Source organism: Dreissena polymorpha, chromosome 3, assembly GCF_020536995.1.
Source record: "Dreissena polymorpha isolate Duluth1 chromosome 3, UMN_Dpol_1.0, whole genome shotgun sequence".
Taxonomy (NCBI): domain Eukaryota; kingdom Metazoa; phylum Mollusca; class Bivalvia; order Myida; family Dreissenidae; genus Dreissena; species Dreissena polymorpha.
Window position 1 is genome coordinate 24,425,600 of NC_068357.1, and position 66,292 is coordinate 24,491,891.

Here is a 66,292-nt window from a genome sequence, read left to right on the forward strand (position 1 = left end):
TAGCCCTAGGCCCAATAGATATGGACAATTTTTTTTCACAAATAAAGCACTTTATAAGCATATGTTCAGTTTTGTGACCCCCGGGGCAGTTTCAAATTTAACCCAAGGGGCATAATTTGAACAAACTTGGTAGAGAACTATCACATGTCATTACATACCAAATTTGGTAGCCCTATGCCATACTAATATGAACAAGAAGATTTTTAAAGTTTTCACAAAAAATGCCTAATATAAGCATATGTTCAATTTTGTGACCGTCAGGGCAGGGTCAAACTTGACCCTAGGGGCATAATTTGAACAAACTTGGTAGAGGACTATAAGATGCCACTACATACCAAATTTGGAAGCCCAAGGCCCAATGGTTATGGACGAAAAAATATGTGAAGTTTTCACAAAATAGACCCTATATAAGCATATGTTCAATTTTGTGACCCCGGGGCAGGGTCAAATTTGACCCCAGGGGCATAATTTGAACAACGTTGAAAGAGGAACATTCCTGAGAAATTTCATCACAATTGGACCAGTAGTTTAGGAGAAGAAGATGTTTAAAGGAAACGTTCAGGCACGCACGCACGACGGACACAGAATCATAACATAAGCCCCGCTGGCCTTTGGCCAGTGAAGCTTAAAACAACAAAGAATACAATAAGCTGGGCAATTATGTTTCACACACCATCTGTGGTTTAATGCACTGCCAAAAATATCTTACAACTTAGGTGAAACATGAGAAATACAACTGACATAAGAATCACAACTATGTTCGTCATCGAGAAGGAAAAACAATGATGTAACAGCTATTAGATTTCATAGCTTATCTATATACAAGATGCAAATTACAATTGGTTAGATGTCAGGCAACAAATAACTCGCTATTGTACATATTATTTTCTCTGATTTTGTTACTCTGATTTGTCCGTTTGTAACCTCTGAAAGGGGGCTCCTCAAACCACTCAGTCCGTTTCTTTTTGATACAGGACTCAAATGTTTAAGTTGAAATCCACTTCCTGCAACTTTCCTTGCAACACCTTGACTTATAACTTTTGTATCAATTATGGTTTGTAAAGATTTAATGTTGGAAGCAACATTTAGTTACACATTGTATGTTAACACTGCTCGGTAAAAGCTGAATGAATATTTGTTAACAATTTTTGGTCAAGAGGAACAGAGTTCACTAACTTTTGTAAAGCTAAAATATCCTGTATAGCGCCATGTGCCATGTATAATTCACCAATGACGTCTTTAACTAAATGTTCCCGCTAATATGATTTCATATTTGGTAATATTTCCTTTAACATTTTTAAGTATCTAAAAAGCCACAAATATTTTGCTGAAACTCAAACATTTTTCAACAAGTATGGATAGCACGGAGCAACACTTTACAATCAAAAGACTCTATATTATGCCCAACTAAAATAATTGGTGAACATTTCTGTAAGAATGTTATAAAACTTGTCAATGCAGATTTGATGGGGACAGCTGTTACTGTTTGTCTCTTGACAAGCATAGAGTCGCTAACAACTGTCACTCCAGTTATTTCTGACGCTTGCAAGGAAATCTTCTGACCAGTTGAATGCACTGCAGCTATCTGAATTATGTGAGAAGTGTGCTCTGAAAAAACAAAACAAAAATTTTAAATAGAAATTGCACAAAATCCATTTTAGCCCCGTTAATCACAGAGCCCTGGGTCGCTCCCCCAAGTACAATGTCTGATTGTCTTGAAAAAATGTGATTATAGTTTGAAGGGATTTACTGCCAGACATGTATGTTGTGTAAATCATAACTCGTCCAATTTTAGATTAAGGTTTTTTAAATGTTGTCCAGTAGTAGTCATTTAAAGCTAAGTGATGAAACTTAAGTAAATTAATTCCAGCTAGGCATCTGTAATATAAGACAGTCTACTCCTTTATAGTCAAGTGGATTATAGATTCTGGAATTATAGTTTGTATTGTGAGTTTTTAATTCATTTATCCGGGTATAAGCATGTGCTCATACCAATTAGCCATATACTTAATGGCTCTAAAGAAAATGTGTTCACCATCATTCAGCTGTTTTTTATTAAAAACTTACAATGCTGAATGTGTGTGTTCAACTCAATGACAGAAGATAATTCAGTTACTTTATTTAATGATTGAATCGTATCATATCTGGCAAGTGATATATTGTTTTTATGCTCAGCATTTCATACTTGTTTAGATGTATCCTCTACGAGGCAGCCAAATAGAAAGCTATGCCTCCACCGTGATTTAAAAAAAATGAAAATTGATATAGTCAGTATAATTGACTCGATAACTTGTGGAAATCCAAATAATAACGGTCACGAAGTTCCTTCAACGAGTGTAGCAGACAGACTCTGAATATTGTCTATGGCCTTAATTAATATTTGACATTTGAACTTCCATGGATGTGCTTATTATGCTCCCCCAAAATTTATTTTGGGGGAGCATATAGTCGCCGCTTCATCTGTCCGTCCGTGCACAATTTTTGTCCGGGCTATTTCTCGGCAACTAATGACCGGAATTCAATGAAACTATGGGAAGCTTCACTACCAAGAGGAGATGTGCATATTATCAGCGGGTTCTGGTCGGATGATTTTTCACAGAGTTATGGCCCTTTGAAATTTTCCATTAACTGTACATATAGTGCAATTCTTGTCCGGGCTATTTCTCAGCAACTAATGACCGGAATTCAATGAAACTTTATGGGAAGCTTCACTACCAAGAGATGTGCATATTATCAGCGGATTCTGGTCGGATGATTTTTCACAGAGTTATGGCCCTTTGAAATTTTCTAAATTTTCTAATAAAAAATTCTTGTCCCCCCAACTACTGTGCCTCAAGACATTTCCATTTATCTGAATATATAGTGCAATATTGTGACCAAAAAAACTTTGGGGAGCATCACCCGTCTCCACCGGTTTCTTGTTAAATATGGCATAGGAATGGATTACACATCAGAATGTAGTACACAAATTAACCAAGTATTACCGTGAACAGGTATGACAGATTCCAACCTTGTGCATGTCTCGATGACCTAAACGTTTGGGGCAAGTTTCATGGAAATCCTTCAAAGGTTATAGGACAAATGGAGAAAACACAAAAATGGTTTGGGTGATGGGCCAGATATTTGAACAAAAGGTGTTCCTATACATAATCTTCCTCCTGCTTTGTTTGCAAGTGTTTATAAACTCGTGAATAAATACGAGGATACAGAATTAAAGAATGTAATGGTTGCTAATGAAGTCAAGGAGAACCTCTTCATAAAATTTGAAAGGCATCCAGTACACCCAACATTTACTTTGTTGCAGGAGGGATAATACAAAAAGTGAATATTCAGTTTATTAAAATTATGAACACCACATTTTAGGTCTTTTTTATTCAAAAACAAGCAGACACAAGTGTAAGTACAAAAATCATTGGTTAAATACACGAGCATGAAATATTCTACCATACAAAAGGCTCTATAGTGGCACAAAATTAGGACAGAATCAAATGTAAAGAAACTGCGATTCTTCACAATTGCGGTGCTTGTTCAGTGGAAAAGCATTCATTCCAGTTCATAAAAAAGACAATCATATTGCATTCTTGAACAATGTGTTTGAAACCTACTGAACCAAAAAACATTTGAAGTTTGTAGTTATGATTATTTCATTGGATTGGGTTAAGTTAGATGACTGGTGAGGAAATATGTATTTTCAAGGTAATGGCATGACATGGTCAACCATGCTAGGTAATTCAATTTACAATTACCACATATTCATATAAGTATATATATTTTATGCAACCATGACATTTCGTATGCTCTGTTCAGTGTGTGAATCATAAAATTGCACAAACATATAAAGCACATTAAAATACGACACATTCTCTTCAGCATAAAAATGTATACTATATGATACAGAAACTTTGTATATCTTCTCAAGCGCTGTTTATCATAGCAAAACTCATTTAAAACATCTACCTTACACATTTATCAGTAAATGAATATTGGCACAATTCATGACGACGAATATGGGATTAGATACTCGTGTTGAAAACATAATTGCATTGAAAGCATTGAAGATCAAATGATTTACATGAAAATGTATAAAAATTAATGAAAAATGTCACTTCAAATACATCTCATATTACCATAAATAATGAAAGATAAAGAAGTTAAATAGAAGAAAAACTTCATGAAAATATGAGATACATATTGACTATAGTGACTATATGTACATATAACTTCTATTTTTGTTAGAGCTTAACACCTATTGTGTTGTTAAAATAGTTATTAACTAACAATTACTTGATATAAAACAGTGCTCAGTGGTTAGGCCAATGGATTAAGAATCAACATTTATAATGTCAGTAGACCTAGATTCTCATAATTTGTTGAAGACGACATGTTTCGATATGAATTTCACATGTAGGCATAAATTCAAACATGAAAGTGACATCAGGGGTCTAGCTAGACTCAAAATTTATGGAGAAGTCACTTCTCCCTAAATCCGAAATAGGGAGAATTGGTAACATATTTGGGAGAAATGGTACATTTGCGTCATAGATCTTAGTTTTACGTATATTTTGCAGCAACTTAACGGATAAGTGGTTTCTGTTCAGCTTTCAATCAACTCTTCACTTGTTTTAATTACAATAAGACATATTAAGTGTATAAAACCAACATTTTCCTTATTTCTCGTTGATTGTTGATTATGATTGTACATTAAATTACTTTTTTTACTGAACAGGTGTATCAAATACACTTCAACTGTAACAAGCCAGTAATGTTCAGAATTTTTTTACTTCCTTGTTAATTTTAAGCAATTCAACATAAAATCAAATTGTTATTTTGTTACAAATATTTGTTTTAAATTAAAATTCATTTAAAAACTCATTTTACAGCAGAGATTCCAAATCTGACCTGTAAATGAGCCCCATATTTATTGCCAATGCTAGGTTACATATTCCCATTTGATCATTCCTTAGTATTGTTGTAATGGGCCATTTAACATTGCTGAATCATAGTTATTGGTAGCCAGCAGAAGTCAATAATTAAATCAAGGCATCATCTATTTACAATTTCAAGAAGTGTAATAGCTCCAGACTGTTCTTTTGAATGTTCAACTTTGCATGACCTGTACATGGGGCATTAATGACTGAGAATCCTCCTGTGTCCAATTCTCCACATCAAATTGATTTTAATTGGTCACTGTCTGGCACAAGGTAAATCATTAAAAGGAGGAGAAGTCACTTCGCCTTCATGAAATTAATTTGTGAAGTGAAGATTAATTAGGCGAAGAAATCGCCCATTTCGCCCACTCTCGAGACCCCTGGACATTGAATCTTTCTATATACCGATACCATTAATCATAAGAAAAACTGATACTGCCTAAACTAATTGTTTTGATTTTATGATCTTACAAGCATTTATTTTTTACAAAAAAGACGTGCATAATATATATATATATATAATTACTACGCAAGATTCCTCTTTGTTATTAAATACTATGAAATAACTTTCCGTCAAGCAAGACCAACTTTCATAAAGCAAATTAACTTTATGTATTCACAATAACATTATTACAAAAAATGTTTTTAAAAATGTGTATGCAATAGGGGCTTTCATATGTTTGTACAGAAAATTAATAGAGTCTTACATTTCTTTTAACGTGTACATAATACTATTAGAACATACAATTTTCAATCTAAGCAGACTATATATTCCATACTTTCGCACACAGTGGTAGTATACAATTCACAGCAAAACTGAATATACAACCTTCCATTGTAAGCAATATACAACCAAGATCAATTGTGATTGCATAACATAATAAGGAAATATAAATTATAGGTTCAATACATGGATTATTTTTTATGCCCCCGGATCGAAATATCGGGGGTATATTGTTTTTGGTCTGTCTGTCATTGTATGTGTGTGTCACAAAACTTTAACCTTGGTAAAACTTTTATATTTTTTGCAATATTGAAGATAGCAACTTCATATTTGGCATGCATGTGTATCTCATGGAGCTGCACATTTTGAGTGGTGAAAAGTCCAAGGTCAAGGTCATCCTTCAAGGTCAAATATTGTATTTTTCGTTCCTAAAACTTTAACCTTCGTTAATGTTTGGTCATAACTTTTTGAATATTGAAGATAGCAACTTGATATTTGGCATGCATGTGTATCTCATGGAGCTGCACATTTTGAGTGGCTTAAGGTCAAGGTCAAATTTATGGCTTCAAAGCAAACACATCTCTTGTTCCACCTATTCATCAAGTATTGTTATGACCATTACATGTTAAAACAACATACAAACAACATATTGGCAAAACATTTCCAGTATTTATTAAATGGTGTGTATAACATTAACAGTGTAAAAATAAATATGCACCGCTTTTGATTCAAATATTTTGTTCAGATCCAAATCAGATGCTTAAAAAAGCAACTATATACATGTAGTATATAAGGTATCAAATAATAAATTTGATAAACACTACCAGAGTAACTTTCTGAAAGATCAAATTTGTCAAAAGTGCCTCACAGGAATCTTGGCTGATGAAAATCTACAGGAAAAAAACTTAATTTTCAAGCTGAAATTCACTTCATACTTCTGTCATACTTGCAACAATAAGTACACAGTCATATACATGTACATTAAAGGCAATAACTAGGTCACATTCATTGCTGCTTCAACCAACAGTACTCGGACATTTCTCACTATAATATAGTACATTTGAAATAAAGAAGACACAAGTCTTAATCTCTGTATATCAAAAGAAGCAAAATAAATTAATCAGATTTCAAGTGCATGCAATGTAGATGACATGCAACTACTAGGGAGAGGGATACTATATTCTGGTTTGCACCTAACATGTCAGTCTGATGGTAAGTCCAAAGAACATTTTTTTGCAAGATATTTTGATAACTCTTGACTTAGACCTACCATCTTGAAAATTGGCATGGGAAGAAAGACCCTTTTTGATTTTTAGGTCAACAGGCAAAAGGTTAAGGTCACAGGGGCTTGTAACATTATATATATGAATAATACCCATAATTAGTTTGAGTAGGTAACATTATACACATGAACAATAATTAGTTTAGTACCTTTAATACCCACACTAACATTCCATTAAGTTTACTTACAATTATGATGAAACACTATCTGAAAATTGGACACAGTAATCCTTAATTATTAATAACATGGCACTACCATCACTAAACATTAAAGCATTCAAGCAATAACAGTAAATTGTCTTACACTGTGTTCAAGCCATTTTGATTTACATAATATTTTTATTGCTAGTGAATTTTTTACTGTGGGGGAAAATCAATGTCAAGTGTCATGCAAGTTGGTGGGTGGGGGATGCATGTTTCACAAACCTTGCTAGTAAAATTTTTAACCCTTTGCATGCTGGAAATTTTTTCGTCTGCTAAAATGTCGTCTGCTGAATTTATAAAATTTAGCATTTTGTTCGATTTTTTTTCCAAAGAATACTATCAGAATATTAAACAGTTTGGATCCTGATGAGACGCCACGTTCTCATCTGGATCCAAACTGTTTGCAAAGGCCTTCAAAATTCGGTTCCAGCACTGGCAGAGTTAACCAGTGAAAACTTTTGTTTTTCTTACAGAAATTCCTTTAAGCAAACAGCGCAGACCCTGATGAGACGCCGCATCATGCAGCGTCTCATCTTGGTCTACGCTGTTTGCCCAGGCATTTTTTCTAGACGCTAGGCATAAATGGGTTAACCAGTGAAAACTTGTGTTACATCACGCAAATTTTGCTGACCATAGAACAGGGATACAGAGATAGTAATCACGTGATAGTCAAGATGGCCACGTCCATGCTGAGACAGTTAGTTTTCGCCATTTTATTACTATTGTTTAATTTTTAAATGACGCTCAATTTCCAGCCATACAAGTATAAAGGTGATAAGCGTTTATTTCATAATAAAATTCGGTATATCTCGATTTTACTTCCGGGCTGGAAAGTGAGTGGAATTTAAAAATAAATACAAGTAATAAAAGGTATAAAACGGCAAAAAAATACCTGCCTCGGCATGGACGTCGCCATCTGACTATCATGTGAATACCCTCCCCTGGGGATAGTTAACCCTTTGCATGCTGGGAAATTTGTCGTCTGCTTAAATGTCGTCTGCTGAATTTCTAAAATTAGCATTTTCTTTGATTTTATTCAAAGAATACTATCAGAATAGCAAACAGTTTGGATCCTGATGAGACGCCACGTTCTGTGGCGTCTCATCTGGTTCCAAACTGTTTGCAAAGGCCTTTAAAATTCGGTTCCCGCACTGAAAGGGTCAACTGTAAAACAAGTGAACATTCAGAATGACAGATTGGAGGAAAGTTCAATTTACTTACCAATCCATCTAGATGATTTCAATAATCATACAGATAAAAGACAAACTATTACATGTTTAACATTCAAATTGATTTTAAAACTTAGAAATCACAGAAGCATTACCAAAGGAGGTACCATGGCCACTACATAACAATCTGCGCTAGTAAAATTGAAAAGGTTATAACAACAAAACAATGTAAAAACATTCATCACATGTTGTACATATGTAAAGCTATTATAAAATCAATTTACATGTATGTACACTTTAAACTTGAAAACAGAGTTTAATTCATTAAAATAAGAACAATTGTATATTGCACAAAATAAACCAATAACTTTCATCGCAAAAACATTTGAATAAAAAATCCATTTTGGATAGAATTTCTTGTCGAACATGGTGAAATAAAAATCTTAATAATATGACTTGATTTATAAGAAACTGAACATTTCTTGAATTACCTTGAAATATACATAGAGGATCAGCTCTTAAATAATTACAAAACATAAGATATATCAAACAGACACCTGACACTAGAGAAACTGTACTTTATTATCCACTTTTTCAACCGGACAAGAGACATCAAATTACACTTGTCCTAACAAAAAAGTGACTTGTCCTGATCTTATCATGTAACTAAATATACAATGCAATTTTCCTTTTATTTATCAACATATACATAAAAGCAAAATAGCAGTATACACTAGAAGAGTGTATTTTTATGGTGTCCCTTAATCTTTTAATGCAGTAAATATAAATCCAAAAAACAAAATAACTGATATTGTCCATTCTCAGTTCACTCAATTAAAATCCCAATAATGTTACAATTCGTACAGCAGCAGTAACAGTTAAACTGCAAATTATCGTGCATACATTTTTTATTCATTTATGAACAAACAAAATTGACTAGCACTTTAGAATGTGTTTCAACTGTTCAGAATGCATTTAAAATATCTGACTTAAATAAACTGCAAGTAAGAATGACATTGTTGAATAAAATATTACAGAACTAACTGCAACAGTTTTGTGAATTAAACTATACCATTATAATCTCTTGTTAAAAGCTAAGTAAAGTGTGTACCTGAATACTTGGTGTTTTATCATTATAATTTAAACATCAAATTTTGTTCATAAATGTCCGGTCGGACTAGCAGACCATTTTTTGTCTTGAACAGACCTAATGTTACTGTCGAGCCCTGACTTTATTTCGACCAATGTAGCCGTTATAATGATTTTCAAGAACAGCTTTGTTTGCAAATCAAACTTACACAAATCTGGCTTGTAACATCATAGTCTATGCAGCATTAAACAGAACCCTCTTTTTCTCTTCTAAACACTAGATTAAAACATCCTTGGGTTTATAAGGAAAATGTCAGTCTAATCAAATTAGGTAATGCATGTTACACAACAACTTTCAATGCTACAGTTTCACAACTCAATTTAAATCGAAACAAAATGACGTCATTATTATATGTAGGTTTATCCATACACAAAAAAATCCACTACATGCTGTATGAAGATCAGAATAAATAAATACTTCAGCTAGCCCAACTGTAGATTATCAGCTTGAGATATACTGTCCACACTATCATAGCTATGTTGGGCGTCAGAGTTTATTGCACGTTTCCATAGATTTCGGCTGGGCCTCTGTGTTGCCTCAATTAGGTCGGACACAACACTGCAAAATAAGGATATCAACAATAAAATACAAGAAAGCGGATGTAACACATTAATCAGGGCTCTCATTAACTTCTTAAACTTAATTTGTACTATTAAGTTTAGATATTATTTTACAGCTGTCATGTTTTCTGATGTATGATTTTTTTTCCCAACATATCAATATTGTAAATTTTGAACAACATGTACATGTCATACTTGGGAGTCCTGTGATACAACAAGAGCTCTTAAAATCCAAGGTTACTGAAGACAGCTTAAGTGTGCTAGCATTATGTTGATTCTGACAATGCTTTTTACCCGAATTTTTATAAAATCATTAATGGCTGAGAGATATCATTAAACAAATGTGACTTCTTGAGTGTCCACAATGTTTCACCAAAGCCATATGAGTAAAATTGCCCTGCAAACTGGTGGCCATGTTTCTCATCTGACTTTGATCTCGGTCCAGATATTAGTTTACAATTAGAAAAACAAGAGGGCCATCAGGCCCTAAGGCGCTCACCTGAAAGCCAAAGGAACTAGACTATTCTGAAAAAAATGCAAGCTGATTCATGAAGATTATTTTGGACCAAAAAAGTGACTTTTAACATGTTTTTTTTTTATATTTGACCTTGTGACCTAGTTTTTGAGCTCATATGACCCAGCTTCAATCTCTGGCAAAATTTCATTGGGACAAATGTTCTGACCAAGTTTCATGAAGATTGGCAAATAAATGTGGCTAATATAGTGTCAACAAGTTTTCACTAAAGCCATATCAGGACAACTGCCCCCCCCCCCCGGCGGCCATGTTTTTCAACAAACCATAAACATTTTCAAACTCACTCAAGCTATTGTTAGAACAAATGTTCAGATCAAGTTTCATAAAGATTGGATAATAAATGTGACTTCTAGAGTGTTAACAAGGTTTTGTAGTAAATAGCCATTTAAGGAAAAATGCCAAGCCCCCTTGCGGCCATGTTTTTTAACTGATCTCAACATATTTTTGAACTTAGCCCAGATATTATTAGTTCAAATATTCTGACCAAGTTTCATGAGCATTGGACCACAAATGTGACTTCTAAAGTGTTAACAAGGTTTTACCTTTCAGTAAAGCCATATAAGGAAAACTGCCCCGCACCATGGCGGGCATGTTTTTCATTCAACTGGAACCATTTTCGAACTCTTCCAAGATATTATTGGGACACATGTTTTGACCAAGTTTCATGAAGATTGGACTAAAAATGTGACTTCTAGAGTGTTAACAAGGTTTTACTATAGCCATCAGGGATCATATTTTTTTCGGTTTTGTCGGTTCTAGACCGATTGGGGTCATGAAAGACCGATTGAAAATTCCAAACAGTCGGTCCCAATCTGTTTGCTAAAATTCCCATGTCATGAAATCGATTACACAGTGTACATGCCAACACACCCTAATGACATTCTTATCTCGATTATGTGTAATAAACAATTCGCTGCAGTCTCTAAACCGGTCATGACCGGTTTATTGCACGTCATACCAAGATTAAAAAACTTGTGAACAGCAGATTAAAGACGCATCCGAAAAGACGCGTCTAAAAGCACGCGCTGTAACTAAATAAAGTGTGCCGATACATTTGCCACCAGCGTAATAATCCGGTAATATAAATATGAACAAGGGACAAAATTGTCACAAAACTAGGTTTTCATTGTGAAAAAAAAATATGATAAAGGGAGAAAACTCAAACTGAACTTTTGAAATGAACAAACAAAATTAACCCCCTTTGTAAGTTTGTTTTAAAAAAAAATCTATTTTTAGTCGTGGCGACCTTGACATTGGAGATATTGACGTGATTCTTTCGTGCGACACACCGTCCCATGATGGTGAAAAAATGTGCCAATGATTTTAAAATCTCACAATGAATGACATAGTTATGGCCAGGACAAGCTCATTTATGGCCATTTTTGACCTTTGAACTCAAAGTGTGACCTTGACCTTGGAGATATTGACGTAATTATTTCGCGCGACACACTGTCCAATGATGGTGAACAAATGTGCCAAATGATTTTAAAATCTGACAATGAACGACATAGTTATGGCCCGGACAAGCTTGTTCCGCCCGCCCGCCAGCCCGCCAGCCAGCCCGCCCGCATTCGCCAATCTAATAACCAGTTTTTTCCTTCGGAAAACCTGGTTAATGAAAGTCGCGGATCTGATCGACAGAACAGCCGAAAGTTATTTTTATGGGCGGAACTTCACATAAAATAGTACACAAGAAAAATAACAAAATTGTATAAATCTTTAGTAAAACCGTTATAGAATCGAAATAATTTGTGTACTTTATAGTTTGTTGTTGAATAATTCACGACCGGAAAATTAGATGCGTGGTTTCAAATGCTTCGCTCTCGTGATTTAATCCCTATGCATCTAAACTATCGGCCGTGGGTTATTTGACAACAAACTGTAACGTACACAAATTATTTCTTAATTATTTGGTTTGTTATTGTCAGTAGCCAAACTACGCACGGACATTTGTTTGGTTCAGTGCATGTTTGTAAGCTATTATCGAGTCGACAACGATTTAAATTATTGGTATAGACTTACACGGATTAATAATATTGACGACGAGGAAAAAAGTCTGATAAAACAGCACATGAAACAACAATGAAATAGCAAATGATAAAACCAGTTGAGAAAACTCGTATGTTCCGTTAAAAAAAATGCATAAGGGAAGTTTACTTGTACATTTATTACACCACCTTCATGAATGGCAAAATCAATGGTATATATGTTAACGTAATTTGTCATGATTTCGGACATAAATTTTCGGATGCTTTTTCCCCATTTATATCCAGACCGATTGATGTTGCTGGAAAATATGATCCCTGATAGCCATATAAGGAAAACTGCCAAGCCTCCTGGTGGCCATGTTTTTCAACCAACCAGAACCATTTTCGAACTCGTCCAAGATATTATTGGCACACATGTTCTGACAAAAATTCATGAAGATTGGACTAAAAATGTGACTTCTAGAGTGTTAACAAGGTTTTACTATAGCCATATAAGGAAAACTGCCACGCCCCCTGGCGGCCATGTTTTTCAACCAACCAGAACAATTTTCGAACTCGTCCAAGATATTATTGGGACACATGTTCTGACAAAGTTTCATGAAGATCGAACAATAAATGTGACTTCTAGAGTGTTAACAAGGTTTTACTATAGCAAACTGCCACGCCCCCTGGCGGCCATGTTTTTCAATCAACCGGAACCATTTTCGAACTCGTCCAAGATATTATTGGGACACATGTTCTGAGTAAGTTTCATGAAGATTGGACAATAAATGTGGCCTCTAGAGTGTTAACAAGGTAAATGTTGACGACGCACAACGCACGATGGACAAAAGGCGATCACAATAGCTTACCATGATACTTTTTACTTTAACAAAACTGACAAAACAATGGCTAAAACGGTACGCCAGAGTTTATTTAAGACGCGTATGAATACAGTTTATGTAAATTAATGTGTAAACATTTGAACCGGGAAAACACAGGTTTCCGACACGCCTACCTTAATGCCATCATTAATCCAATGTTTATAACAATTAAGTTGACAACTTTAAATTTTAATCCTATGTTTATAACAAAAACGTTGAAACGATATGCACTTCCACTTCTATCTTCCATGTCTTTATCGAAACTAAGTTTAAACCACACTATTTTATTGTATTCCTATTGAAATATACATTTATGCATGATAAACACACACTCCAAAATACGTTTTGAATTCGTTCTATGTTTTTAACAAATAGTTTACTGTTAAAAAACACCACGTCCGTCATGTCAATAAATTCCAGAGTTTAGATAGGCCTAAAACCATTGTGTTTCGTCACAAAAATGACGTCACACGATTCATTCGTAATATATTTCGTAATATAAATATTTCTATTTTCGGTGCGCGTAATATGACGTCATTAAATGGGTCGAAGTAGTCCGGCTAGTATGGTTATACGGAATTGGAAACAGCGAGTAGCATAATACAGGATTTTTTATTTCAACGATTGATACAACCTGTATTTTGTAAAAAGCATTAAACAGGTATATAATAAATACTCATACCAAGTTTCAATGAAATCCGCCAAAGCACTTCCAAGATATGGCTCCGGACACAAAAAAAGCATTTTTTCAAGATACAATAGGCCATAACTCCGTTATTAACAGATGGCGTACCATGCCATTTGGCGTGCATCATCCTCTTATCCATATATATACTCATACTAAGTTACAATGAAATCCATAAAAGCACTTCCAAGATATGGCTCCGGACACAAAAGTGCCAGACGGAAGGACAATAGGACGGACGGACAACGCCAAAACAATATCCCTCCGCCAATGGCGGGGGATAAAAAGGTGAATGTTGACGACACAGAACAGACGATACAGGACGAATGACAGACAACAGGTCACAAAACCACACCCTGGGCATGTTGTTGCCAATGGTAATAGTTAATCCCAAGCTTTCCGTAATTGCAAAACTGTTATCAAATTCCTTGTCACATTAGCAGTGTCATTTCTAAAAATTAAGTTAAAATTACAAAAATGGTTATAATTTCTAACCAATTTTAAAATCCAGAGATATAATAATACAATTATGTTTTTTTAAATTGCCATTGTTATATACCATTAATTCTTTCAACAATCCTTATAGCACATACCTTTCAGAATATAGTCTGTCAATAGAGAGGGAACAGTAGGGCTGTCCTCATTGATTGCTTGCAAAACTGGAAAATAAAAAGCAATTTGACGTGTTTGATGTAATGGCGTTTTACAATCCATTTTCTGAATTTCTTTTGACTTATCACTGGTGTGACCAATCTTTGTTTAAGAATTACATTTAAAACCTGAACATGCATACATTCAAGAACACACACATATTTTCACAAATATGGTAGTATTTTATCTGGGCCATTTCCTTTAAGCTACATGCAGCTTTTGTTTTCTTCAAATCATGCTTTAAAAAAAATGTGTGGCAGTTTTATACATAATTCATTGCATTTGGTGATTTTTTTTCCCCAAAATCAACTAAGGCATATTTCATAAAATGGTACAGATCAATTATAACCAGTAGATTTCATATTATGAAATAGATAGAGGACAGAGATAATGATATCATGTCCCTTATATAAATGAGAGATCTCGGGTTCCAACCTCACACAGGGAGGTTTTCTTATAGTTGCAAATCAATAACCAAACTATAATATACTATAGTGAGGAAAAACAGCTACTAAGCTTTTAAAGTCAACTGTTCTAGTGTAGTCTGTGTACCCTTTATCTGAAATTATGATCACATTTCATCAGATGAAATACACCAACATCCACTTCCTTTGCAGGCACATTACACAGTTTAATCAATTTATTGGTTGAGTGAATAATTACGGCATATCTATTTGCATCTGTGTAGTTACTTGTAATATGTAGCTGAAACCTGGCGCATCTTTACAAGGATGATACTTTATGAAAGTTCTGTAATTAACAGAAGTGCATGTCAGAATTTATTGATATTCAAATCTTTAGAGATTTCCATAGACACCAAGTACAGGTTGTTCCCTGGATACAGACTCAAGAGTGTCTCAATTCTATACATGCACCTGTAAAGCTTTTGGAAAACTTTAATTAAAAGGGTAAAACTGAAGTTGAAAAGTTTGTACTTTTAATGTAGATCTGCAGCTGCTCTGATATCGGGGGTCCCTGTTTTGGGTGGTAGGGGATCACTGTGCTCAGGAACTGAAGCAGAAAACAAAATGGGGCTTAATGCATTAGTGTTAACTATCGTCCAAGATAAGCCTGTGCAGTCCCAATTTTACATTTACAGGAAGTCTCTTATTATTGAAAATCAAGTTCTGGCAGAAAGTGTCATCCCTGATTACCGGTAGCCTGTGCATACTGCACAGGTTAATCTTGAAGGACACTTTACGCACATGCATGATGCCATGTTTTTCAAGAGCTCATATCCATGGTCATATGAACTTAACTACAACTTAATTGACTGTTCAACAAGATCTGAATGATGTTTGCAAGAATACAGGGCTTCATACATCTTCATCAAATCGGAAAAGGATTAACAGGGATACACCTTCAGCATTTATTGATTTATTGGCATTTTCTTGTCAAGGAAACCTTTTCTAAACATTTATCCACTGTAGTCAGAGAGTGTCATCTGCGATAAGCTTGTGCCAACAGTGAAAAATTCCAAGGGGCATCCTACATCATCTTTTGCAACACAATCAAAATTAAAACAAGGTGAATGATGCAAAACTGATATCTTCGATTTAAGTCTTCAAATGGGATTTGAAAGTAAGATTGCCAATATAAATGAGGGTAAATTTAGATAAACTGAATGATTATTAAGGTCATTTTTCAACAGAATTTCAGCCATATCATAATGGTTAGTTACTTATGCAAATTCACTGACAAATTATTAGAATCAGAGGTTAGGGAAGAATGGTCGTATACATGATTTCTTCCAATCCTGGCAAAAATTATGAAGATGGGCCGGAAAACGACCCTGCGACTCGCGCTTTGTTGTCCAGTGCTCTACCAATTGAGCTAGCAAGCCAATTAAATTATCCTATTAAATGTACTGCTGGTTTTAATCCTTTACCACTCCGAAGTGAAGTGAAAATTGCTGTATGCAATAAGCATAAAACCAGAACAGCATGCACGTAACTCAAAGTTCGGGTTTTATGCTGTTTGCTGCTCATCACTACCGGTATATAAGTTTTCAAAACATGAATCCAGTAAGAAAGGTCTACAATTTAATTTCATTATCTAATAGACTACAAAGGGGTAAAAGTGCATATCTGAGTGGTAATGGAGTAAAAGGTACACCAGTAACTCACCACACTAGGTCCATCCAACACAGGGCTGTTGTTGTTGTTGCCACTGGCTACAGGAGAGTTATTCACGCCTGTTTTACTCTTGCGCTTCTTTTTATCCACGTTTGCTTCGCGACGTTTCTTTTGGATATTCAGCAGTAGAGAAATGAACTGATTCTTGAGTTCTTTGTCATATTCCAGCTCATCTCGAAGCGCTAGTTCTTGCACTAAGGTTTCTGATAACTCTTTAATAGTGAGTTCATAGTCACTTAGTATTTCATTGATTGCTGTATTAGACATCTCCTTCATGTCTGAAATATAGAACATTTTGACATTATATTAACAGGAATATGAAATCTTACCCAAATACCATACATAAACTTATCAAGAACTAAACACTATTGAAAACAAGAGGGCCTGAAAGCCCAAAGTCGCTCACCTGACATAAAAAGAAATGACCTGTTCTTTGCAGCCCAAGATATCAATGAAACACAATAATGTTCTAACCAAGTTTCATGAAGAATGAACAACAAATGGCCCCCTGGCGGCCATGTTTTTTTTAACAGACCTGAACCATTTTTGAACTCTTCCAAGATATGTCCAAAGTTCATGAAGATAATGTGTCTTCTAGACTGTTCACATGTTTTTACTTTATACATATAAAGAAAACTGCCCCACCACCTGGTGCCCATGTTTTTCCACTTATCACGACCATTTTCAACTCGTCCGACACCTCCACATAGCTTATGTTTTGACAAAATTTCATGATGATTAGGCAAAAAATGTGACTTCTAGAGTGTTCACAAGCTTTTTTACTATATAAATATAAGGAAAAAGACCCCCCCCCCCTGGCGGCCATGTTTTTTTACCGATCCAAACCATTTTCGAACTCAACTGTCATACCCAGGTGTGGTATTGCGGTCTCGTTTGCTTACGCAAATGAACCGGTCACGGGGATGGTTACGGGTTATGTTACTTTGTGAGCACTTTTGTAATGCGGAAATTTTTATTCGACAAACGCTTATTTCTGGTCAGAATGACACCGCTGATTGGTTGTAATTCAATTAACTAAAGGTATTGCCGTTTACTTAAATACAATTTTATAAACATATTATTCAACAGTAGGCTGTTTTACACTAAACAATTTAATAATATAAAAATGTATCGATTTTATATTTTATTTCATTAATATTGTGTTTCATTTATTACCGTTTTATTTTCAATTTTCTGACATCGTTTTAATACATAAAGCCTGAAAATGATTAAATCTTGATAAATGAACTCTGCAAATAAGAAAGGTAAATCTTGACTTTGAAGGTTATTCTGATTCTGATTTCTATCTCCAGAAACTTATAATTGAAATTATTTCTTTATTGTTTTCATAGAGTATCCATTTGATACGTGTTAACATATCTTAAATATGATTATATAAAGTGAATTATTATGGAATCTTGTTTTGATATGAAGTTCCCATTTAAATTACATATTTTTTGTTAATTGTTAAAAACATGCATTTAATACTCCTTTTGTGAAATAAAATATATCGAACACTTCAACTAGCTTGTATTACTGACCACTGATATTAACATCTGGCATAGAGCACAGTGAGAGGGTAATTAAGTACCTAGGAATCATGATTCTGTCAGTCTGTGGTCATTATCAATTTGTTCAGGGCAACTCATGCTGGCTTTCTAACTGTATCAGACACTACCTGGCTAAGAAAGCTGAGTGGTAAAAAGTTACACACTGCAATGATCAATTTCTGCAGGGAATTTCTCAAAGATGGCTTATCAGTAATAGTTCCCATTATAGATAAATTTGCTACAAACTGATAACAAATGTGACAAAACAATAAGTACAGATTTACACAAGAAATTACAACTTAGCCAAAAAGTCATTATACTAGAACAAGAGGGCCTGAAAGGCCCAAAGTTGCTCACCTGAGATAAAAAGATATTATTGGTACAAATATTCTGACCAAGTTTCACGAAGATCGGAAAATAAATGTGGCCTCTAGAGTGTTAACAAGGTTTTACTATAGCCATATAAGGAAAAATGCCCCGCCCCTGGCAGCCATGTTTTTCAACCAACCGGCATCATTTTTGAACTCATCCAAGATATTATCGGGATGAATCTTCTGACCAAGTTTCATGAAGATCGGACATTACTAAAGCCATATAAGGAAAAATGACCCGCTCCTTGGCAGCCATGTTTTTCAAGCAAACGTTACCATTTTCGAACTCATCTGAGATATCATTAAGATTAATCTTCTGACCAAATTTCATAATGATTGGATAATAAATGTGGCCTCTAGAGAGTGAACAAGGCAAATGTTGACGACGCACAACGGACGACGGACAAAAGGCGATAACATGATAGTGTTTAATTAACCGTAGGCTTTGAACATTTTTATGCCCCCCTTTGAAGAAGAGGGGGTATATTGTTTTGCTCATGTCCGTCGGTCTGTCAGTCGGTCGGTCCGTCCACCAGATGGTTTCCGGATGATAACTCAAGAACACTTACGCCTAGGATCATGAAACTTCATAGGTACATTGATCATGACTCGCAGATGACCCCTATTGATTTTCAGGTCACTAGGTAAAAGGTCAAGGTCACGGTGACTCGAACCAGTAAAATGGTTTCCGGATGATTACTCAAGAACGCTTACTTCTAGAATCATGAAACTTCATAGGTATATTGATCATGACTGGCAGATGACCCCTTTTGATTTTCAGGTCACTAGGTCAAAGGTCAAGGTCAAGGTGACTCGAACCAGTAAAATTGTTTCCGGATGATAACTCAAGAACGCTTACGCCTAGGATCATGAAACTTCATAGGTACATTGATCATGACTCGCAGATTACCCCTTTTGATTTTCAGGTTACTAGGTCAAAGGTCAAGGTCACAGTGACTCGAAATAGTAAAACGATTTCCGGATGATAACTCAAGAATGCCTATGTCTAGGGTCATGAAAATTCATAGGTTCATTGATCATGACTGGCAGATGACACCTAATAATTTTCAGGTCACTAGGTCAAAGGTCAAGGTCACAGTGACTTGAAACAGTAAAATGGTTTCCTGATGATAGCTCAAGAATAATTAGGTCTAGGATAATCTTACTACATAGGTACATTGATAATGACTGGCAGATAACCTTATTGATTTTCAGGTCACTAGGTCAAAGGTCAAGGTCACAGTGACAGAAAACGGATTCACACAATGGCTGCCACTACAACTGACAGCCCATATGGGGGGGGGGGGCATGCATGTTTTACAAACAGCCCTTGTTTATTCTAAACACAACTTACATTAGTCTGAAATAAAAATACTTGTTTCATATGCACTTTGATCTTTTTATTTTGCCTGCTCTGTAAAATGTATGTGCCCTTGCTTTTGACATAATAAAGCAGAGTGTAATACTTTTAAACTCAACTAGTGTTTTGTACGAAACTGCTGTGTCAGCTTTCTTAAAGAGCATGAAAATCAGGGTTGTATGGATCACTGGGATGAAAAGTGTCTCCCACATCTACACTTAATGGTGATGACTTGTTTGAAGAATAGTTTTAATAGCTAGAAAAATATGGAATGAGTTGGCGACACAAACTTATCCAGACTAACAGACCAACAGATAAAGTGACTCCAACAAATCCACTTTCAAATTTTACCCACTGACAGGATGACTTCAATATACTCCCCCCTCTTTGTGGGGGTATAACTAAACCTTTTACCACACAGATGACCAATTTGACGTGTTTGAACTCCATAAGAAAATGTACTTAAATTTAAGACCTTTCTTACTAGATTTAAGTTTCAAAGGCTTCATTTCCAACCCTAAGTTACTGATGAGAAGCAAACAGCATAAGACGTGAACAGACTGCAAGTCACTCGCAGGCTGTTCTGGTTTTAGGCTGGTTGCATAAAGCCATTGTTTCTTTGATTCTGAGTTGGAAAAGGGTTACTGTGAAACCATTTATTTTCGACAGCACAAAATTTCGTCATTTTTATAAAAATGACGATTTCGTCAGCACTTAAATTCGCCGATTTCTGATTATGATTTTTAAAAATATGCATCAGTCAATATCCGATTTGTGTGTAATACATATTCGCGATCAATCGCAGTTGCGAAAATCGTGGTACGAATGCGGGAACACACTTGAGAATCATTGCAGGAGGTGGGGCTTGTTTGTCACATGCCAATTAACTAGTCTTTTGTTATCAAGGGACAGTAATGGACTCTCTTAATGTATGCCATTCACACGTTCATTGTTATGAGTAGCGGACAAGTGGGATCGAATAACCGTTAACGAGTGTTTGTAACAACGAAGCCAATTGCCAATTAGTCTTATTCTATTATTATAATTGCCAAAAGTAAACTACCGGTATATAAATCAATAATGTCAATAATTTAAAAATAAATAAATTGATACATATAAAATAGTAATAAGTGTGGTTAAACGCAAACAATCAAACAACAAACAGCAATTAAAATATTCTTTATCAATTTGTGATAAATACGCATGTTGATCACACATCGTCATCTTTTCATTTGGTTTATTGTCTTTCATCGGCATTCGCTGCGTGATGGCTAATATGCAACACCCCTGAAAATCACAATGCACCTAATGGGTAATAAAGTTATAAACAATTAGCGCTAATTCATTACCATTCTACATAAACGAAGTCGACGCATTCGATACAGCTGTACTGCACACGCGTTTTAAAGAAATGTAACGTGTCAGTTAAGTACCTTGTGTAATCTACATCCCTTTGTGTCAAAACCAGATTAATCTTGATGACGTAACAGCAGTGAATGTGTGCATGGATTATGTTGGAATTTAATGCATCATGTCTACGGCTAAGTTTTAAAATATTGTTCAACTTAGTGTTTGTTTTTGTTCAAACATAGAGCATGATTGTTCGTTAGGATCTTAAATTCGCCGATCGGTCGACTAACGAAATTTATGAAAATTAATGCCTGACGATTAATAATGGTTTCACAGTAACTACAAACATCTGTTAGTCCCACCCCAGGGTGTCCTACCTTCCACTGAATACTTGGGCAGCTGAACGAGTGTCTCTTTTAGTTTGGTGTACGGGGAACCAGGCATCGTGGGATACTCCGGTTCCTCCGATTCACTGCGTTCATTTCCACTGTCCTGGAAATGATAAATGTGATTAGTCCAATAATTCTTTTAGAAAGATTTGGACACTATCTGGTCTCCTTGTTAATCAGAATACATTTTTCTTTGAATGCTAAAAAAATGCCCACTAACTTTAGCACATATGCTGATGGCATCTTCTCTAATGAAAAGGTAATAACTTATTTATCTATTGTTAACTGGTTGGCTTGTCTTTTTTATTTTGCATATGTTTAATAAGTAAACAAGGGCTGTTTGTAAAACATGCATGCCCCCCATATGAGCTCTCCTTTGTAGTGACAGCCATTGTGTGAATATGTTTTTTGTCACAATGACCTTGACCTTTGACCTAGTGACCTGAAAATCAATAGGGGTCATCTGCCAGTCATGATCAATGTACCCATGAAGTTTCATGATCCTAGCCATAAGCGTTCTTAAGTTATCCAATGAAACCATTTTACTATTTCCGTACACCGTGACCTTGACCTTTGACCTAGTGACCTGAAAATCAATAGGGGTCATCTGCGAGTCATGATCAATCTACCTATCAAGTTTCATGATCCTAGGAATAAGCGTTCTTCAGTTATCATCCGGAAACCATTTTACTATTTCGGGTCACCATGACCTTGACCTTTGACCTAGTGACCTGAAAATCAATAGGGGTCATCTGCGAGTCATGATCAATGTACCTATGAAGTTTCATGATCGTAGCCATTAGCGTTCTTGAGTTATCATCCGGAAGCCATTTTACTATTTCAGGTCACCGTGACCTTGACCTTTGATATAGTGACCTGAAAATCAATAGGGGTCAACTGCAAGTCATGATCAATTTACCTATCAAGTTTCATGATCCTAGGCATAAGCCTTCTTGAGTTAACATCCAGAAACCATTTTACTATTTCAAGTCATTGTGACCTTGACCTTTGACCTAGTGACCTGAAAATCAATAGGGGTCATCTGCAAGTCATGATCAATCTACCTATCAAGTTTCATGATCCTAGGCCTAAGCGTTCTTGAGTTATCATCCGGAAACCATTTTACTATTTCGGGTCACCGTGACCTTGACCTTTGACCTAGTGACCTCAATATCAATAGGGGTCATCTGCAAATCATAATCAATGTTCCAATTAAGTTTCATAATCCTTGGCCCAAGTGTTCTTGAGTTATCATCCGGAAACCACCTGGTGGACGGACCGACATACCGACCAACATGTGCAAAGCAATATACCCCCTCTTCTTCGAAGAGGGGGCATAATAAAAATCACTCAATAAATCATTTCCTACAATATTGTGTTAATGAAATATGGCAAACAATATAATATTTTTCACTTTGGCCAGTTTTATTTCAACAATAAAATTCTATATTCTACTGTAGAGCATATGATATAAATAACATATTTTATTAAACAATCAATGTCTTTTTGTTCATATGCTTTGTCCAAACAAATATCTTATTATGCTAAAACCCATCACAATACATTGATTATCAGGATATTGGCAAAACAACATCATGAGAGTGGTCAGTCGATGAAACAGTAGCCAGGGTTCGACACTAAGGCACATCCGACAGACATTGTCTAGTAAGATCGGTGGTCGGGCTAGTAAAACTGTGGGCTAGCTTGTCTGACTGGTTGTACATAAAAAATCTATACTGATTCATATAACTATAACTAACCGAAAACCTTTTTCTCTTTATGTGTAAAATAACTCTCGTAACCGTTATTTACATCAGAACAAAACTAGCGTATATAAATAAACGGGGAACATTCACATGATTCATCGCTATTTTAGACGCGAAGGAGAGCTTCCCGCAGAAATTGCTTGTTTCCATTGGTCAAGTTGTCATGAATATTAATGATTTTCTGCAGTGTCTAAGAACCTTACATCATGTTTTTACGACTTCTATCAAAAATCGGTATCATCAATGTAAACATTTTGGTGTAGCAGACGAGAGAATGTAATTTAGAGAATGGCTTTGTTCAAGATTGGATTTTCGTCCGACAAATAATTAATAAAGAAGAATCCGACGGTAAAACTGACACAGATTATGATGGAAAAGGGGCCTTGGAGCTGTGGTTGCATGGAGCACAGCAGACAAGGAGGCCAGAATTTGATGACGTTGAATAAATTTCACCTGCTGTACAGACATCATTTGTTTTAACTGGTGATAAACAGTGAAATTATAACAAACAATTTATGTTGTTAAATAGTTTTATTTTATTTTTTACTCTGTGCATCAAAATAACTTTCTTTTGTTACTAATTTTTTACTGATAAAACCTGATTAAACAGTGACACGGCACAATTGTGTTTATTTGCTATGTCATTTATGGTCTAGTAGACATCAGATTCGGGCTAGTGCATATTAAGAGGAGCTGGTCCGATGGTCTGGCTGTAAAAAAAGTTAATGTCGAACCCTGGTAGCCAATAAATGCTCAATACGATGTCAGCTCAGCACAGTAATCAGTAATACTGAGAAGCCCAGATCTGTGTTGTACCTGCTTTATTATCTCATGCTCACTGATTCTCAATCCTTATTCAAGTAATTGAGCGAAAAATTTATTTTAATAACAGTGACCTTGACCCAACATGTTACAAATCGTACCTCCATCATGATCTCTAGCTCGCTGATGACTTCATCGGCAGTGACGATGTGCTCACTGTCGTCATGGTGATGACTTCGGATGATCATCGAGTGGTAGTCCATGGCGACGGTCAGCTCCTCATCCTCCGACAGGTCCAGGTTCTGAGGCTCAGGGCTCTGTACAGAGATTGGCTGGTTAACTTTGGATATATGTAATTTGCTTATGAGCCTTGTTATGTGAAAACTGGGCTGAATGCATGTGTGCAAAAAACTGATTAGTAGTCTGCATAGGCTAATCAGGGACGATACTTAACGTGTTTATTGATTTTGATTTTTAGGGAAATCTCTTCTAAACGAAAATCCAGTGAAGACAAAAAGTGCTCACCCTGATTAGCCTGTGTATGTGTATGTGATGACAATTTCATCCATATGCCCAGTTTTCCCAGAACGGGACTCATATAGTAGAACAGTCATATCATAGCGGTCAAGTAATCTACCGTATTTTCCCTTGTATAGCGCGCGTTTTTTACCTCCAAATTTCAAATAAAAAAGTTTGTGCGCGTTATACATTGATACAACGCTATCCTGGCTGCTAAATTGCAAAAATTCATTTTTTTTTATTCCAGATGTTTTCCAGTTTGGTCCAGGTTGTTTTGCGCCTTCATTGTTCATCACATTCACGCCTGTGTAGTGCGACAAACGATAACCCAACTTGTCCAACATAATAGATTCACAGTTTTACGTCAATACTGACATATCTCAACAACTGTAGCCCTGTCTCCCATGCGCCACGAAGTTTTTATTCAGCATTCAAATTAAAAGCCCATGCTTTCCCCGAGGAAGAATGACACGATGTACATGAATTCCTATTTTCTCACATTTGACACGAAATGCACGTGGACTGTTAACCTCTTGCTAGAAAATTACAAAATTGTCAGAAAAGTATAGTACTATGCAACCCATGCTTCTAATCATAATGACGCTTCTTATTTTGAATGCTTAATTAAGCTTTCCAATGCCTGGGATTATTGGATTGCGAAATAGTAAAATGGTGGCCATTTTCGGTCCATTTTGGTGGTTTTATTGCCTTTAAATTTTTTTTTTCCATTTTTGCATTAATAAAACAGCCTGCGCGCTAAACATGGTTGCTCAATATACAAAGGAAAATACGGTACATGAACTTTTCCTGGGCAAGCTCAGCCCAGGATCAAAGCAATTAATCAGTTTACAACTGCTAAACTTGAATCATGGTGACAATAGATAAATAAGTACCATCTTAACCAATCTTCTGCAATATATGTTAGGACCAACATAACTTTCAATAAGACTTTTGAATTTTGCAATCTGCACTATCGGGGGGGGGGGCATATGCTTCAATAAACAGGATTGAACCTGCTTGATCCACGTCAAGCAAAAAATAACTGCCATTACATTTGTTTGTTTGTCTTAAAATTACCTCAAATGCATAAAGTAACTAATCTGTATTCAAAGCTTTTCTCTACATCCCAAATCAGCTAAATGATGCTATAGGTTACTATACACTATGATGCTATAGGTTACCCGTCTTTCTCCAAGATTAAGAGCCTTTTCCTGCAGCTTCCTTGCATAAGACTGGGACCAGTCGATGGGCAGGATGTTTCCGTACTGGCCTGTGATTGTCCACCATGTGCTGAAAATAAAAACAATAATATTGGCCTCATATTATATAAAAAAAATATAATGTTTCCTCCATTTCAGTTGTCAGCTGACAGCATCACACTCAAGATTTGAGCGAGGTGAATTGAATAATACTGAACCAAAATAGATACTCGATCAGCATTAATTATTATTCATCTCACTATAAATCATCTTTTTAAACAGAAGAAGAAAAATCTGTTATTGCCTTTTTAGCTTTTAACACAATTTGATTATTAAATCAAATAAGACATTTAGCCTGAAACTATCATACATGTATCTATAGCAGTGTTTTGAGCAGATATATACCAATTACACACTGAACTCTCCAAATGCTGTCTGCTGCATGGTGATTTTCTTAATATATTCTGGTACATGTAAAGCTCCACTTCTTAATATAATTGATCTGGGACAAGAATGGCAATACATATAATTGATTTTGCTATCCCTAGTTAAGGTGGTGCTACAGGCATTTCCAAGACTTGTTCACCTTATATACTGACAATACCAGTAAGAAACAAGTTAACCCTTTGCATGCTGGGAAATTTGTCGTCTGCTAAAATGTCGTCCGCTGAATTTCTAACATTAGCATTTTCTTCGATTTTTTTTCAAGAATACTATCAGAATAGCAAACAGTTTGGATCCTGATGAGACGCCACGTTCTCATCTGGATCCAAACTGTTGGCAAAGGCCTTCAAAATTCGGTTCCAGCACTGAAAGAGTTAATATCACGAAAATGTTATTTGGAGCACTGTGCAATAGTGTACCTTGAGCTGATTAAAGATATTAGATACCAGTCATAATGTTCATGAACTAAAACCCAATCAAACACTATCTTGATTTGCAAAATGGCATTTAAAGGGGCCTTTTCACAGATTTTAGCATGTATTGAAGTTTGTCATTGAATGCTTTATATTGATAAATTTAAACATTGGATATAAAAATCTCCAGTAAAAAATCAAGAATAAAATTTAAAAGAAAAAAAGTAACCCTCAACAGGGCTCGAACCAATGACCCCTGGGTTCCTGGAGTAAAAAGTTGTCCATTAGACCACTCGGCCATCCGGGCTCATACCCTGAATGATTTTATTGATATTTTATATATTAAGCAATCCTCATAGTTTCACAAAATAAAACGACAACAGAACTCTTCAAATTATTCTATTGTTTCGCATTGCAACGCTTAATTATGTTCAGGTTTTTAAATCGTCAAAAGATGCATATAATGGCTATATTAGAGCATGGTAAATATTCAGTATAACTGTTTCCTCACAAATATCATAGCTAAAACAGGTATTCACGTATCTGAAACAACTTTTAATTTTGTCAATTTACCAAAACGTGAAAAGGCCCCTTTCAATTGTTCTGATCAATCAAATTACAAATACACAAACCCAGATCATTGGAAACCAGGTTTAGGTAAATTTACTTTCAAAATGAGAAATACAGGTGTTCACAAAATAATATGCAAGAGGTATTCTCACTAGTGCATTCAGTTAAAATGTTTCAATTATACAGCCAATCCAATAAAATCAATTAAGCAGTCTCTTTCAAATCCTCTGAATCAGAGGTAATACAAAATGCAAGGCAGACCATAGCATTAGTCACTTTATGATAATTCCCTGACTCACTCATTGTACTGAGTACTATGACATGATTCACTACTTTACAACCTGTGTATACATGCTCTCATAGAATTCCCAATAAAGTAAAACACTGAAAATGTCACAGAAACTATTTATAAACATTCAAGTACCGTAACTATGATAAGATTTTTGAAGTTTATGGACACCCTGTTTTTTTTGCCCAATTAATTTTTCTAAGTACATGTAATCCAATTTTTTGGTCATTCTGATTTTCACCAAAGATAAATGAGTGTAAATTTTGGGACATTTACAATTAATCTGAATTCAACCTATTTGAACTTAATTTGGTGACATATAGCAGCACGTTCATGTGTTCAACATACTGATTTAGGTCAAAACACTTAGCAGAGGAATATTGGAAGTCACTTGGCATTATGTTGGTACATTGGCATGAATACCTGTAATAGACGAAGACTTCAACAAATAGTTTATGAAGAGATCCTTGAAAGAAATCGGGAAACAGGAAGTTCCTTTTTATGCATTTGGAGTTTTTTGTTTGTATCATTTAAGGAACTACTGTTTGATGTAAATAAGAAACAAATATTGTTAAAGTGTACTCTTGATTGTTTATGAAAATTCATGACTTGTTCATAAGTGTCATTTCACAATTCAATTATCTACAGTATGATGCTCCTGCTTAAGAAGTGTGAAAGTAGGCCCCAATGTTATTGCACCGTATTTAATGCCTTAAAGACAACAAAACCTTAATTACTACTAATGTAGTAACTTGCCCAGTTACAGAAATAAAATGATTTGGAATATTGAATCTATTGACAACGTGTCTCTAAATTTTAAGAACTTGTAATTTAATGGTAGTCTGTGAAGAAACCTAATGTGTTATTGGATCACTTTTAAATTGAGATGTGATGATTGCCACTATTGTCTTAAGATTTTGACTAAAGTTATACATGACAATTTATTTTCCTGCAACTTTTTATTATGATTATAAGGTGTGTGAAATAAAAGTTTAAACTGTAACAATAAAATACTCTTAATACCAAGATGTTACTCTAGCATGCAGCTTAGCACACTGGAAGCATGTTGTGACTTCAAAACTTTTGGGTGATTGTGGTAAGTGTTGAAGCACACTTCCTACATACCAATAACATTTGGGATAATCCTCATAATTGGTTCTTGCAAAGCTGCCCCCCCCCCCCCCCCCTTATGAACATGTCTACATAATAAGATCCTTTAAACTATAAAAAAAAAAGATTAAATGACAAAATCAATAAATTATTAAAACAATACCGAAAGTTAAATACCAAAAATTTGCCCTTATTAAGCCAAGGAATGACACGGACCTTACTTAAAAATGCACATAAGCCATACAAAGAAGAGCAGCATCATTATTAAAACAATACCAAAAGTTAAATACCAAAAATTTGCCCTTATTAAGCCAAGGAATGATACGGACCTTACTTAAAAATGCACATAAGCCATACAAAGAAGAGCAGCATCATTACATAAGACTGTATTTCTGATTGTAATGTATTGATCCAATGTTACCCCAGCCTATCTAGAAGAAGCCAATCAATATCACTGTATAATTGATATATGATGTATGGTAGAATTTGCGTGTCTTCATTATGTGGAACACAGGAAAAATTAGGTTCATGTGTATTGACTTATTTACAAACCTAAATAATTACCATTATTCATTTTGAAAATGTTTGTCAATAAAACAAATGTGCCGAAGTGTTACAGTTGCAACATGGCAAAAAATTTCTGACTGACACAAAAAACTATAAATGTGTCCACCATTAAATAAGACCCCTGCAGGGGAAAGCAAATCATCCTACTAGTTTGACCAAAATATGAACAACAACATATAATATGGGAAGCTTTAGCATGAATACAATTAAATTACTCCTGCCACCTTTTTTGGAAATAACTTTATCTGCCTACTTTTAAACTTAAATAAAGCCTCTACAATATGCATGCAGAGTTTTCTAGCTGGAAACACATTAATGCTTATAATGCATACAAATTATTTTGCAAAAGCCGCTTTGATCTTTTCTTGTGTACTGCTTGCTTATTTCTTTTATAACTCTTTAAAGGCTATCAGTTAGCAAACTTGACAAATGAAGGAATTTCCATCAGAGTTGAAACAAACTAAATTACGTAGGTTGATTAAAACTATGGCTTCCTTGACAACAGGTAATTGTAGGCTTCATACTGGCTTTGAGCTCCTTCTAAAAATAATCAACAAAATGTATTGTACATTCTCAAGTATTGAAATATTTGTTGGAAAACACCAATACACGTAAATGGAAATCATTTCCCAAAAATCCCAGTTTTTCCATGTGTATCACAATTCATGAATTGTAGAATTTTTTCCCCATAAAATTTAACAAAAATCACTGCCTGCGAAGGTCCTTCCTCAAAATTTCACAACAAAAGCTCTTACTAATTATTCTGGGAATTAATAAATGACTTAAAAATCCTAAAATTCCTTACTAAGTTATTGTCCCAACAGAAATGCAAACTTACTTACATACCAGGGTAAAGGGTTGCAAACGATACAAAAAAATGCCCATATATTATAAACCTAAATCAAATAACAACGTCATCATCAGTCAACCTGAAGACAAATTGCTAAGGAGTTTTTCTATGACATAAAAAAATACCCACATTCAGTCGGTTTTTTACAGATGGCATTACGGCAAGCCAAATTTATTATCAATAACACAAAGTCATAATAAACAAAACAAAGTAAAGACAAATAAATTCAGGTCAAGTCTCTTGTTATTTCTAGCAGCAGCAAACATGCGGTGTTTGTGGACTCCTTCAAGTTATGCATACAAAACCAATAACAGGAAATTGCCACCAGATACAAGTACAGACCTCAAATAGTTAAGTATAAGAGCAGCCAATGTATCTTCAGTATATGCTGGCACATCTTGTAAAGCTATTTGCTTTTGATTAATCCTTTAAGATAAAGTAACATAGCAGTTTAGAGTTATAATGATCAATAACAAGAAACCAAATGGCTATAATTTGTATTGGCCATTATTTATAATTTTCAAAATAAAGCATTGCAGTTTTACGGTATTTATACTGTGTTATAATGGAAAGCACTTAACTTTGTCAAATGCTAAAGCAATTGTAATTTATCAGTATTGTGTAAACTTTAAGAGACTTGTTCACCAATTTTTTCATTTTGGGAAAAATGTCATTACTTATGAATTTACTGAAACAAGAAAGCCAAAAGGCCTTAGGTCGTTCACCTTAGACATGTAGAACTTGTTTCAGTAACTTCATAAGTAATGACATTTTTCCAAATTGCAAAAATGCAAAAAAAAAACAGTTATGAATAGATTTTGTGATTTGTGTAATAACTGTAGGTTTTAAATAGTTTTTAACTCTGTTTTGACACAGAAATTATGTGGTCTGAAACTGTATTACAACAAAAATTAATATACGTTTTTACAATTATCCTAGAAGCTCCCATAGGCACTGTGCTCAGTTGAGCTATAAACTCACTGTAATACCGGTACTTGGCATAGTGTCAAATGATTATAATAATGAATTACAACATAAATAAAACATGAGAACTCTTAAGCCCACACCTGAGTTCAAGTTCAAGATGTCAACATTCTGATCCAGTTTCATCAAGCTTGTGTTATGTTGATTCTAGAGTGGTAAAAGTTTTGTTAAAGATTTGACCATGTGACCTACATGTAGTTCCTTAATGTACCATGTGACCTACATGTAGTTCCTTAATGTACCATGTGACCTACATGTAGTTCCTTAATGTACCTGACCCAGTTGACCATGTGACCTACATGTAGTTCCTTAATGTACCTGACCCAGTTGACCATGTGACCTACATGTAGTTCCTTAATGTACCTGACCCAGTTGACCATGTGACCTACATGTAGTTCCTTAATGTACCTGACCCAGTTGACCATGTGACCTACATGTAGTTCCTTAATGTACCTGACCCAGATTCAGACTTGTCCTAGTCAAGATAAGCATTCGGATCAAGTTTAATCAAAATAGCATGAAAACTATGGCCCCTAGAGTGGTAATGAGCTAAAAGTTGCAGGGTTCACGCTGTCAATAGCCATTGTCGCAAATGGCAAAAAATAAAAAATTCTGGCATCAAACTTTTTCACATTTTTTGAAAATCCACATTTTTCTGCTCAATATTGCCTAAAAATGAAAGATGCCCTGTTTACGGCAGTCATTATGCAATAGATTTCCATGATGTAAGCAGTGTCCGACAAATCCATTGCCCGGAGCCCGGGGGCTACCGAAATTTTTCATCGGGCTACTGAAATTTTCAAACTGACGCCCGCCGGGCTACTATAAATCTATAAGAGCGATAGCCCGGTTTATTGACAGACATACGTAGAATAAACACGCTGACCATGTGTTTGTAGACTGTGTATTGCTTAAAATCCAATAACAAAGGGCAATCAATTATCTAATCAGTCACCGATCACTTGCGGTAATGTCTTAAACAGTAACAGAGTATTTTAATCATCCAATCAGAATCAACATTTGTCGTCTGCTAATAATATAATGAGAGCCGGTTGGATAGTTGGCGCACATGATGCAACATCATTTCGCAGTTTGGAATTCTTTGTTAACCGCAACAATGAGTAATAGCGACAACGTTTTTGATGTCGTTCAATATCCAAGGACGCCGAACATTAAATAAATCAAAACAATAGCGGATTCTTCAAAACGGTAACGAAACCGAAAATGAATATTAATAAAAAAGATGTGAACGCGGTTAACACCTGCTAATTAGTTTGCATTGTCAATTAATAATTGGATTAATCGACTGTTAATCAATAATCTCATATATGCCCGATTTATATTTTTAAAACCAAACTATGGGTGGGTAATATAGACGATAAGAGTGATAAACACAAACGTTTGAAATTTTTCTCAAGCGTCAAATGAATTTCGGCATATGGTTCTATTTAAAGATATGATGAAATAAGCTCCCAATCAGGACCGTTGTATTGCAACATGCGTAAATCACCTGCCACGGTTTGCACGCGTTGTGTACAGCTATTTTAGGTTACAAAATTCTACATTTAAGAAATGAATTCTTTTGTCCAGATAAAAAGCGCGCGAAAATTGGCGTGGGTGTATTTATTTGTAAATAAAAATTTCGTAGCGGGTACAACATTGAGATCATTTAATTTCCATTAAAAGTTCCGTTGTGAAATTCAACTAAAGAACCGGGGTATCTCGCGAATAATTTTGCATTGACATTTCCTCTGAATAAAATATAATGTAAACACGCTGTATCGTTACCGTTACGCTGTATCAGTTCCTTCATTATTGAAACAATTATTGTATTGTATACTGACTGCACACAAGTGTCGTAACATACGGATGCAATACGTAAATTCGGACAGTACTTAAAGTCGGACACGAGTAAATAAATGATTTAATACTCTTTATTTCTTGAAACTCGGTATTTGTTGTTAAAAAGGGCAATTGCATTGATTAACACCACACAAGTCAATCGTATTGATCATCTAAACGCTTTATTTACGTTTACGACTTAACGTGCTGTCCGAATTTAAGTACACATACATGCGCACATACATGTAATATCTACATGTAGTATATGATTTTCTTTGGTACATTTACATACACGGTGCCTGTAATGTAACATTAATTTACGATATTGACTGTGTACATCAGACTACTTGCTTTTTTATGTATATGTATGTATACATATTATGTATATGTAAATGAAGAAATAAAATAAAGATGAAAACCTGCCTCTTATCATTTTGTAGGAAATTTTTTTTATGGGCTACCAAATATTTTTATTGGTAGCCCAGTGGGCTACCTGGAAAATAAGAAATTTGTCGGACACTGCTGTAAGCAATACTGCTGAAAATCAATGGAGCGTGCTGACTGCCGCCCATAGGCATGCTGCGGTGATTTTCGCGATTATTTGGGTTGTTGTTACAAGTTATATTAATTGGTTGTCAGTTTTATTGTTTCAGAGATAAGATCAAGACAACCATGTAATATACCAACTTAGCACTAAAAGTGAAGTGTTTGTCACAGTATACGAAGCTGATTAAGGAGTGAGATTGACAATAATAACAATTAACAAGATAAGTATCGATTGTTTGTAGCAAAATCTGTGTGATTAAATGCAATAATTTAACATTTTAGATTGATTTGTGCTAATCAATGCGACATACTTTTTCCTTTTCACTCAACAAAATGACAAGTTCAGAATGTATAACGCCTAGTAAAAAGCGAATGGTTGATGTTCAGTTGAGATTCCTACAAAAATGCAAAAAAAAACACTACAAATTCTTCAGCTATTAGAAATTGATTACTATAATATCAAATTATTTCCTTTTTGTAAGCTGCTGAAGGATCCAATCTGTGGCAATATGCAAGTTGCTTGTTCAATGTCCTGTTATTAATTTGCTGTTATTATCCCCACGCTTTTCAATTGTGTCTATCTCCACCGTCTGTCCGTCCGTCGTTCCTGGCAACTATCTCCTCCTACACTATAAGCACTAGAACCTTGAAACTTACACACATGGCACATGTACATATAGCTATGAGCATATGTGCAACCCTGCACTATTTGGAATGTTGATCTGACCCCTGGGTCAAAAGTTATGGGAGTTGGGGTGGGGCAGAGATTTTCACTCATTTTTATGCCCCCGGTATGGTGCACTGGCCTTAACTTTTGCAATATTGAAGATAGCAACTTGATATTTGGCATGCATGTGTATCTCATGGAGCTGCACATTTGGAGTATGAAAGGTCAAGGTCATCCTTCAAGGTCAAAGGTCAAAAAAACAAATCCAAGGGAAGTAATAAGCTTTAAAGGGAGGTAAGTAATGAACCTGCCATATGATAATTTTTTTAAATTAAAGCGGCGCAGGAGAGGGCATTGTGTTTCTGACAAACACATCTCTTGTTTTATGTTATTTTACATTAACTTCTTCATTTCTACACTGATTCACTTTCAATTGATACTGAACATCTCTTTTGACAATACGGTCAATCTCAACAATGCATGACCCCATTACCAATCCTGGGGTGACTCCTGGGTCAAACATGGGGCGTGGGATATGCGTCAGCCTCTGCAGCGCCATTTCTTGTTGAATTTATTCCGTAAATAAAATTTATTTAAAAGTGTAGTGATTTAAGGTCACTTCCAACAGCCTTGCTGTTGAGCTAGCTTTTCAGCGACGTGGTTAGAGTGTCTGTTACCACTCCGGAGGTCGTGGGTTCGATCCCCCATTGGAGCTCCATATTTTTACAATAATGGCGACGAGGCAAACACAAAAAGTGATTCAGAACATGGGAGTGAGCTGCCTAATGGCTTCAAGGAGCTGCTTGTGAAGCGGTCCATAATATAGCAAAGTGTCAAAGCCAGGGATCATATTTTTTCGGTTTTGTCGGTCCTAGAATGATTGGGGTCATGTAAGACCGATTGAAAATCCCAAACAGGGTTTGCTAAAATTCCCATGTCATGAAATCGATAACACAGTGCACATGCTAACAAACCCTAATTACATTCTTATCTGGATTAGGTGTGATAAACCATTCGCTGCATTCTCTAAACTGGTCAGGACTTGTTTATTGCATGTCAGCCAACTAGTATCAGAGTATGACCCCAAGCAGCGAAGATTCACGCGGTTGTGTATTAGTCATGCATGAATAACCCCGTGTCAATATCAATCTATAATTTCACTGGCTTATACCTAGCACACCGGTCCGTAATGTGTACTCGTCCACAATAAAATCGTTGACAGTTACTAGTATCAGAGTATGACCCCAAGCAGCGAAGATTTATGCGGTTGTGTATTAGTCATGCATGAATAACCCCGTGTCAATATCAATCTATAATTTCACTGGCTTATACCTAGCACACCGGTCCGTAATGTGTACTCGTCCACAATAAAATCGTTGACAGTTACTTCGGAGATAAAAACCTCGATGTTATCCTCGTGGAAATTGTGCATTTCATGCATGATGCAGTAAACTTTCATATAAACAAAGAAGAAAATCGGATATTCTGCATTAATTGTGGGCGGTCCTTATACACTGAAAGCACTAAACAACAGGGCTTAACACTAAGGCACGTCTGAACGACATTCACTGCCTGTACCTAGGTCCGGGCTAGCCAATGTCCCAGAAACATGCCCGACCGGTCGTGTGTATTTTGGGAGGGATAATGTGTTCTATATCAATAAACTGCATTTTAAATAACCTTTTCAAAGATGCAACAATCTTAATACAGTACGATCAGATGACAATTAAATCCCAGAGTGAAGTCGGAGACAACAAACGGATCGTATCTCAAAATAGATTTGGAACCCCCTGATTGCAATCAAAAAGAGGCCGATAATTCAGAAAATCCCCGGCAGTTTTCCTGGTAAAACACGTCAGTACCTATTTTTAAACGGAATTCCGCTAGATACGGTTTTTGATTGGTTTCCTCGTAGTGACGTGTTTTCTCAATAAAAATACGCCCAGGATCGTCTGGGGTGGATGAAGGCAACTCGACATTAACACAAAGTTACTATAAAATTATTAGTTATTTATCAATTTAAAATAATTGTAATTTGTTTGATCAATTAGAAGTGTTTTGACAATCTTTTTTACGCAATTCAATTAGCAAAACTAATATTAATGGTCGATCCCGGCTTTTAGTAGAGAGTTAACCCTGTACAATTGTTACGACTACCGTAACACGTTATTTTGCGAAACCTAAGATTCACTTACCATTTGTTGTCAGACGGTAACCGTGGCAATCTATGTAAAAAAAAGGTTTGGCTTTACGGGTGGGGATGTGGGTTCCTCAGATAAGAAAAGAAAAGGGAAGGAGGAAAGTAAGAGAAAGTATGAGGAAAAAAAAGGAAATTTCTCCCGAAATGGCATGAAGATTACAAATAGATGTCTTAAGTAGATGAATATTGAATTCATTAGCAATAGAAAGGCAAGCTAATAAGAATTATTGAATCATAATTGCGCACCTCTACGCACAAGAAAATACCAGTTGAATGATAAATATAAAGGTTTTGATATACTTGGGTCAGTGCACATGAAAGATTGGTAAGGGCTAGTAGGTTCTGCATTTACATGCCCGAATGGGCTAGTTGAAAAAAAAGTTAGTGTTAAGCCCTGAACATGCCGATACATTTTCCACTAGCGAAATAATCCGGCAATAAATGAATGAAAGTCGCTGATCTGATTGACAGAACAGCCGAAAGTTATTTTTATAGACGGAACTTCACATTAAATAGTACACAAGAAAAATAATAAACATTGTATAAATCTTTAGTAAAAATGGTGTTAGAATCGAAATAATTCGTGTACTTTATTGCTTGTTGTTAAATAACCCACAACCGGAAGTTTATATGCGGGGTTTCAAATCACTCATGCTTCGCACTCGTGATTTAATCCCTATGCATCTTAACTATCAGCCGTGGGTTATTCCACAACAAACTAACGTACACGAATTATTTCTTAACTATTTGGTTTTGTTATTGTCAGTAGCCAACCTACGCACAGACATTTGTTTGGTTCAGTGCATGTTTTATAAGCAATTATCGAGTTGACAACGATTTAAAACATCGGTATAGACTTACACAGATTAATAATATTGACGATGAAAAAAAGTCAGCACACTAAACAACAATGAAACAGCAAATGATAAAACCAATTGAAAAAACTTGTTTGTTCTGTTTAAAAAAATGCCTAAGGGAATTTAACTTGTACATTCAGGGGTTTTTTTTACCAAGAAAGTGACGCCGATATTCGGCGTCTTCCCCTACCAGAATTTTTCCCCTAAAAATACCATTTCCCCTCCAAAAATATAATTTTTCACCAAAATATAATATTTTACCCTCAAAGAAATGTTTTTTTTCTTTTGGGAAGTCGACGCTTATCCAATTTGTATCATGTACAACGATCTCGCTCTCTCTCTCTCCTGACGAACACTCAAATCTGGGAATCCCAGTGATTCTATATATAGCTCTTAAATTACGTCATGGCAGGTTTTTTTTGGGGCCGATTTCATAGCCGAAATTCGGCTATATTCCCAATCCCAATAAGTATACTTTTTTCCCAAAATGTGGCAAAAAATTCCCAATTTCCAAAAAAAAAAAAATTTTTTTTTTTATTTTTTAGAAAGAAGTGTCTTATACGTATTTTATCTCAATTTTAATTCAATTACATCTCACAAAGTATTTTATGATTTTGTTCTTTTAATTTTAATGATTATATATCAAATTTAGTATTTCCCTAATTAGTGGACTTTTCGTGTGGAAAAAAAGGCTAATGAATTAATTTTCCCAATTTCATGAAAATGCCGATAAAATTCCCAATTCCAAAGCCATGGGCTTTCTTCCCAAAAAGTGGGAAAAAAACCCTGCATGGAAACCGGGCAACTAATCGTATTAATCATGTGACTATTTTACTGGATTCCGGTCTTGCGCGAGAAGGGTGTTTCGTCAATTAATTACCGGAAACCAGTCGAATTTTCATCCGGGTTATGTGAAAGCCAAGATATAAACGTTAAAACAGAAAAAAGTCTCACAATTGGCGTTCATACACGAACAAAATAAAACGTTCGGACTCGGAAAATATTAATTGCGTTGACGCATTTTTTAAGAATGAATCATCAAAACCCGTTGAAACCCAGCAGGATTCGGAGGTACATGTAATCAACATCGATTAATACTGTCGGATTATTGTGAAAGTGAAAGTAGACAATCGGCTTCCAATACTGTAGCAGATCTAGATCGTCAACCCATTCATCATGAAATTGAAATCACAATATTGACATCGTTCCCCGGCCCAAGTTGAAAACATTTCCCATTATTAGATCTACCCCTGCAACTTTATATAGGACTTTGACTTTAGTATCATACTTGTTCATGTGTTTAAGAACAAAAAGGTCAGAGACATGACTCTTTTTCTAAAAAAAACCCTGAAGTCTGTAGGTGAGTTATAGACATTGAAATGAACAGTTTTTATTTTTTCCCCAAAATGTCTCTTTCGCGCTTGATTTTCCCCTTTTACCCAGCGTCTTCCCCTTTTTCTAAAAAAAAAACCCTGACATTTATTATACCACCTTCATGAATGGCAAAATCAATGGTATATATTTTAATGCAATTTGTCATGATTTCGGATATAAATTTTCGGACACTTTTTCCCCATTGAAATCCAGACCGATTGATGTTGCGGGAAAATATGATCCCTGGTCAAAGCTGTAGCGGGCATGTCTGGCCTTGAAACTTTAAGAGGGGGAGGAGTGTAGTGATTTAAGGTCACTTCTAACAGCCGTGCTGTTGAGATAGCTTTTCAGCGACATGGTTAGAGTGTCTGACTACTACTCCGGAGGTCATGGGTTCAATCCCCAATTGCAGATCCGTATTTTTACAATAAAATGTTACTATCAATGATCAATATTCATTACTTACGGACAATCAGTCGTAAGGTCATCTTTGGTCCGAACCTGAACGGGGGCTATTTGCTCCACGTTTGCATCGTAATTGCGAAAACAGTTTGTTATTTTTTCATCCAGAGACTTCACAAGATCTGACAGCGAACCTGACAATGTTTCATTGACACCAAAATTATCTGGATTCGGATCGCTTTTCTCATCGTCACTAACGTGTGACACACAGTTTTCGCCAGAAGACTGAGCGTTCATAGCAGTCTGAAAATCATTAAAATCGTTCCATTCTTCAGTTTCAAAACTCGCTAGTGGAGCCTGGAACTGCAGCTCGGCCATCTTGGATAATACTCATCGGTGACCTAGACCTTCATAAATTATAAGCTAGAATACAACCGTACAGTAAAGGTTTCAAACCACTAGTCAAGTAACTTTTATGGCATTCTATACATAGATGGTGACGTCACGTAAGACGTGTTCTCGGACAGATGCTCTTCGTAATTTTCATTAACGACATCACTGAAAACATAGAAAATGATAGCCAGCTGTATTTATATGCAGATGACACAAAAATATTCAGGGAAATTGCCTCGGAAAAAGACAAAGAAATGCTCCAGCAAGACATATTTAGCATGAGTAAATGGTCTGACAAGTGGCTGCTCCGATTCCATCCAGACAAATGTAAAACAATGACTATAAGTAATAAGAAATTGTGCGAAAGAACATACAAATTAAGACCAGACTTGAAACCTATGGAAATAAGCCATGCAGAGAAAGATATAGGGGTCACCATAGACGATAAGCTTACATTTGGACAACATTTAACTGAAAAAGTAAATAAGGCAAACTCAGTATTAGGTGCAATGAGAAGATCCTTTGAATACCTTGACATTCCAACATTCAAAAAGTTATATACTGCACTGATCAGACCTCACGATGAATATGCCCATCCCATCTGGTGCCCCTACAAGAAAAAAGACATTATTACAGTTGAAAACATGCAGATTAGGGCTACTAGAATGATTCCTGGACTAAACAACCTATCATATGAAGAACGATTAAAGAAATTGAACATACCAACATTGAGTTATAGAAGAGTAAGAGGGGATATGATAGAAGTTTATAAACTACTGAATGGAAAATATTATTTTGATGAATAGGAATTGTTAAAACTGAATCAAGAAAGCGTAACTAGGGGAAACAATAAGAAATTATATAAGACAAGAACTCGTTTGGACATCAGAAAGTTCTCATTCAGCCACCGAGTCGTTGACACCTGGAACTCATTACCAACAGCGTTATTACAGCTACATCTATAAAGTCATTTGAGGCAAGACTTGATAAATATTGGAAAAACCAAGAAATTGTTTACAGCTTTGAAGCTAAAATCTCGACCGGAAGAGATAAAGAAAATGAAGAGCTTGAGTCAGAGGCTGAGGGCCTTCTTCAAGAACTCATCTAAGGTAATCTAAGGTAAGACCGGTGTGTACACAATGACTTTTATGGCATATCCGAATGTGACATGCTTTCCGTGTGTTTAAACATGTGTTTATCGAAAGATCTTTGCCTCTTTGTTTGATCTGTAACATATTTCAGTGGCTTTACACAGGTCAGGTTTTGACTAATTGTAAAAGACTCACTCAGTAAGACTGCTCGCTATTTCAATACTTTAATGCTCACTCTCTTGGACTCCGTATATATAAACTAAATCACCGTGACGACAACGTCATGAACGTCACCGACGTCATTAACAATAAGATATGTTCTATGAATAGATCTCAAGGATATATAGAGGATATTTGTTGGATTCGATAAAATATCGATTTTAATTCACGAGTGATCATATACAATAATATTTTCACGAGTGGCGCAGCCACGAGTGAAAATATGTATTGTTTATGATCACGAGTGAATTAAAATCGATATTCCATCGATTCCAACAAATTTTCTTTTTTATTTTATGCTTTTTTCACCGTTTATTTACATTGTAAAAGAGTTTAACTGGATAATGTCGCTGGATTTATGACGTCATTTCGTCGAAAAAATGACGTCATTTCACTGTAAAACAGTGAAAAATATCGTTATTTTTCACTGTTATTTTTTACTGTATTAAACAGTGAAATATCAGTTTTATTTCACTGATATTCTCTATAAACCACCGGAAAGCATAAAATAAAACATTTCTCCTAACATTTGAAAAAGAATGAAATTGTGCAAATTAAACAAAAAAAATAAATTATCAAATAACAATTGATTAAAAGTAGGGGTGGCATCGAATACCAATATCGGTATTCGAATGTTCGCAAATTAATTCAATCGAATATTCGAATATTCGCATAAAACGGCTGGATTGATTTTTCCTTGTTATGTGTTAATTTCCATTGGTTTGTAAGTTATATCCGTTTGCTAAATACGAGTCTGTTTATTAACGTTGCTATCGAATAATTGTATCGCTGTCGACTAATACTATGACCGATACTGTGATCGGGCACAAATAGAATGAAAAACATCGTGTCATAGAATTTTATTTTTTAATGATTCCACAGATTTTTAGCAGACCGCGCATATGTAAAACAAAGTTTACACACATTACACGTTGCGGTCTTCTTATCCACAGACCGTGTAAAGTATTCCATACTGCAGAAAGGGCTGATGGCATTTTCAGATTTGAATTATGATTCCTCGATGATTGTTTAATTTATATCATCTGTTACTTTTGAGTAATTCACATATTTAAATGTCTGTTCAAACTGTGATCAGAAAAAACTAAATTATTATTCGCCAGTAAATTGAAGCCCTTAATTGGTACCTAATTGACAAACATTAGTTCGGGCCCTTTCTCATAGTAAGTATATTGCATTGCGCGATTTGAGTAATTCACACATTTTAATGGCTGTACATACTGTGATCACAAAACTTAATTATAAATCGCCAGTCAATTGTAACCGTAAATTGGCACCCCATTGGCAAACAACAGTCGGGGCCTTTCTTAGAGCGTGTATATTGAATTGCGCAATCAACACTGATACGGGCCGCGTTATCAGTTTGACACGAAGAACGTCACGTCAAACATGTTACTCCCAGGTGATTTCGGTTACTTTTTAGTAAGCGGTTCGCAGGTCATTAAATATTGGTGAAATTACGTTTGGAAAAATATGCGAATATGCGAATATCATTTTTATTATTCGAATGCTGACCATTCAATCGAATATTCGAATATTCGAATAATTTTGCCATCCCTAATTAAGAGTTAAATCAATGTTTATGATGGTTATGAATTGACTCCTGTTCCTTGAAAGGCATCAACCATAAAGCCATTTCCGATCAAGTCATAACATTTGCTGATATGTTGAACGCTTCTTGTTAAACTAGATCTGGATAAGCTGTGATCCGATTCATCAGAAGATGAATGCATGTTGCTCTTGCCTGGTACTGTATTCTCGTTATGATCGTTTTCAGCAGATTTACATACTTTGGCTATGTGGTGCCACTTGTTGCAATAATAGCACCTTTTCTCATAAGCTATACAATGATCCTTTCTTGCATGCACTTGATTTCGTCCACAATATCCACACTGTGTGTAATTTCTCTTTGCTATTTTCTGTCTTTGCAAATGCATTTTGGTCCGACTCCTGACTGCATGAATAAATTCTCTGGATTCTTCTTCCAAACTGCTTGAAGCTTCACTATCTGTGTCATTGCTTGTATATCTAACTTATCTCGATCCCCTGTAAGGTGTAGGTCTGTATCTGTTCCCATGATCTTTTGATCTACAAACCTTTGCAAAATGGTTCAATTTACCGCAAGCATCACACTCTTTTCCATAAGCTGGGCATTTTTCTTTCTGGAACGGGTGTTTCATTTCGCAGTATCTACAATTCAAGCCTCTGTCGTTTCGCGAGTCACTAGCAGCTATAAATGATTTCTTCTTTTTGCTTACTCTGGCAATGTCCCGTTCTTGGAAACCCATCGCTCCAATCTGGACAGACGTATCCTCGTGGATTTGAGCATCGCTCAATGCTTCTTGGAGTGTCAATTGTTTATGTAATACTTTTCTTACAAACTCAGAATTGCTAGTAGTTTGCTCAAGATGTTCAAGTATACGATCATCTATGTCCACAAAATTGCATGAAAGCGCCTTTTCCCGTAGCCAAGCAGCATATTCAATTGTGCTTTCCCCGCTATTGGGGCGCATCTTAAAGAATAAATATCTAGAGTAATGTTTGTTCTTTTTAGGCGAAAAATAATCCGATAACTTACTTGTCAGCTTCTCATATTTGGTACTTTTCTCCGGATCCTATAAACTTCTACTTAGCCTTTTTACCTCTGGCCCGCTGTAGATCAGTAAAGCGTCCGTTTTGTCATCATCTTCGGTGATTTTGAAGTATCTGAGTTGCCTTTCAAAGTCCTCTAGCCATTCACACCATGCCTCGCCCGTTGCTATGTGGTCGCTGCAGTCCACCCGAAACGATTGCAAATCAAGCCTTCTATTGCAGTTCGCCATATCTCAATTCCGTATTATGCGCGCAATAACAGCTGCATCAGTCCTCCATTTTTTTCTCTCGTCGCCAATGTAAAAGACTCACTCACTAAGACTGCTCGCTATTTCAATACTTTAATGCTCACTCTCTTGGACTCCGTATATATAAACTAAATCACCGTGACGACAACGTCATGAACGTCACCGACGTCATTAACAATAAGATATGTTCTATGAATAGATCTCAAGGATATAACACTAATGTTATCACTTATTCTCATAGAATCGTCCCTCCTCATTGTATCATGCCTTTTACGAACACCCCTCAAGAAGTGCTGGGCAGTAAATGCTTTTTCATTTCAGAAGTTTACACTTATTTGCTGCTTTTTAATGACAATTACGAATATCTTTCTCACTATTTCCGGGTTTCTTTTGAAAGTAGGTCACGTTTATTCCAGCCGATATTATGATTACACATAATTGTGTTCGTTTGTTTTTGGTTTATTTGTAGGTTTATCAAATTAAAGCCGGTTATTTGTGATTTTTTTAACAGAAACATGGGCAAGAGTTTTGTTTTTCCATTAAAAAATATTTACAGAAAAAGAACATGTGCATAGTAACAAACCTTAGCAACCAATCAGAAGGCCGATATTATGAGAAACGTTGTACATTATACTGATAACATCTACATCTACATGATACTGCTATACAATCGTATGAACGATTATCAGAAGCAGGCGCGTTGTGGGAAAATAGCTGTTAATAGTGTGTTAAGTGCAATTACCTAGGTGCAGATAAAAAGATAAAAGAAGCTACAAGACTAAGATAAAAGGTTAAAATCAGAGTAGACTTAGAACTGGTGGAAAGGATGCAGCTGCCCAGTAAAGATACCTAAACTGGGACTAGCTTGTAAGGACACAGGCAGGCCATTCCACAGACGAATACTACGTGGGAAAAATGAATTGGAGTGCTACTGTGTCCTTGAGTATGGTACAAGGTAGTTCAGGTTTCTGGTGGGTGTCAGGTGGTGATGGTCAACCCACACAATATTATTTTGGATTTTGTATAATAGGATGACATAACTGATGTTTCGACGCTGTTCTAAAGTTTGCCATTGGAGATTATTTAGCATTTGGGAGACACTACTGGTGTAATTGTAGTGATTGCAGACATACCTGGCAGCTGATCTTTGGACTTCGATTTTGTAGATTAGATATTTTTGCCAAGGATGCGAAACAGTGGAGCAGTATTCTAACTGGGGCCTTACATAAGTTTTGTAGGCAGTCTCTTTAACCTTTTTATTTGAATTTTTGATATTTCTTTTGATGAATCTGAGTGAATTGCTGGCCTTAGATGTTATATTGTTTATGTGATTGGTCCATGAAAGGTCGTTACTTATGGTGACACCTAAATATTTTGCAGCCTCAGTGATGTTAAGTTCTATGCCATGAAGTTTGTATGGAAAAAGGACAGGATGTTTCTTGCGGCTGATTCTAAGAATTTTTACATTTGTCGGGGTTAAATTCCATGGACCAATCGGATTCCCAGTTTTCAAGATTAAAGAGATCATTTTGGAGGGTTTGTGCATCTTGGGTGGATCTAACTGTTAGATAAACTATGGTATCATCTGCGAAGAGTCTAACCTTGCTCTTAACACTGTCAGGGAGGTCGTTTAATTTATGTATGAGAGAAATAGGCAAGGTCCGAGCACTACATGGAGCTTAGTTTTGCCAGTATTTTGGCAAACATTACCGATTTTAAGACGTTTTGTTATATAAAAGAAAACACATTAAACTATAGATTGACGTGTATGTTTTTCAATTTTATCACTTAAAATATTTAAATGTTTTCATTAAGAGGGCCGATACTACGGATACACATGCTGCATGTATACACAATTGGTGGTGGTATTTATATACGCATACGAAGAAAGTGTTACAACATCATGATTTATATGCACAATAATTCAATATATCAAATGTTTTGGGTCTAATCAATTTGAATGAAACATTTCTACGAAATAGAGTCCATTTTGAGACGTGTATGTTGCTTTTATTAATTGTTTTAGCGAACTAAGAGGTCAATACAATGTGCTTGGTATTTACATGCAGTTTGTAGTTAAAACAATGATCAGCTTAGTTGAAACATATTTGCGACCAATTTGTCAATTAAAAAAGACCCAAATTTGAACTTGTTTCAGAATAAATTTATTTAAAGTAAAGACACCAAGAAATAGGATAAAACAACTAGCAAATAGACCGATCCCATGCACACATGATATAATACAAATTTAATGTACAAAACTTGAAACTGAAGATGTCTAAAAAAAAAACTAACATTGTTACACACTAAATTAATTTTCTCAACGAATGTTATTGTCGTACTTTGATCGTTTCAGAAGTCTTGACGTGTGCATAAATTTCGAACGAAATCCTTCCGCGCCTGAGGCTGCATTACATGAGGGCCCGAAGCGTGCCCCAGCACTTCTACCTATCTAATGCTAGACTCACGAAAGTTGAGAAGAATATTTTAATATAACTGAAATATCAAACAACTTTTTTATTACAAGTAAGTAATTTTGGTGTGGTATTTTGCTGTGAGGTAAATCGGAAAGCCTGGAAGTAGCCACGCCAGTCCGGTATGGTGACCACCAACCAAGATCAAATGCGTCGGGAACGGGCATTGAACCCGGATCGCCTAGGCAAGCCGATTGTAAACAATAACAATCAACGAGTCTATATATATATTATACATATAGCATGATCATCGAACCATACCTCACTTGGTTTCGGCTTCATTGAAGTTGCCCACACACATCGGGAACCAAACGAATTTATGTAACCTTTTTAGAAAGCGTATAGTATAAACTACTTTTGTTTCATATTAAGAGTTAAAGCTTGTTTTGTTGAAATATATTTCGTTTTGCAATGTGTACAATATCAGAAACAATTATACAAAAACAATATTTATCATTTAAAGACAAAAGCATAATAAAACAAAAACAACTTTAAGCAATTAACAGTTAACAAAATAGAAGATCTCTAAGACTAACATTGATTTTAACAGTGTTTTCATCGGGACTAAACGGAACGCAGTGATATTTAGACCAAATAGAATTATCTCGCATTTTACGAGAACCATGAAATTTAAGTATCGGGTCTTAAAAAATCCGTACATACCGACGGCCAGATGGACGGACACTTGTTAATAAGCAAATCCGTAAAGACTAGCTATAAGAAAATCTCTTTGAAACTATACAGCATTGTTCGTGGAGAACGGACACTTGCACTGACGCATCAATTTACTGTCGGAAAAATATAGTTAAAAGTCACCAATCCATGTTTCTGAATGTTTGCACATAGAGTTATGGATTTTTTCTCGATGTTTAATGTGTGTGTATATTTCAGTTAACATGCTTTCATTAATGTTCGTATCGATATATGGATACCACGTCTCTGTTATTATAATTATATATGATTGGATTTGTATACAGGTTGTCTGGACCAATAATAGAGTTATTTTTCTGTATTTGATGCTGAACTAAATGATAAAATGTTCAATAAAATACTCATTTTTCCACGCATCATCATCATTTTCCCCCGAAAACGTTTACTAATTATTTCAATAATTTAATCAACAGGTAGGTCGGAAAATAACAACTGTTCTAAAGGAGTTTCGTCCTCCTGATGTATGCGGGAAAATTTCATTGTACATCTCACCCTGGCGAGTAGAAATCTGGTTAGGACAACTGCGTGCTGGAAAAGGAGAAGGTCTTAGAAATAGGTTTTAACCCACGCCGCATTCATCGTTCCCAGGCGGTGACTCCAGTATTATTCAATAGAGTTTATGTTTGTCATGTGTTTTTTTGTGTCTGTAATTGCTTTTCAATTGGTCAATAACGCTTGATTGGTCATTGTCGGCTCGGTTAAGTATACTTACATGTACCCCCCCCCCCGGGTACTGTAAATATACTTTAACTTACCCGGAAAATTTAACGCTAAATCGGTCGTCGTCGACTATTTTTTTGAAATTTATTATATTCATATTTATGTCAATTTTCTGTAAAATGGCTTCTATATTATCGAAACTCATACTCACAAAGCATGTTGATGCAGTTTAAAAAAAAAAAGATAAGTTTGTTTAAGATAATCGGTGGCGCGTTTTACGACATCGGATTTTGGGCGGGAATATAACTCGGGTACAGTATAAAATCGACCGTGTACAATTAAGTATATTTACCGTACTCGGGGTACATGTAAGTATACTTAAGAGTACCCGGGGTACATGTAAGTAGTACCCGAGCCGACAATGACCAATCGAGCGTCAATAACCTTATATGTGAAATACCTCGTCGTGATTATACTAATGGTGTCGGCTGATGCACGTAGAGTTTCACTTTGATTTTACATGTTCACGTCCAGGGATTATGTATGTGGTCGGTGAGGTGCCGACATTCACATTTATTAGAACGATAAAGGGTATTTACATGGATACTTTTTGCACGAGTTGAATTGTATAATTAAATATTTTATATGTACATATTTAATACTAATGAATTCGTCTATTTTGGTGGTGATCGAAGTAAAATAAGTTAATTTATGTTAATTTGCATACAAACAATTGCGTATTCACAGCTCAAATAACCACAGCAGAAATTTCATTTGTTATTGCATATATTGAGGGAAAATACGCTAATAATAACAGTTAAAAGCTACTTATCTGAAAATATTATTAAACAGGAAATAACAAAAACAACAATATCTTTTATATCAATGTTTTGAAATAGATAAAAAAATCTACACAGGCTGAAGAAATACTGGTTAGTCTTTCGCGTTTTAATTTTCAAAGACTTAACAGGACGATCTATATTAAACTCACATAAAAGCTGCGTCATGCAAAAATGGTTTTTAAGTCACGCAAGGTTTCGTGGCCTTATTAGTGGACTGGGTATCTCTGCTATCTCATGACTATACTGCAACAAGGGGAGGCTGGTCTGGAACTACGCTAGCCGAACATGGTATAATAACCATTTTTGCATGACGCGGCTCTTTGAATATCGTATTCTATGATACTTTTGCCTTTCGACAAAAACAGCCAGAGTTTCGTGTACACAAAAGTAGCTCGGTGTTTAAAAACTTTCTATGTACAGGTAGGGTCTACTTAAGGTAATCCGATAATAACATCAGTGAACTTTAAAGTGTACACAAGGAGTTGTGAAAACTTGTGGAACAAACGAGAAAACTTTGGAAATTTAAGCAAAAATGTCCACCTCACATGTTTTCTTTGGATTGATTTTTATATGTATAACCACATCTACTTTAGCTGTGTTCAAAGACTGTGAGTATGTATATATTGGGTTTTGTACAAGTTTACATGAACATGTTTAATGCAAATGACCGTGCAAGTCCTGTCTTGACAAACAACACTGCGACAGGGGCATATAGACAGCTTTTTTATCATCAGTCAACCGTTCATAAATTTAACTCTTTTTTACAACGAACGATTCTAGAAAAAAAGTTTTTGTCTCAACTGTCAAATCATGGATAAGTTCACGGTGGTTGAATGCGCTATTTATATCATCGACACGCTTTGGTGATTTCTTGATGACACTTCATGAATCGAACACAGGGTTCATCGTAAAAATAATTTTATGTAAGCAGTAAAGCCTAGTTTACCTACATTCAGCGAATAGTCTAGCGATATAATGTCCGCCTCACTTACAAAGACTTTGCAGACTCTACTATTCTGTACTGTAGTCCCCAAATGTTTAATTTTCACCGAGGATCGTTTGTTCATCTACATGTATATGTTATGATCATTTTAGTGTTTATCTTTAAATTTACGATACATTCCTTTTGTGGCTTTCTCAACGTTAGTTTTTAAACATTTTTAAAACTACACAATACAAACTTTATCCGACCGTACAAATTGACAAAGTCTTTTCATTTACGCCAGTCGTATCCATTACTGTAAAGCTGAATTTCATAATATTTAATCATCTTGTAGAATAAACACCCATGCAAAGTATTTAAAATATGCATACGATATCAATTATTATTATTATATGACTTTAATTAAAAAAAACACACTAGATATACGGATGCAGTTGTGATATTATGTAAAGCAATCGAACAGTATATCCTCGTTTTTGTGAAAGCCCAACTTCGGTGTTCAAACTCATAATGAGTTCGCGATTGCGTGTTTTTGTCCGTTGAATTGGTATATATATAATACATAGTGAAACGGAACGGACTTTGGTACGGCTTTTTATCCTCATTTCGTCATCATCAGCGTCGTAGTCGTCATTATCATTGTCGTCTCCTTCGTTAGCGTATTGTGTTCGCTACCAAAGCCTGATTGACGCCAGAGTGTATTCGTAGGGTAACGCACTTTTGTGTTGCACAAAACTTGGCCCGACATCAAAGAGCGGTGCAACAGGGTACAAATCTGTATTTTCAATAGCAGCGTACATACATATTATACGATTAGATTTTTAGGTTTGTTGATACAATAAATTTAAAACGAAATCGCTTAAGCGTCGAATCAATAACTTCTTAAAGTTAATGATTGTTGTATAATTTATTTGCGGTTATAAAGCAATTATAATGTTGGAACTTTTTGTACATGTTTTTATGTGGAGAAACGTTCACATATCTAATCAATTTTACAGTTTGAATTGTCTCAATGTTCCCTGAAGTTAAGCGGCATGCCTGTTGATCTAAAAAAAAATCCACAACCTCATGCAAAAATGTCTCACATATACAAGTATCATGATTTACCGAAATGTATGCTGTATTTAGATATAATTTTTTTTATGATATGTTTTAACAACGAGACAATGCCAATCCTTATTGTAGATTGTGCATAGGTTGACTCTTATGCATTTCTCAAAACTAGTCATAATTAATGTAAGAAATGACGAATACTCGTGTACGAGAACAACGTTAATAGACTTTGAACACGTATTAAAACACAGCTGTATTGATGTGTTGATATATACCGGGGTAAACCAATGATTTGCTCCGCAAGAATACTATCACACGCATGATCGGTGTCCGAATTGTGTTCATATTATTTGATTACTTAACGTAAACAACACATTCCTCGACTTTACGAGTATAAAAATAACATCTTTATCAATTAATTTCTTATTAACATTTCGCAAAGAAAATACGTTAAATTTAAATTGTTATAGATCGTATATGTGGAGTTTCTATGTAGCAACATACATTTTCAAATATTATTTGCGCAGTATAGGTGTGATTTTGTTTTTCTATATGTCGCTGTAAAACGATAATTTCCCTGTGCAAGCACAAAGCTTACGTAGTTGAAGTTTCTACTACGCTCCCATCAATGAATTAATCCTTTAATGAATGGTCGATTCTTTATAATATTCTTATTTCTTCCGGTTGGTTTCTCAAGACTGAAAGCAATATAATACCTTACTTTATTTGTAATTGTTTAAATCATTTACGGCTTTGACGTATCTTAACGCAGTATTTTGCAAACATCTTTTTCCCGCGACACAACGCTATAGTTGTTTTTGTTTTCGTCTAGTGTTATGTTATCTTAGGTTATTTTTCGTCTAGTGTTATGTTATCTTAGTTTATAAGACTCATTTCTTTTTTTAAGACAAAAGGTAAATATTTACAATCTGCTCACTTTAAACGGTAAATCTTTCTTTTCGCGTGAACCTATCGTATCTTATAAAACGATGTTAAGCAGATACAATTCATACTCAACATTCGATTTTTGTAAAACAAAATCATCACCATTTTCTTTCCATTCAGGTGGAAGTAAAGAGGCTACAGTCACTAAGGTGCTCTGTAATGGACAGGACTCGGGACCATGTCAGTTGAAAAGGGGACAGACGCTTCACTGGAGATAGATTTTACTTCAAGTAAGTTTCAATGAGTTTGTTTTGCTACCAGTTGAAATATTGAAAATTGTTCACAACAGTTAAACTATGCAAAACGTGGTCGAGCCGGCCTACAGTATACTTGTATATTACACCAATTACCGCAGTTGTTTAATAAAAGTATTCACCAGAACAAAGTGTCTTTGACGGAATCTCACACTGTCTCAATGCTTGATAAAAAGCATCGCATGTATCACATTTTGAAGACAGTATGCAACTACCTGCCGTTTTTTCCTAGGACGTTAACCCATTTATGCCTAGTGGACTCTCCCATCCTTCTCAATTGGATCAATTCATTTCCGAAATAAGGGATGTCTAGTATATTTATTTCTATATTTAGAATATTTCTTACAGAAATTCCTTTAAGCAAACAGCGCAGACCCTGATGAGACACTGCATAATGCGGCGTCTCATCAGGGTCTACGCTGTTTGCCAATGCATTCTTTCTAGACGCTAGGCATAAATGGTTCAAATAGTTTGCACTTTTCACTGTGCTTTTTTAAACCTTGTTTTCCAATTTAAAGTTAAGACATATGATGACTTAATCTATTAACAGACAATAACAATTTATCGAGAAAAAAATGAAGTTTATCCTACGAAAACTTGAACAAGTACTAATTGAACACCTATGGTTATGAATTTTTATTACATGTAGTTATGTTTAAAATCTTCAAATCATGTACATTTCACGTTTTGAAGGTTAAAAGTCGACTCGCGGCATATAAACTCTCAACATATTTGCAGAAACAAGCCAATCACAGCTATCCACCGTCGTTCACGGTGTTTTGAGTGGAGTTCCAGTTCCCTTTTCTATTCCTGATGCCAACGCTTGCAACGGCATTGTGGAGAAATGTCCCATCTCGCCTAATAACAACTACACCTTTAAGGCCAGCATGCCTGTAAAGAGTATCTATCCTTCGGTAAGAAACAAGCAGTCTTATTTTCTGTCTGTGTAAAGATACACGAACTAAAAAAGAATATATATGTATGTATAGTAAAAATAAAACGTACGTGGCCAGAACATTTGTCTGGTTCGGAGAGGAATCCGGTAAACAGAGGATCTTGTTGGGAGGGTTTCCACTGAAACGCAGTTTAAGGTTGCAAGTTAGCAAAATTTAATGAAATACTGGCTCGTAGAAAACAAGCTTATGAATAAAATAAGCACATAAAATTACCGTGTACATTAGAAATATATAGTTTATGCAAATTTAAGCAACATACTATACTACGTGTCATTTATGATGATCGACCCTGTCCAGACTTTATTTAAACAGATTGTTTTTATTGACCTACCGGTAATCATGATCTTCATAGTAAATGCTTTTCTCTTAGCGTCATTAACTATTAATTTCCCAGAAACATTTACGATTCATAATCATAAATCTGCCCAAACCAACAAACATCCTCTATTTTACCCTTCTAGTTTTCACTTAGAGTTGTTTTAGGATCTCTCTTATAATTTCTTTTAATACTAACCCTTAGTGTATGACATGTATCTGTTATATTTGCAGCTCCGGCTTGTAGTGCGATATGAGATCCAAGACCCATCTGGGACGGACGTCATCTGCATTGAGTTTCCGGCTGCAATCGTCAGCTAGTGATACCGCAGAAACGTTTGAAAAGTTGCTTGAATAGTTGCCACCATTTTTTAACACTGTAAAAAAGAAAAACAACAACACATCCGTATTGTATAATTAATCAATGAACCATTTAAGAGTATAGTTTCACCATTTAAATTGTATTATATTTATTATTATTATTAATTATTGTATTATATTTATTATATTGCTACCAGTGTTGTAAGAAGTCATATTTAGAAGATCATATACACATAGTGCAAATGCTAGTAACCCATCAAACATTTTCGATTATACCATATGAGATTGTCTAAGTACCTGCAAAACGCTAAGTATTGCTCTTGTATGTGTTTATTGATCCTTCACAGTGATTATAATGGATGTTTAACCCATTTATGCCTAGTGGACTCTCCCATCCTTCTAAATTGGATCAATTTATTTCCAAAATTAGGTATGTCTAGTATATTTATTTCTATATTTATAATATTTCATACAGAAATTCTTTTGAGCAAACAGCGCAGACCCTGATTAGACGCCGCATCATGCGGCGTCTCATCTGGGTCTACGCTGTTTGCCAAGGCCTTTTTCTAGACGCTAGGCATAAATGGGTTAAGTTGTAATGTATTGTATATCTCAGGTTGTTTGATCTGCTGTGTATTCCACTTTCCCTTAACGTTTCCTGTAGAGCTATATGGTGCATTATTATGCCAGCTTAGATGATTTGACAAGTATTTGAATACAGATTGGTAAGCTGTTGTCTTTTAAACTTTGAAAGCAGTCTGTTGCTGACCTAAAATCGGAATGTTTTGCATGAATACTTTATTACACGCGTGTGTTCTCTATGTTCTGATTGTTTTAAACAAATGAGCGTATTAAGGATAAAACCTTGTATTTCATTGTGCATGTATTTCATAATTCAATATATAGGTGATCCGGAAAACCTAGACTATATACAACCTTAAAGCGAGATTATACGAGCCCCGAGCCGATTGTGACAAAGATATTTCGTACATATTTTCCTACAATAACCGAAGCATTCGTCTTTTTATTTAGTGTTCTTGTGTAGTATGAATATATATTGTTGCAGGAAGTTTAAATGAACCGTTAAACTAAATTTAGATTCACATCGTACATGCATAATTTACATGCTGGCAAGTTCGACTGTACAGACATTTTCGGTTTCAGAATTTAATATCTGGCTTATTTCGCATTTTTCGGCATATGTTCTTCTTAACTTTTATTTCCCCTCTTCGAAGAAGATGAGGTATATTGTTTTGCACATGTCGGTCCGTATGTCCGTCCGTCCACCAGATAGTTTCCGGATGATAACTCAAGAACGCTTAGGCCTAGGATCATGAAACTTCATAGGTATATTGATCATGACTCGCAGATGAACCCTATTGATTTTGAGGTCACTAGATCAAAGGTCAAGGTCACGGTGACCCGAAATAGTAAAATGGTTTCCGGATGATAACTCAAGAACGCTTATGCCTAGGATCATGGCACTTCATAGGTACATTGATCATGACTCGCAGATGACCCCTATTGATTTTGAGGTCACCAGGTCAAAGGTCAAGGTCACGGTGACCCGAAATTGTAAAATGGTTTCCGGATGATAAATCAAGAACTCTTATGCCTAGGATCATGAAACTTCATAGGTACATAGATCATGACTCGCAGATGACCTCTATTGATTTTCAGGTCAAAGGTCAAGGTCACAGTGACCCGAAATAGTAAAATGGTTTCCGGATGATTACTCAAGAACGCTTATGCCTAGGATCATGAAACTTCATAGGTACATTGATCATGACTCGCAGATGACCCCTATTGATTTTCAGGTCACTAGGTCAAAGGTCAAGGTCACGGTGACTCAACTTAGAAAAATGGTTTCCGGATGATAACTCAAGAACGCTTATGCCTAGGATCATGAAACTTCATAGGTACATTGATCATGACTCGCAGATGACCCATATTGACTTTCAGGTCACTAGGTCAAAGGTCACGGTGACTTGACACAGTTAAATGGTTCAGGATGATAAATCAAGAAAACTTACGCCTAGGATCATGAAACTTTATAGGTATATTTATCATGACTCGCAGATGGCCCCTATTGATTTTCAGGTCACTAGGTCAAAGGTCAAGGTCACAGTGCCAAAAAACGTATTCACACAATTTCTGCCACTACAACTGACAGCCCATATGGGGGGCATGCATGTTTTTCAAACAGCCCTTGTTTTAATTTATATTGAAATATATGTTTAATAAGTTTTTTTTTACACATTTTATATAAATTATAAGCTATTTGACAAAATCGTATAATCTCGCTTTAAACTAAACTGATCATAACGCAGATGCTGGTTAATATTTGGGTTGTAGTATGTTTTGTGAATATTATATTGTAAAATATATATTTAGTTATTTATTTGATTAATAAATTGTTACTACACACATAAAATGTTTGAATATTCTTGTATTTGTCAATTACAAAAATGTACAACCAAAACAACTGATGTGTTTTAAATACATTTGCGGAACATAACTTCTGTTAAGTTGATCAACTAAATACAATGTAAAATAAGGAAATACTCACTTATTATTCATATGGAAAACCAAACGCCTGTTCCAAAGTCTTCGCATGTTGGTGAACATTAAGTATTTCTTTCCTGTTTGTTTCTCAAGTACGTTCTCGTTATGCTGTTGGATAAGAACACTTGCAATAAAGAGGATGTGTAATAAACATGACATGGTTTACTTATCTGATATCAGTTCACTTTGGAGGAAGTTTAACAACACGATACAAATTGTAACTGCAGTTAGATTGTACAAACGAATGTGTAGGGAACATCTACATGTAGCATTCAATATACCTGGAAGATAAATGTTGTGCATGGTGGGATTCAACTAGCCGTAGATGCCCCCCCCCCCCGCCCCTTTAGAATTGAGTAAATATTTTGCCTCTAATCGAATAAATTACGCCATGTCTAGACCCGTGAGGCACAGATTCAGAGACTCAGACAAAGATGCATTTCACAAGTTCAACTAATACTTATTATTTTAACAGAAGTGCTCAAGTTGAGCTTTTGTGATCACTCTGTGTCTGGCGTCCAGCAGCGTTCGTTGTTTAGCGTCAACATTTAGCTCTTTAACATTACAGAGGCCACGTTTTAAATCCAACGTTTACTGTGACAATGTCTAGGCCGAGTTCAAATCTGGGCCATGTGTCAAAAATCTAGGTCACCTGGGTAAATCTTAGCGAAAATACATCAGCCATTCGGCTCAATCTTGATGAAACTGGATAAGAATGTTATCTAGACCATGATCAAATCTTGGTCACATGTGTTAAAGTAAGGTCACCATTAAAAAGCCATATTACAAGTATAGAAGAAACGTTGGCGACTCTGTCGAGTGGGGTCTACGAAATGTGGTGTGCCTAAAACTCACGCGAGCGCTAGAGACCATAATGCCCTTCTTAATTGTTTTAAATACTGTACTGTAAATAAAATCCCTCACTTCTTGCCCTTGAACTTCTCGTTATAGCTTATATTTGGTCGCCATAAGCAATCCGTAGCCATGGATCTGGGACATGTTCGAAGCTGATCCCAATTAAATCAGTAATTGCGTAAAGCATAACGCCGGTGAAGTATCGTCGTAGCCCCATTACGTTCGTGAGGTGTATACTTCATTAATAGTCTAACCGTTAATCCTGGCAATTTCTATTAACATTTAACAAATCTATGGCTCACTACGCATTCGATGCAAATTACCTGGTACAAAGTTTTTCCTTTACAAATCCCTACATCGTTAAGACATATTGTAATATATCGTTGAAATGATTCCTCGTTCTTAATGGCCATCTGCATTAGCGGCGAGTATACGTTTGTTTTCAATCAATGTTTCTTAGTGACTTATGAGAAATACATTAAATTTTGGATATAATTTTCTCGACGAAGGCACTAACGATACACAGCGAATATCACATACCTTCCCTTTAACCTCAGTTACAAATAGAGACCGATCACCGTCCAACAGCGGACGACTTTATTTTTACGCTCACCGGGCTTGCGCCCGACCGATGATCGAACGGACACCGGGTCATTTTGTAGCATCGGGCGGCGTCCGGATTAATTTTAACTCTTAAATTTTGCCCGACGTCGGGCCCGGGAAGGAATCGAGTTGAGATCGAACAAGAAATATCTTTAAAAAAGATATACGGCGTTGATTGTGGTCGATGTTTATGAACGATCAAAAGTTATCTCTATGAGATAAAAAGTAGCGGATGCCATTTTATCTGCGCAGTTCTTAGCTACATCATAAGCAAATCAATTACGGGATGTTGCGCCAGATTTCGTGGCTTATTTTGCTTTATGTGATATTATTACTCAGATATCTATATTTTCAGAATAGAAAAACACAAGAAACATGAAAATAAACGAGTGCATATAGGTCAGCCGGCTCGAATTTTATTTAATTGCATAATTATAGTATAGTAAATTATTGTGCTCATGCTTAATAAACTGGTCTAAATGGATAAATATTTCTAATTAATTTTATCAAAATTGGTCCTTATCATGCTAATGTTGAAACCATATTAAAAATCGATGATTGACATACCACAATAATATCGCCGAATATCTTTATTTAGTATCTTTCTGATCAAAACAGACTTCAAGTGCACAAAGTTTACGAGACGGCGTTTATATAAAGATTTCTGCAACTGACCGCAAACTGACCTTGATACCTTGCGGATTGGAATGCAATGCATTACAGTCACTACGTTATTGTCAGTAAGACCGGTGTAACACAATGATCGCAACCCCTTCTGCGAACTCCGGTGATGAACTGTATATAAACTCTGATTTTCACAAATGGCCGCGAATTGACCCGAAACCTCGCGGGTTGAAATGCAATGCAAGTAAGTACTAAATATGGCAACATAGCCTTTAGTATAAACGCTTTTGCGCTGGTAATTCTCTGAAAATAAAAGGTGAACGCACAAACTGTATTTATGTCGAAAATTGATTGTAAAACTGTTCTATCTATTGAGCCTTTTCATTAGAGATAAAATTGTTTCATGCAGTAAAACAGTGTTACAAAGACGCGGATATGTTTCCAATGTTCTGGTGTTATACTCAAATCAGCCAATGGAATAAATGAAGTGTATTCATTCGTACCTAGCCGCGGGAAATTTTATTTGAGTATTATTGGACACTTACAAAGGTCAAGTCAGGGTGAAAAGCTGGCTTAATACAGCTTACGCCGAAAAAAGATCAGTCGATCAACGCCCAGTTTAATATCGCCCGACATCGGATTCATTCATCGAGTGTAACACGAACAACTGAAAGATTCAAGGCCAAACATTCAGTAAAAATATATTTTATCTTATACCATGCACGTGCATAGAGCCTTTTACAGTTTCGATCATCATTTCGATTTTTATAATCAGAAATAAGCTGTTTAAAATACCTTCTACAGTGGGTAGAAACCTGATGAATAAATACATAACTGACTACCGGTAGTAATGTATATACATGACCTATATTTGTACTAGAACAACATTTTGGACAATTAAACAACTACATGTACAAATGTATATCAATTTTATCATTTAAATTGTACAGCGTAATATGTATGCTAATTAATGACAAATTGTTCAATGTGAAATGCGGCCACTTTTCTATACCAATATTTATACAGAAGCATTTACCGACGTACATCAATGGCTTTCTTTATGTCAATGGGTTAAAATGCTATATTTAAAAATAAACAACTAAACGATAAACAGTTCATTTAAGAAAATATTAAATGTATTAAGTTTGCATTCTGTACGGTGAAATGTGTAAGGCGTTCATTCTTTTGGCGTTCGTATTGGCGTTCGCCAATTAACATTGACTGAAACCGCATACATGACGGCACTTTAAGGAAGGACGTCTGAAATACTTAAGTAGATGCATGTAATACATGCGTCATGACGTGTTAAATATAATACATCAAAGATTCCGGCAAGTCTCGCAATATTTCCAGTTAAAAACTTAATAATGTTAATTAAAACAAACAAACCCTGATGACTTCTTGACAAACAGTAATCGCTTTCAAATTAATACGTTAATAGATAAAATAACGTAACTGTTCAAAGATTTGCGCGAGTGTTGTCACTATAAATATTTTTTACCATACTCGTCTATAAATAGTGCACATATTAGTGCAGACTGGAGTCGGCACCCAAGCCCAGGTTTTAAGTTTTTTTTCCACGGCCGACATATAATTAATCTGAATAATGGTCGCTAGGAACATGTGCCAAATCTTTCGAGCAGTCTATTATACCCGCACCCCAGCACACAAACGGTTAAAGACACGACCCCATATAAATTATATCACTGTGTAATGGCAGCCCAGTGTGGTCTCAGTTCAGCAGCCCTTCTTAGAGGAGATCAAATCAAGTGTCCAGAGGATATATTTCAGTAAACCTTACAAGTCAACAGTGACAAAAGATTATTATTTGAAGATAACATATTGAATGGTGGACCAAAACACTTGAGTGGAGAATTGGATTGAGGGACCAGCCATTCCTTTAACTGGGCTATAACTATTCAATCGAACACAGCAACGTCTTAATTGGTATTTAAATATTTAAAAAAAATACGGTCCGTTTAGGACCAGTCACACAACAGTGTATCTGTTTAAAGCCACTATCTGCATCGTTGTTCCCTAATATACGATTCAGATTTGTCACGCCGTTTTTTTCTAATCGTGCGGTACCTAAATAACACACGTACGTTCCTTGACTTGAGTACTTGAGCTTTGTCATGCGCTTAGTAGCCTGACCATCGTACCACATTTGACTGGCTTTCGGCGTGTACAGTAATTGTTATTTAAAACCGAGAACCAATCAAAGAACGGTTACATTTGGGGGAAGAATTAAACCATAGACCACTTTTGTCAAAATTAGAATGTCCTAGTCATTTTTGTTGAAGTTTATTTCAAGTTGAAATGTGTTTACTGACTTATAAAAGTTATTTAAAACACATCTTACTTACGTGAAAACTATATAAAACTAAATAATTACTAAGTCAAATACGAAAACGTTGATGTAAAAGTTTTTTTTTAATAAGGTCGGTGATAATTATTGAATGTGAATGACGATGCATTATGTGAGGACTCGGCGTCTGTCCAGGTACTCCTTCCAAATTTGTTTACGAAAGTTTGGTATAATAGCTGCTGTTTCCATCTATTTTATTTATTACTGAAGTTTTAATCTCTGGCATGGACTTGTGCCTAAAAACTGGAGTACCTGGAGAAATATATGATGCTTAATGCAATTTAATCATATTCCGTTTGTAACATATTGTTTGTTTGATAAATTACATTTCAATCGTATTTTTAACTGCTGGGCCAGAAAATCAGAAATGTTGTTCTGGAGTATTTCGTTTTTGGGACGCGCGATGTGTACATCTCATCATGAAGAGTGGTGACCTGGATATGGCAACTGCTTGCTTTCAGAAAGAAAAGGAAGACGTATAGAAGAGGACACGAGAGTTCGACACCCACTTGCATTAGAATTATAAGCTGCGTCTAGAGAGTATGCTTGAGTTTTATAACTATGGTTTATAACTATAACGTTCACGGAGTATGATAATAGTTTTCTATATATGATTTATTTGACGAACTTATAGTTATGAATTAAATTAACACTCAACTGGGCTCGAACCAATGACCCCTGGAGTCCTGGAGAAAAAAGTCTTCTGCGTAAACCACTCGGCCATCCGTGCTCATGCTATGAGGGAATGTATTTTTAACTTTAAATAAGCAATCCCCGTAGTTTTACAAATTACAACGACAACAACAGAACTTTCCTTATTCAATCGTTTCCCGTTGCAACGCTTTATAATTTTCAGGTTTTCAAATCGTCAAAAGATGCATAAAATGGATATTTAAGTGCAAGGTAAATGTTCAGTATTACTATTTCCTCACAAATATCATAACTAAAACGAAAATTTGCGAATCTGAAACAACCTTTTTGAATTTTGTCAATTTACCAATTTAATTTAAAACACGTGAAAAGGCCCATTTCAGTACATATGTTGAACAAATTGAACTGTCTTTATAGGTCAACTGTACACGAAGTGCACGTAAACAATCATTTAAAGTTTTGAAACAAGTTCACTTTTCAAATAAACAACTTGATGTACCGTATTGCGAAAGGATTTATTTGACATTTGATCAAAACGGGTTTTGCGACTTATTGACTGCATCAACATAAGCTATGGGATGAGGATATATTAGATGTTGTTTTTGTAAAATTGGTTTTGCCTGCGAAAACACTAGTTGTGAATTATAAAATATTCTCCGCCCAAAGATTGTTCCGCATATGGCTTGGTTAATTATTTCTTGTTTTGATTGCATTGACATTCCTCTCAAAATATATTCTAGCATCATACGTTAATGTTCTTCTGGCGGCGCCACATACATTATTTCCGTGGATTTTGTTTGAATGGGCAATTTCGCGGTTGCCAAATATATTTACATATAAATGAATATTTTAACCCCAGAAATATTACCATGACTTAAGTCAAATAACCAATTGCCTTAACATAATATTAAATTATCAAAATATTATATATTTAAAAAAAAACGAATTCTCGGTTAGAAATTTGTGTAATAAACTGGTTTTTATTTCACTAGATTGAAAACGTGGCATTTGTACTCTAATAACACTGGTATGTTTTGCAAACGAGGCAACTCGCTACGTATAGCGACCTTTTCTTTCGTAAATAGAAATGTTATGCTTCATATCCGGTTGCGTGTTTTTCTGTTTACCTGTTTTATCGATTGAGTTAGAAATAATAAAGGCGTTTTGAAATTAAGGTAACGCACTTCCTTTTAAATGAGTCATGTTTATAGGCAAATCATATAGAGATGGCCATTTCTACTGAATTATCAAACGTGCAAACTGTGGGGTTCCATCTGGAAGAAAGTTTGTACACATTTATGTTTCCTTTTTCAGAAATAACGGCTTACTGGTTTTGATGCAATATATAATTGTGGATAAACATATTAAATGTTATAATATTATAATATATTGTAACGGATGCGAACACACGCTTTATACAATGCGCATTTCAATGGAAGCTATTTTTGTATCTTAAAGACCCAGATTACTGACACAAACCATTTTCTCAATGAAACTCGGCCAAACTTTTGCTATAAAATCCCCTAAACAACAATAAAGAACATAACATCAAACATGATTTCTTTATGACAGCATTTTAGGGAAACAAAATTTGATATAATTGTATATGACTTGATATGGATTTTAAAATGATTTGCCTGTTTGAATAAATTGTCACAATCAGTTCCATTGATGTGTTTTGATTTCTTACTATGAATCATCATTGAACATTGAACAACAAGTCCCAATTTATCTTACTTTGCCTTAATATGGTACACGGATGGGAGAAGTTTACCATCATTTGCTTTTTTTGGTCTTATTTTTTACTTGAAATAATCAAGTTTTGATTATGCGTGTTTGACTAGGCGGGTGATTTCCATATTTCTCAATTTAATTTACTGATTGGCTGAAATTATTTTCAATGTGTGCATGAATCAGCGGGTGATTTCCAATATTTTTCAGGGTAATTCACTGATTGTCTGAAAGTAATTCATACATACGAGGCTCAGTGACGGTGTATATTTCAGCGACCAGAATACATTTGTGAAATAATTTGGTGTATGATTAAATCAGTGAAATACTCATTTCAATTAAGTATCAGGGCGTTTGCAATATTCGGGATGACTGAACAACATTCTTGAGTACATCAGGTAAGCCTTTGATGTACAGCGACTTCGATTTCAATGCAATGTTTTTGCACCAACTTAATATGAACTTTTTATCAAAATGCGTTTGGTTATATATATAATGGCGTTACATATAAAACTTTATGCATTCAGCTACATTCAAATCAAGTTTTAAATATAGCATTGAAATCGAATTCACGTGTTACGTAATTCGCAATTATATGGTCCGCTCGCTAGAAGATATTTTTTTATTTAAGGCAATTATTCATCTCCCTATAACATACGGCATAACAAATACGACAAACAACACTAACAAAAATATTAAAATTCGGGTCCGTGGCCCTGGAACCGCCCATATAATCATAGATACTTGGCAGTTGACGTTACGAAACGTGTCGTAACAGCATTGTCTTAAAATCTTGTTAATTTACGTAAGTACATACATTTTTGGCCTGGGGCAAAGCCCCTTGGCCATAGTACTCATACCGTTTTTTTCGGTAAGCTGACTTGGCTGGCTGCCAAAACAACCACGAATGAATGAATTTGGAAAAGTCCGATTTACCACTTGGCGGTCATTTATGCGCAATCAAAGAAGAGGACCTATACAAACAAATAGGTCCCTGCAAAGAATTCTCAATAACCCGCATTGTGAATACAGAACATCACCATATAACATGACAGTGTCAAAAAACGTGTAAAAAAATATTATTGAAGCAAAATTCCTAAGCATTGGGTACGGCATAGTTTGTATTATTGTTTGCATATTCCGCTACCCTAGATATACTTGGAATTAAATGAAGATTAGTGTTACACACATATTTTCTGAACATGTAACATCGTTTAATTTTATTTTCCCATTTGAGAAACACTTTTCTATGAAGAAAAACACTATTATTATTCAGAGTTTTAATATATAACCAATCTTTTATACAGTGACTACAAAGAAGTATATTTGAGATGAACTGTTCTAATGTAGTCTATCTACCCCCATGTAATTTTGTCAGTACATTTCCATATTATCAGTTTAAGTTGGAATCAATAATCAATCTATAATACAGTGACACAAAAATTATCTTGGATTAACTGTTCTTATGGACGTTTTCTATCCCCATGTAATCTTTATCAAAACATTTCCATAGAAATTGAGTATTTAATAAGTATTGAGTAATTAATTAATAATTAGCATTATTAATCTATAAGTTAAAAAACAATTCACAATTTCACATTGGATATTATTCGTATATTAATATTATACTTTCATAGTATACAATATCGGTAGTAAGCATTTGTTTCATAATACTGTTATTAAAAACTGATAAAAAATGACATAATCATGTAATTAAGTATAAAAATATGTTTTTATTATAATTACAGGATGGCATAGACACATCAACGCACAAGCGTGTTCCGCAAACCTTGGTCTGTACAAGTTGGCCAACCTTCTCAGAGAGGAATCTGAGACAGTTGATCTTCAGATACGGCTCGTGAGCCAGCACCTTCTCACGAAGATCAGACGGACGAAATATGTTGCGATACACGGCAGACTACATCAAGCATGGGATGACTACGAAGAGGAGAAGCTGACAACCACTGATCTACTGAGGATCATCAGCCATATCAATGCCCTGGGACCATCCACGGCGGTCCACCACATGCTCGACGACGACGAGTTTTGAACGATGTGAATGACTGAAATTGTTGAAATGTCACATTAAATTGTACTGTGTCATAAATGAATCTCATTTTTATTAGAAATGAAATGAAATGAAATCGACATGCGGAAACTCTGAATGATACTAATGTGTGGTATTAATATTGTACTGTGTCATAAATGTATCGTATTAATATGTGACTACGCCCTCATTTTTTTTTAAAATGACATGAAATATTCAAATATGTCATATATATATATATATATATTGTATCCATGTTTTACTTGTTGCTTATTTATAATATATGGTAAATAAAACGGATTACAAAGTCAATCAGTTATTATGTTTTTATTCAACGGATTTGTTGAGGCAAAAAATGATATCAGTTATTTTGGCCGTAAAATCCATTGTTCCAGTGCAGTAGCCAGGTGCCTGTGTATTAAGCTGATACGATAGTGATCATCACAGCAGCTTGCTATTACACAGTGTATTCATTCTGCTGGCGTTGTGTTAGATGTCATTTTTATCAGTTTTCAATTATGTGTATCTCTTCGCTTAACTCAACGTTCAATGGCATGCGCACTTAACAAAATTATAAAACATAACGCGTATCATTTTATTACTTTTTATTAATTACGTACACGTATTAGATTTTTTATATTTTTTTTTCTTGTGTTTTTCTCAACCAGAAAGAAATAATAAAACATGTAATATAAAATTCAACATTTGGCTCTTACAAGAGGTGGCCTCCACGTGGCAAGAGTTGGGCAACATATTCATTATGTTGGCAAACTACCTCATGTTTATATATTGAGAAATTGAGTGTTTATCGGTGGTCTAAATTACTATTGCGCTTTATATTTAAACTGAAATCATTTTTATTAAATAATGTCTACAATATTTTACAAGACACTTTTTTTAATAGCATTAAACTTAATTGAAGATCTTACATTGATTCCGCCATAAATCATTATTTATTATTACTATTATGTTATTTAAATAAAAGCACCAATTATTAAAAAAAAACAGTATTGCGTTATTTAAATCGTTAATTTACCTACAATTTCCTAACAGAATTTGTTGTTCAGAGGTAGCTCATTCATTTCCCTTAATTCTTTACCGTAGGCATAGCATTAATTACTCAATTCAAAATTAATCCACAGTTTGCAAATAAATGCCCCTGATGTTATTGTAAGCCAATTATAGGTGTCATTAACACCTCGTTGTAGGTATACCACCTCTATAAAAACCAATTTACCGAACCCTCCACGGCATTTACTATATAAATCAATTTACCGAACTTGTTATTTACCGAAACCTCCAGCACCCCACGTAAACCAATATTTATTAGTTGCAGACCTGGACCGGGTCGTAATTTGGCAAAGAAACCGTAATAACATAACACGAAAGGACCTCATAGTTATATATAGTAGTTTTTCTATCGACAAAAATAGCCAGCGTTGTGGATATACAAAAGTAGCTCAGGTTGTAAGACTTCAATATTCTTAACAGTATCTGACCATAACATCACGCGATTTTGATGTGTATACAAGCGTAAAACCCCAGTGAGGCAAACCTAC

The 66,292-nt window shown here is 35.3% G+C and overlaps 3 protein-coding genes and 2 long non-coding RNA genes across 11 annotated transcripts in view; 3 read left to right on the top strand and 2 right to left on the bottom strand.

Annotated features, from left to right (window-relative positions):
* Nucleotides 1-3,357: 3,357 nt before the first annotated feature.
* LOC127873315 (fasciculation and elongation protein zeta-2-like) lies at nucleotides 3,358-41,333 on the bottom strand. Of its 4 annotated transcripts, none has more exons than XM_052417121.1 (10): nucleotides 40,934-41,333; nucleotides 40,224-40,257; nucleotides 39,319-39,812; nucleotides 26,122-26,230; nucleotides 24,583-24,738; nucleotides 21,882-21,996; nucleotides 16,865-17,151; nucleotides 15,674-15,749; nucleotides 14,681-14,746; nucleotides 3,358-10,014 (listed from the first exon to the last, which is right to left on the bottom strand). In XM_052417121.1, the coding sequence occupies exons 3-10, from the start codon at nucleotides 39,630-39,632 to the stop codon at nucleotides 9,998-10,000; spliced, it is 1,140 nt and encodes a 379-aa protein (XP_052273081.1). In that variant the 5' UTR covers nucleotides 39,633-39,812; nucleotides 40,224-40,257; nucleotides 40,934-41,333; the 3' UTR covers nucleotides 3,358-9,997. The 4 variants fall into 4 exon arrangements, with proteins under 4 accessions (XP_052273081.1, XP_052273079.1, XP_052273082.1 ...); XM_052417119.1 differs by having other exon boundaries at nucleotides 40,178-40,257; XM_052417122.1 differs by lacking the exon at nucleotides 40,934-41,333 and having other exon boundaries at nucleotides 39,319-39,661; nucleotides 40,178-40,721.
* On the top strand, nucleotides 19,624-55,723 carry LOC127873318 (uncharacterized). The gene is made up of 2 exons (XR_008046107.1): nucleotides 19,624-19,677; nucleotides 55,209-55,723. It is a non-coding gene; the product is annotated as an uncharacterized LOC127873318 (long non-coding RNA).
* Nucleotides 48,915-55,723, top strand: LOC127873317 (NPC intracellular cholesterol transporter 2-like). 4 transcript variants are annotated; one of them, XM_052417127.1, is made up of 4 exons: nucleotides 48,915-48,938; nucleotides 51,564-51,673; nucleotides 52,436-52,611; nucleotides 53,203-55,723. In XM_052417127.1, the coding sequence occupies exons 2-4, from the start codon at nucleotides 51,622-51,624 to the stop codon at nucleotides 53,287-53,289; spliced, it is 315 nt and encodes a 104-aa protein (XP_052273087.1). In that variant the 5' UTR covers nucleotides 48,915-48,938; nucleotides 51,564-51,621; the 3' UTR covers nucleotides 53,290-55,723. The 4 variants fall into 4 exon arrangements, with proteins under 4 accessions (XP_052273087.1, XP_052273086.1, XP_052273085.1 ...); XM_052417126.1 differs by lacking the exon at nucleotides 48,915-48,938 and adding an exon at nucleotides 48,945-49,114; XM_052417125.1 differs by lacking the exon at nucleotides 48,915-48,938 and adding an exon at nucleotides 48,945-49,110.
* LOC127873319 (uncharacterized) lies at nucleotides 52,433-53,309 on the bottom strand. The gene is made up of 2 exons (XR_008046108.1): nucleotides 53,168-53,309; nucleotides 52,433-52,771 (listed from the first exon to the last, which is right to left on the bottom strand). It is a non-coding gene; the product is annotated as an uncharacterized LOC127873319 (long non-coding RNA).
* Nucleotides 55,724-66,209: 10,486 nt separating the features above from the next.
* Nucleotides 66,210-66,292, top strand: part of LOC127873316 (NPC intracellular cholesterol transporter 2-like) — a 5,698-nt gene continuing 5,615 nt past the window's right edge. The window contains exon 1 of the mRNA XM_052417124.1: nucleotides 66,210-66,292. This exon is cut by the window's right edge and continues 102 nt beyond it. The gene's annotated coding sequence lies outside the window, so the exon portion shown is untranslated.

What these genes read in the sequence shown, in the direction of transcription:
- LOC127873317 (XM_052417127.1), top strand. Translation starts at nt 51,622, where the DNA reads ATGTCAGTTGAAAAGGGGACAGACGCTTCACTGGAGATAGATTTTACT. An exon ending in GGAGATAGATTTTACTTCAA is followed by an intron (nt 51,674 to 52,435) that starts GTAAGTTTCAAT and finishes ACATATTTGCAG; the next exon opens with AAACAAGCCAATCACAGCTA. An exon ending in TAAAGAGTATCTATCCTTCG is followed by an intron (nt 52,612 to 53,202) that starts GTAAGAAACAAG and finishes TTATATTTGCAG; the next exon opens with CTCCGGCTTGTAGTGCGATA.
- LOC127873315 (XM_052417121.1), bottom strand. Translation starts at nt 39,632, where the DNA reads ATGGCCGAGCTGCAGTTCCAGGCTCCACTAGCGAGTTTTGAAACTGAA. An exon ending in TTAATCTTGGAGAAAGACGG is followed by an intron (nt 24,739 to 26,121) that starts GTAACCTATAGC and finishes ATCTCTGTACAG; the next exon opens with AGCCCTGAGCCTCAGAACCT. An exon ending in GCCCAAGTATTCAGTGGAAG is followed by an intron (nt 17,152 to 21,881) that starts GTAGGACACCCT and finishes TCTATATTTCAG; the next exon opens with ACATGAAGGAGATGTCTAAT.